This window comes from Phoenix dactylifera, chromosome 11, assembly GCF_009389715.1.
Source record: "Phoenix dactylifera cultivar Barhee BC4 chromosome 11, palm_55x_up_171113_PBpolish2nd_filt_p, whole genome shotgun sequence".
NCBI lineage: Eukaryota > Viridiplantae > Streptophyta > Magnoliopsida > Arecales > Arecaceae > Phoenix > Phoenix dactylifera.
In genome coordinates, this window is record NC_052402.1 from 17,128,001 (window position 1) to 17,199,729 (window position 71,729).

Here is a 71,729-nt window from a genome sequence, read left to right on the forward strand (position 1 = left end):
TTTAAGAAGAAATACTACCTGTGTAGGGGAAGGATTCTGTCCTATCTTACTGATCCCCTTTTTGATGTCTACTGCACTTTTAAAACCTCCAAGGAGATTTGGGATGATCTTAATAAGAAATATGGTATCCAAGATGCCGGAATGGACAAGTATGCTGCTAGTCAATTCCTGTCTTATAAGATGGTTGACACCAAGCCCGTAGTTGACCAAGCCCATGAGTTAACAGTGATTTATCATGAATTAGGCTTAAGGGGAATGGGTATAACTGAGAGCCTTCAAGTTGCTTGTACCATTGACAAGCTCCCACCTTCTTGGAAAGACTTTGGGTTATCCCTGAAACATAAAATCGAGGATATGACAATGAAAACTCTATTGTCTGCCATTAGGATCCAAGAACAACACCGTGAGAAAGATAATAAGCAACTCATGAATCCTGAGCTTCTAACCAAGGTGAACTTTGTAGAAGGCCAAAATAAGACCCATAAGTTCAAGAACTCCAAATTTGAAAAGGGTGGACCTAGAAACAAAAGAAAATCTATGAAGCCAAAACATCATATCAATAAGAATGATCGGAAGCCGATTTGCTACAATTGTGGGAAACTCGGTCATATGGCTCGAGTATGCCGGATGAAGAAGAAGAAGTATCAGAACTATGAACATGCGCCTTCTCAACCTGCAAATCCACAAACCAACATAGTGCTATCCAGTACTGGTCCTACTAGTACTGATGATCGGTATGTAACTTTAAGTCCAGAATTAAATTTGGCAATTTGCTCTACCGATTGGTTAGTGGATACAGGTGCGAATGTTCATATGTGTACTGATCATACCCTTTTTACTACTTATCAGGTCCGGAGTGGCCTAACAGTAACTATGGGGAACTCCACCTCGGCACGAGTGCTTGGAACTGGAAAAGTACTTCTAAGGCTTACGTCTGGAAATGTGCTTACACTATTTAATGTGTACCATGTGCCCGATGGAAGGAGGAATCTGATCAGTGGATCTCTTCTAAATAGGAGTGGTTATTCTTTGTTATTTCAATCTAAGAAAGTGATTATAACAAAGAATAGAACATTTGTAGGCAAAGGCTATGAGTGTGATGGCTTGTATGTAATAAATAATGTATCTTTGGATTTTTCTTTTGATAATAATAATAAAATTGTGTTTTCAATATGTTCTTCATCTCTTTGGCATGCTAGATTAGGACATGTGAATAATAATACTATTAAAAGAATGATTAGCTCTGGTTTATTGCCTAATGTTTCATTAAATGAAAAGGAAAGGTGTCAAATTTGTGTTCAATCTAAACAACCTAGAAAATCATTTAAAATAGTAAATAGAAATTCAACTTTATTAGAATTAATACATTCAGATGTATGCGATCTAAATGGAACTTTGACTAAAGGGGGTAGAAGGTATTTCATTACCTTCATAGATGATTATTCTAAGTATTGTCAAGTTTATTTAATGAAATCTAAAGATGAAGCATTTGAGATGTTTAAGACTTATAAATCTTTAGTAGAAAATCAACTTGACAAGAGAATAAAGATTCTCAGGTCAGACAGAGGAGGAGAATACACCTCTAATGACTTGAATGAATTCTGTAGAGTTAATGGAATTCTACATGAAGTTACACCTCCCTATTCACCTCAGTCTAATGGAGTGGCTGAAAGGAAAAATAGGACTCTGCAAGATATGGTAAGATCTTTGCTTGCCAACTCAGGTTTACCTGAGGTTTGGTGGGGGGAAGCAATGCTTACTGCATGTTTCCTGCTTAATAGGGTTCTATTTAAAGGTTCTAATAAATCTCCTTATGAACTTTGGAAAGGAAGAAAACCTAACCTAAACTTTGTAAAAGTTTGGGGTTGTTTGGCTAAGGTTAATATTCCTTTAATCAAGAAAAGAAAATTAGGACCTAATACTTTTGATGCTGTGTTTCTTGGTTATTCTCTTAATAGTGTTACTTATAGGTTCTTAGTCATTAATTCTGATATTAATGGCATAGATAAGAATACTATAATTGAATCTAAAGATGCTTGTTTCTTTGAAGACATTTTTCCATTTAAGGATAAAATAGAAAAGCATGTAATAGATAGATCTAATGATGCATCTTGTAGTTCGCCATCTAATTCTCTAATTATTCCTAATAATGAAAATAAAAATGAACTTAATGATATTAATGAACTTGGTAAAGAAAAAAGAATTAGGAAAAAGAAAGATTTTGGATCTGATTTCTATACTTTTATGGTTGAAGATGATCCTAAAACTTATAAAGATGCTATGAACTCATTAGATTCTATGTTTTGGAAGGAAGCTATTAATAGTGAAATGAATTCACTTATGATTAATAAAACATGGTTTTTAACTGACTTACCACCTGGTAGTAAGGCTATAGGTTGTAAATGGATATTTAAGAAGAAATTAAGACCTGATGGTTCTATTGAAAAATATAAAGCAAGATTAGTTGCTAAGGGCTTTTCTCAGAAAGAGGGTATTGACTACTTTGATACATATTCTCCTGTAACTAGGATAACCACAATTCGTACTTTAATTGCACTGGCTTCAATCCATAATTTGATAATTCATCAAATGGATGTCAAGACTGCCTTCCTTCATGGTGATTTAGAGGAAGAGATCTATATGGATCAGCCAGAGGGATATGTGGCTCAAGGACAGGAAAGAAAAGTTTGTAGGTTAGTCAAATCCCTCTATGGTTTAAAACAAGCTCCTAAGCAATGGCATAGGAAATTTGATAAAATAATTGTTTCTTATGGCTTTAAAGCAAATAAATCAGATAAGTGCTTATATTCAAAGTTAGAAAATGATTCATGTATTATCTTGTGTTTATATGTTGATGATATTTTAATTTTTGGTACTGATATGAATATGGTGACTGATATCAAAACTTTCTTATCTAATAATTTTGATATGAAAGATTTAGGTCAGGCAGAGGTAATTCTTGGTAACAGGATTAGCAGAATACCTGATGGTATAATCTTTGATCAATCACAATATATTGAGAAAATATTGAAGAAATTTGATAAGTACAACTGTAAACCAGTGAGTACACCTTATGAGCATGGTTTGAACTTGAAGTGCAATAAAGGTGATCCAGTGGCCCAAGAGAAATTTGCTCAAATTATTGGGACACTGATGTATGTTGCAAATACAAGTAGACCTGACATTTCTTATGCTATAGGAAAGCTCAGTAGGTTTAATAGTTGCCCTAGTCTTAGTCACTGGGAAGCACTGGATAGAGTACTTAGATACTTGAGAGGTACCATGTATTATGGTTTACATTACTCAAGATTTCCCACTGTACTTGAAGGATACAGTGATGCTAGTTGGATCACTGATTCAGTGAACCGAAAAGGAACTAGTGGATACATATTCATGTTGGGTGGTGCAGCTGTTGCTTGGAGATCATCCAAACAAACTGTGATCACAAGATCCACTATGGAGGCTGAGATTGTAGCCTTAGATTCTGCAAGTCAAGAAGGAGAATGGTTTAAGAATCTTATGTCTGAAATACCTATTATGGAAAAGCCTATACCTGCTATCTCTTTGTTATGTGATAATGAAGCTGCAATTAATACTTGTAGAAATACTGAGTATAACAAGAGAAACAGAAGACACATTAGTGTGAGACATAAGACTATTAGATACCTAATTAAAAATGGTATCATAACTTTGGAATTTGTTGGATCTAAAGATAACCTAGCAGATCCTTTAACTAAAGGACTGGCTAGAAGCAAAGTCATAGAAACATCAAAGGGGATGGGACTGAAATCCATAAGGAATCATTGACAATGGCAACCCAACCTATTCTGACTGGAGATCCCAAGATGAAAGGTTCAACGGAAAAAACAAGTTGTTTAAATGATTAGTTAGCACTATTATAAAATGACTTTATGTCATTTGGTCTCTCCCTGTGATGTGAGTGCTAAATACAGCAGAGGTATACGGAAGAGTTTAAAACTCTGAATGAGTCCGAGTCTATGGCAAGGTGCCGTGCTGCGAGCACCCTTGGAGGACTCACCTATGTGAGTGTGACTGTGTGGCCGCAGTCTATGGGGATAAGGGTTTAACCCCTAGAGCACTCATGAAACTGAGATATTGGTGCATAAGGCCAGAAAAAGCACCACCTATAATGAACCCAGTATTTGCATTTGTCATGGGTGAAGTATATAAAAATCTGAACCAAAGGATTTGGTTCAAAGCTTTTTAGCTACCACTATACCTTTCAGATGAAAATATACTTTCACTAGGTAAAGGTTCAAAGCCGCAAGCTACCTTTATTGAAGTCGTGACATAAACAAGCCCGGTTTTGACTATTTTTTATTTTATAAAGTTTTGAAAACATTTTAATCAGGTGGGGGAATGTTAGATTTTTATTAAATAATGATTAAAAGTTTTCATACTTAAAATATATATATTATACATATATGTTAATAAGGGAGTTTGGCTTGGTGGTTGGTGTGTTGTTTGGGTGGGGATGAGATAACAGGTTCGATTCCCATTCCCTCCTTTTTATTTCTATTACGTAAAGCTTGGTTTTCTTGTGCTCGTTGGGATGTTCCCTCCTTGTCCGAGCCGAGCTCGGTTCTCTTGTGCTCGTTGGGCCTGTGCTTGTCCGAGCCGAGGTTCTCTGTGCCTGTGCTTGTCCGAGCCGAGGTTCTCTGCAGCCGAGCTGGACATGTGCTTGTCCGAGCCGAGGTTCTCTGCAGTCGAGCTTGTCCGAGCCGAGGTTCTCTGCAGCCGAGCTGTGCCTGTGCTTGTCCGAGCGAAGGTTCTTTGCGCATGTGCTTGTGCTCGTTGGGCCCTGCCCCTGCTCGTCCGAGGTTCTGTGTGCCTGTGCTCGTCCGACCCACCTCAACTGAAGCGCGAAGAGCCGAGGCCGAGGTCGGACCACAGGTGTGATGAGCCCAGAGGAGCCGAGGTCGGACAACGGGTACGATGAGCCAAGAGGTGCGTGGGCCGTGCCTCGCACCCATAGCACGAGGAGCCACGTTGCTTCCTCGTTAGCACCTCTTCGCAACCAACCTCGCATCCGCTGGCCATACTCCCAGTGTTTTTTCAAACTTTCTTACCGGTTTTGACCGTTGGATCGGTTTTGGGTCGCGTCTGTCCTGAAGAAGTCTATAAATAGACCTCTTCGGATTAGACAGGATATATATAAAATTAAAAACAGAGAACTTCTATTCTCCCTATTTGCTGTTTTTCTTTCAATCAACGGGCTTGCTGCATACTGATTCTGGGTTTCGAAAGCTTCTTTGATCCGTGCAAATCATTGAGGCAGAAGGAACAGTGCGAGAGGCTGTTGTATCTCAGGAGTAGAACGCCATCTAAGCCTAGTGCACTGTAAGGCGGCGAAATCTACTTCAAGGAAAGTGACCAACATACCACGCCTCAGCATCTCGGGTTCCATTTTTTCACTTTCTCTATTTATTTTCTCTAAGCCTATTTCTGCCTATTATTTATTGAAGTAGAGTATTATAGATTTAAAATTTTCTAGGACAGTATATTCCCAACAGAAATTGGATGGCTAAGGCATGGTTTCATAGGGCCTAGGCATGGCCAAGGCCTAGGTGACATGTGGCTCAAGGCTGCAGCCTTGGCATGGTAGCTGCAGTATTGGCCTTTGGCTAGGCCGTGGCATGGGCTGGCAGCATGGCTGGCAAGGCTGTCATGGCTAGCAGCAGGCATGGCTAGGCTAGCATGGCCTTTGGCAAGGCTGGTGCAGGGCTGGCAGGGCATTGCAGCAGGCTGGGCAAGGCATGGCTGTGGCAAAGCCTTGGCAGGCGGCAGGGGCAGCGGGCTGGCTGGCGCGCGGCACTGTAGCAGGCGAGGTTCTTTGGCATGAGCCTCGTCCGGCACACTGTAGCTGGCGAGGTTCTTTGGCCTGAACCTCGTCCGTAGCATAGTTTGCAGCAGGTTTTGGCCGCGGCAAGGCCCGGGGCTGTGCGTGGTGGGCTCGGACGGGCACGGCTTGGGCCGCGCATGGGTGCGCTGTGCCTTTGGCATGTTTGGCCATGTCTTGGCCGACCTTGGAGATGCTTGGCCAAGCATTGGGATCCTTGACTTGGCCAAGGCTTTGCCAAGTGTGAAATGGCATGGCCAAGGCTTGGCCAAGTGGGAAGAGGCTTGGCTAAGGTCCAGCCACCTCTCCAAGCATAGTAATTGGCCCGGATCTTGAGTTTGGCCGTTGCACAACCCTCCTTTGGCATCATCCGGGCGCGGTCTCCTCCTTGGTTGTGGGATCCGACGGTGGTGTTTGAGGGGGGTCCGCAACACTCTAGCAGCAGCGCGTCAAACCATACTGTCAAAAGCTTGGTGAAGGTAAACTTGGCAGGCATGGTTTCGCTCCAAACCTCAGCAGCTCCTACTCCTACTCTTGATCTAGTACGCTAGTTTTTTGGTATATTCGTGATCTAGTTTTCACGGTTGATCAGCTTGCAGACGTCCTCACCAAAGCTCATCCTCCTGGCATCTTTCGATCTCTTGTTTCCAAACTCAAATTAGTGTCCACTTTACCACCTTGAGTTTAAGGGGGAATGCTAGAATCCATTAATGGATTGATTGTGTCAAACTTAGTCGGCCTTACTAAACTTCACCTTGATTGATTTATGATTGATTGTGCCAAACTTAATCGGTTTTACTAAACTTCATCTTGATTGATTTGTGATTGATTGTGCCAAACTTAATCGACTTTAGCAAACTTCGTTAGCCTCTTAGTCTATATAAAAGCTCTTATACATTGTAACAGACAGACAAATATATATATAAATATATACATATATATATAAATATATACATATATATATATATATATACATATATATATATATATATATACATATATATATATATATATATATACATATATATATATATATATATATATATATATATATATATTCAACAATAAGAATGAATATTTATCACAAAGTTCAACTAGGTAAGTATGGACTTCATGGTTGAGCCATGAATCTGATCCATGTATGTAGCTTGCAAGAAAATGAACTTTTTTTTCTCTAACAAGAAGTCCAATACTTCATGCTGAGAGTCAATATTTAGTTCATAAATTCCATAATTTTAATATAGCAGACAGGTAGTCTTATCAATTAATTGAGGTCAAGACATCTAAGAAGCGTTGGAGAAATTTCTCGGAGCCAACTTCAGTATGGTCAAAGAAACCACAGGAGACTTCAAGGGATTTGAATGAGTGAGTACAAGAGGAAGACTTTGACCCAAGTGGACTTCAGACGCAGCTCGCTCTTCTCCTTGGCTTCTAAGTACTCCCTTGTTTCCTATCATCTTCTCATAATGATTTATAGAGAACAAGGCAAAGAACAGTATGCGGATCAATTCAATTCAGGAAACAGGTCAAAAGAAATAGATTGAAAGCAATAATAGTTCTAAGTCGCCAAATGATAACAATGGAGCAGGGGGAAATTAATAAAATGTTGCACCATTGCTATCTATGGTGAAGACCAGGAGCATTGCATTGAATAGGAAGCGTTGCGATGAAATTTCCTGTGACAATTACTCTTCCTCGTTCGTATATTATAAGGCAAAGTTGAATCAAAGTACAAGACAAATATTTGGACCACAATAAGCTATTCAGATAGAACCAGTCAACATCTGGGTGGTTGGCTTTTAATTTTTTTTTATTTAAAAATATTTAAAAAATTAAATAAAAAGTGTTAAATTTTTTATTATTCTGCCGTCGAACTATTTTTTTACATGTTCTTAATCTTATTATATTATATATTTTATTTTTATTAGTCAACCGGAAGGAAGTCTAGCTATGACGACCGAATTCGAAGACAATTATTATACTCAGAATACCTCTATGATATTTTTTTAATAAAATAATAATATTAGCAGATTCAACTGCTCTTTGTCTAAGAGAAAATAAGGTAAAAGCAGGACTGAAGACTTGATTCAGTGTACAAGCAAATTTCTGCTAGAAGTGACGCCATAGGATGACATAACAGATGTATCTATAAATCATATCAGTTTAAATATTGTTTTCTAGTGCTATGAATTTAATACTTTCCCCAGTCAATATGCAAGCAATGCCAGGAAACATCAAACAGTCCAAACATAAAGCCTTTCCTCTTAAATAAAAATTGACGAGGACCAACGAATGACATTCAAATTTTTTCTATTGGACTTGTTAATTTTACCCTTACCTTAGCAGCATCAATTGATACTTAGCCTAAGTTTGGTCATATTGGAGCTTCTGTATATGGTTGATATCACAACCAAGTAAACATTTTAGGCTAGGTTGTGTAGGGGGGACAAGTGGGTGATCAAAACCTGAAAGTATCTTATGGTAGATCTATTCGAATAAGTTTGACAAAAAGTAAGGTAGCGAAGTGATAACTCTATTTGGATATTTTGGTGGATTAGCAGAATATGAAAAACTTATACCATTCAAATGCTATTTTGCCCTCATCAACTTTGAATATGCAAAAAAGCGAGAAAGCAGTTTGATCATTATGGTAAAATCTAAAATGCTACAAAAGTCGATGCATGTATTCATTCTCTACATTTATTCCTCCAACCAAATATCCAAAAAAGATTTATCTCATGGAATAACCTATTCTTTTTACAGTACAAGAGCTATCCTTCCAAAATTTTCCTCCTCCATCAAATGCAGCCATAGAGAATGACAACATTCTCTCAAAGTTTTTGAGACTAAATATAGGCTATGCTTGGTAGATGGGATAAGTGACGGGATTCCCGCAAATGCTTCAAACTAACCACGGAATAGTCTTATTCGAATAAATGGAAACACCAAGAGAGAGAAAGGATAAAAATTTATTCCTTCATTTTCATGAATAGAATTATCTCATGGTGTAGGAAAAATTTTCCTCTCGGGTTATTATTTTGTCCTACCTACTTTTTAATAGACAAAAAAGCAGAAAGGCAATTTTATCTTTATGACAAAATTTAAATTATTATAAAAACTAGTGCACTCGATCAGGACTGAAAATAGGTTGGACAAAATCAAACGTCATTGGTTACAAACTAGAGATCGGTTGAAATGACAAGCCCTCAACTATCAGACTAGAAGTCTACAACATGTATTCTTATTTTATGTAGGTAGTTTATTTTACTTGCTTATACTCAAGTCATTAATAATCATTTTATGTATATTATAATATTTTTTATTATAATCATTATTTTTATAAAAAATAATTTATTTTTTAATAAAAATAAAAAATAAATATACTTAATTTTTTATGATATTTTCTAAGATTTATTGTTAAAGATATTTAAAAATATTTATAACTTCTACATAATCCTATATTTATATATACTTTTTTTACCTGCCCTGTAATAATAGACAATTTATGATTATTTTTATTTGTGCTATAATCGAAGAGTAATAATGGTATTTGATACAAAACATATAAATATTTTATGTTATATTTTTATTTTAAATAATTTTTGTCTCAAATATTTTAATATAAATCTGGCCAAATTAGTAACCAGGGCCCATGATCAAGTTAGTCTTTATGTGGGTTTAATAACCATAACTTTGAACCTTAGTTACTTATGTGTCGTGTAAGATCTGCATAGGTAATTTTATATATACCAGTCCACTTTCAACCTTACATCCACCTATTTTCTTCGCTTATCCTTTCAACTATATACCAAAAAAAGTCGTCTCATGAAATAAACTATCTCTTTACAAGTGTTGTTCTTCCAAAATTAAGGACGGCGATGCTAATTTTTTTAACCTATTTAACTTAATTCAATATGTTGTAGATCGATTTGGATTATATATTTAATAAAATAGTCAAGTATAACATTAGATTTTTGAAATTGGGACATGGTTCAAATTTGGCCCCGAGGATGACCATGCCGGTGGAGTCGAGGGAGTCGCCGTTGGTTAGAAGGAGAAGACAAGAGCCATTTCCTACGCGATGGCCGTGGACCTGCACAAAGTCTCACCGGTATTTTCGGTGAGGATCCTCCGACGATCAAGTTAGAGTGGGATCAATTTGGTCCGGCCAAAAAAGGAGTCCCTTAGAAGTTACCTGACCGGGCTATTTATAGTCTCGGTGGAGAGGCTCAGGTGGCAGAGGCACTGTCGGCCCTCATCATGAGGGGGCGTGGCTCTGAGCCTGATGGCGCACAGATTAAGCTGGTTGGTGGTATGTAGTACTGCCCGTTCTTGAGAACGGTACGCTGTTGACAGTCACAATAGGGTATGGCCGGAGTAGTCAAGGTATCGTCTGATTGTTGAAGGCTGGCTATGGAGACGTAGCACGATAATGTTGTAATGTACGGCCACGTAGGTGGGCGTAGGTGCGCACATGGGTGTGGTCGTTGGCGAGGCCGAGCTCATTGAGAGGTCGCATCATGCATTTGGCGAGGTCAGCTTAACGGGTGCTGAGAGTAGCTCGGCTTCTCGGGTTCTGAGGTGTGCTCGATGGAGCGCCCCGAGCTCGAAGGTCGGAGCGTACTACTGAGGTAGGCGCCCTGAGCTTGGTCGGGGCGGGTTGGCGAATGTCTAAAGGCACCCCGAGCTTGGTCGGAGGAGTCGGCGAATATTTGAAGGCACCTCGAGCTTGGTCAGGGAAGTCGGCGAATATCTGAAGTTGGTTGGAACTTTTGGCGGAGTCCCAAAGTCGAGCTGACTCTGAGCCGAAGTGAAGATTCAGCCGATTGACGTTGATATTTACTGAGCCGAAACTTGGCGGTCTTTTAGTTGTGGGCTGGACGATCCATTTTTTTCTCCTATCAGGATCCACAAACATTTAATCTATTTCGTATCCGTTAGACCCAATTGCAATCCCTATCCAAAATTAATCTCATTTGCCAAATATGGTGCTGAGTATTAACCTATCAACTTTAGGTATGTATATTTTAAGATAAAAATTTAGAGGTCGTTTTCGTCCTTTTATAGTTAGTGCGCTTCCCATGATACTCTCGCGTCTTTTCTTGAAAACCAGTAAAAAAAGGAAGCTTATCGATTCCCTGATTCCCTGACATTCGACCCTATTTCTCATGACCAGGTGACGCATGCATCAGTGGGAGCACGGCCAAATTCGCTTCTTACTGGACGCTAGAGAACGGAATAAAGCCTGAAGTGGCTTCCACCATGGATAATATATTCCACGCGAGGCCATTTCCATGCCGACAACCTCCACCGAGCAAAGCCGTCCTCGCCCACGATTTCAAGCCACATGTCACGTGACAAGGGGACCCTGCCCTTGTCCTCTTCTGGGGCTCTAAAGAGCGGTTGTTGGGAGAATAAACTACGAGGCGTGCAACGGAGCATGCCATGTTTCGTGGCCGAAAGTTGGCTGGCGTCTTGCCCGTTAACAGCACCACTAAATTTAGCATGTCGATTTTTGGTATTGGATGTTCCAACGACCAGATAGGCCATCAAGGATAGCTTGTCCTGGGTTAAGCATGTACCCAATTTAAAACTAATGGCGCCCTGAGTGTAATTTAGTATCCTAGTGCATACCATAGTTGTGCGGCATCCGAGAGGCTATCAACAACAATGCATTATGTATGGCATGACGACCAGATAGGCTATCAAGGATAGCTTGTCTTGAGTTAAGCGTGTACCCAATTTAAGACTAATAGTGCCATGAGTGTAATTTAGTAGGACCTTGGATCCTATACAATGCATACTGTTGCTGGAAATTGGATCCGAGGGTGGCCACTGGCTGAGAAGGAGGGAGCTCCGGCAAGAGATGATGGGTGGCAGTCCGTCGGCGGGCGGCGTCCTTCGGAGGACCTGCAAAAAGCCGGTGGCCAGAGTTTCCGGCGCAGGCCCTCCGATGCTTAAGTCAGAGGGGGCTAATGCGTAAGGGGAGAGAGATTATCCTCTCTAGTTTTGTAGAGTCCAGCCCTTTCTAAGAGGGAGAGGTTTTCCTTTTATAGGAGGGATACATGGTTACCTGTGATGTGACCGAGCGAATTAAATGAGTTACCGTCATGATTGAGTGTGGTCATCTGAATTAATGCGTTGCCCTGGAGCCAATGAGTTGTTGTGGGTGACCGGACGTAGTTGAGTGAGTCGATGAATTGCCGTGGATGACCTGAGATTTTGAGTAACTCGGAGATTCGTGGAGACCATGCACATTAATTGTTGACAGTCGTAGCAGGGTATGGTCCCTGATTGATGTGTCGTGGCGTGGCCGGCAAGCAAAGCATGGTACGGCGAGACTGCTGCAGGGCGTGGCCGCAGCATGTGGATGACGAGCTCGGTCTTCTGAGCTCAGCCTGCATGAGCTCGGCCAGCATGAGCTCGGTCTGCATGAGCTCGGCTCGGCCTGCATGAGCTTAGCCTTCTGAGCTCGGCCTGCATGAGCTCGGCCTGCATGAGCTCGGCCTGCTGTCGGATTTGGATGCTTTAATTGTACTTGGGGGTGGTCCATTTTTTTCTCCAACACTACCTCCCGACTTCTGAGTTCGAACTGCTTTTTGGCTCGGACGAAGGAAGTAGTTCAGTCGTCGATCGTCCTGTAATATAGCCAAATGTCTATGGAGATGTATGTGCTAAGTAGGGTGTACCTCTCGTGCAGTCGGAGCTAACGGCGTTAAGCCGAGCTGTCCAAGTGGAGCTAAGCGACTTTGCTCTGAGATCGACTTCAGCAGCTTTCTTTGGCTTGTGGTCGACTCAGTAGGATGCCTTCACTCAGATCGGGGCGTGTTGTCGTAGGAGGCGTCGAATGGCGTTGAAGGGCGTCGAATAGTGTTGAATGGCATCGAATGGCGTTGAAATGGCGTCGGATGTCGTCGAAGTGGCATTGGATGGCGTCGAAGGGCGTCGAATGTCGTTGAATGGCGTCGAATGTCGTCGAATGGCGTCGAATGTCGTCGAAGGGCGTCGAATGTCGTCGAATGGCGTCGAATAGGCGTCCCGAGCTTGATCGAGGCATCATTGGAGACACATACAGGAGACGGACTTCGTCTGTTGGCGATCGTGCATCCTTATTCGGAGCGGGACGACGTTGGAGATAGAGATACCCGTAGGTCGTTTTTTGGATTCTCCCACCTGGAAATAGATAAAATATTAAAATTATTTGAAGCCAAAATGGTATTCTGTACCTTTTGGAGATATTTTGATGGCTCTCAAGTTTTGAAGTCCCTCAGGACTTGGCTCAGCACTGGCCTTCTGAGGTTAGCCTTTGGAGCTCGTTCTTCTGAGCTCGACCTACATGAGCTCGGCTTGCGTGAGCTCGGCCTCATGAGCTCGGTCTTCTGAGCTCAGCCTCATGAGCTCGGCCTGCACGAGCTCGGTCTTCTGAATCTACTGTGAATCTAGCCAGAAGAGCGCTTATCCTTTGGAAGGCATTATAAAATAAGGCATCAGCCGAGCTTTCATTATGTACTAAAATCCTTTTTAAAGCCTTGCAATGATGAAGAAAATAGCTACAGCGTCGTCATAAAATCCTTTGGTCTTCATCGGAAAAGAAGATGACTTTCGCAAGGCACGGATGCTTTGAGGAAGCTTCTTCTTTCGAGCTCGATGCTTCAGACGCCTCTACTCGCCCGCCCTCTGATGATATTGTTGATGCCCGTGAGAGGTCAGTTGTCGTCCCGCTCCTCACGCGGTATTGGGTTTTGTTCCTCAGGCTCTCTCCTGTAGGCATGATCATGGACAAAACAACTCAACCGACCTCGGCGGACAAGTGCCTCGATCTCATCACGGAGCTCGTAGCAATCCTTCGTATCATGGCCGCGATCTCGGTGGAAGTGGCAGTACTTTTTCGAGTGCTTCCGCGACTCTGTCGGTCACATCCTCAATGGAGGTCGGAGGTAGCCCTGACCCTCAATCTCCATGAGGATCTCTGCTCGGGTGGATGTGAGGGGAGTGCATGTCTGAAACTTTTGGAGGGGAGACCTCGAGTGAGCTAGGCTCTTGGGCCAAGGAGGCTCTTTCTCATGCCAGGGGGATCTGCTGCTTGGTTGGGAGCGCTCCTCATGGCGCGTCTTCTACATCTTGGCAGGTCGTTCGGCTGCCTCCCGCCGAGAGGCCATGGCTTCCTCAACCTTGACGTACTTGTAAGCTTAGACCAATATTTCAACAAAGTCGGTGGGGAAGCTCTTCTCGATGGATAAGAGAAATTTGTAGGACCAAGCTCCAGTCTTCAATGCCGACATGGCGATTGACTGGTCAAGATCGCGAACCTCCCATATGGCCGACGTAAAGCGACTGATGTAGTCTTTTAAGGATTCTCCCTCCTTCTGCTTGATGGCGAAGAGGGAGTCTGAGGTCCGGCGCTGACGCCGACTAGCGGCAAAATGGGTGGCGAGCTGCCTGCCCAGCTGTTCAAAGGAGAGAATTGAGCTGGGCTTTAGTCCGGAGAACCAAAGACAAGCTGCCTTGCGGAGAATCGCTGGGAAGGCTTTGTAGAGTAGAGCGTCTGTAACTCCTTGGAGTGTCATAAGGGCCTTGTAGCCCTCCAAATGATCCAGAGGATCGGATGAGCCATCATATAGCTTAATCTGTGGCATCTTGAACCTCTGGGGGATTGACTCATCCATGATCCATTGAGAAAATGGAGACTCTGTTGTAAAATCAAGGTCGGCATCTCGCTTTGGGCCTCGGTCTTGAAGCATCTGCATCTGCCGCTCCAAGTCCTCGACTTTTCTGCCGAGCTTGGGTGGGGCTCCTGTTGCAGCTTGGCATGGGGCAGACCCCGCCTTAGATGGGTGCTCCCGTACTCAAGGCGTCGGGCTTCGGCGCGAGCTCTCAGGATAATGGATGCGGGACAAGCCCTCCCGGCTTGGGGGGTCGAGCTTGGTGGGAGCTTCGGTGGTGGCAACGCTTTACAGAGAAATGACACCGCGAGCAGCATCCTGAGGACTCATGCTCATGAGGAGAGAGTAGGGGTTGGTCTTCTACTTGCTGTAGGCCTTGAACGGCCACAGTGAATGCTTGGACTTGTTGAACAAGCAGATTGAACTGCTCTGGTTGAACTTGGGGGACTGGATCCGCCAGAGGCCTTGGTGATGGGTTCTGGATTGAGTGTCCAGGACTTGGTACGCAATGCCGGGAGGCGTTAGAGGCTCCCTTACTCCTTAGCTTCATGGCCACGACTCGGGCCCTTCCTCTAGCGCCAACTGTTGCTGGAAATTGGACCCAGGGCGACCACTAGCTGAGAAGGAGGGAGCTCCGGCAAGAGATGGCGGATGGCGGTCCGTCGGCAGGCGGCGTCCTCCGGGGGACCTGCAAAAAGCCAGTGGCCGGGGTTTCTGGCGCCGGCCCTCCGATGCTTAAGTCAGAGGGGGCTAATGTGTAAGGGGAGAGAGATTATCCTCTCTAGTTTTGTAGAGTCCAGCCCTTCCTAAGAGGGAGAGGTTTTTCTTTTATAGGAGGGATACAGGGTTACCTGTGATGTAACCGGACGAATTAAATGAGTTACCGTCATGATTGAGTGTGGTCATCTAAATTAATGCGTTGCCGTGGAGGATGGGACTGGAGCCAATGAGTTGTTGTGGATGACCGGATGTAGTTGAGTGAGTCGATGAGTTGTCGTGGATGACCTGAGATTTTGAGTAACTCGGAGATCCGTGAAGACCATGCGCATTAATTGTTGACAGTCGTAGCAGGGTATGGTCCCTGGTTGATGTGTCGTGGCATGGCCGGCAAGCAAAGCACGGTACGGTGAGACTGCTGTAGGGCGTGGCCGCAGCATGTGGACGACGAGCTCGGTCTTTTGAGCTCGGCCTGCATGAGCTCGGTCTTCTGAGCTCGGTCTGCATGAGCTCGGCCTGCATGGGCTCGGTTTTCTGAGCTCGGTCTGCATGAGCTCGGCTCGGCCTGCATGAGCCCAGCCTTCTAAGCTCGGTCTGCATGAGCTCAGCTCGTCCTGCATGAGCTCGGCCTGCTTGAGCTCAGCTCGGCCTGCATGAGCTCGACCTGCTTGAGCTCGACCTTCTGAGCTCGGCTCGGCCTGCATGAGCTCGGCATGCTGTCGGATTTGGGTGCTTTAATTGTACTTGTGGGGTGATCCATTTTTTCCCCCAACACATACTATAGTTGTGCAGCATCTGATAATCACCATCAAAATCTAGACGGTTATCAACAATGATGCATTGTGTATGGTGTTGGGGGGAAAAATGAACCACCCCATAAGTACAATTAAAACATCCAAATCCGACAGCAAGCCTGACCTCATGCAGGCCGAGCCGAGCTCATGCAGGCCGAGCTCAGAAGACCGAGCTCATGCAGGCTGAGCCGAGCTCATGCAGACCGAGCTCAGAAGGCTAAGCTCATGCAGGCCGAGCCGAGCTCATGCAGGCCGAGCTCATGCAGGCCGAGCCGAGTTCATGCAGATCGAGCTCATGCAGGCCGAGCCGAGCTCATGCAGACCGAGCTCATGCAAACCGAGTTCAGAAGATCGAGCTCATGCAGGCCGAGCCGAGCTCATGCAGACCGAGCTCAGAAGACCGAGCTCGTGCAGGCCGAGCTTATGCAGGCCAAGCTCAGAAGACCGAGCTCGTCGTCTACATGCTGTGGCCATGCCCTGCAGCAGTCTCACCGTACCATATTTTGCTTGCCAGCCACGGCACGACACATCAACCAAGGATCATACCCTGCTACGACTGTCAACAATTAATGCGCATGGTCTCCACGGATCTTCGAATTACTCAAAATCTCAGGCCATCCACGGCAACTCATCAACTCACTCAACTACGTCCGGTCACCCACAACAATTCATTGGCTCCAGTCCCGTCCTCCACGGCAACGCATTAATTCAGATGACCATACTCAATCATGACGGTAACTCATTTAATTCGCCCGGTCACATCATAGGTAATCCTGTATCCCTCCTATAAAAAGGAAAATTCTTCCTCTTTAAAGGGGGATTCTTCTTCTTGATTCGGACTTTTAGACTCCGATATACAACTCATCTCCTTCTCCAAATTAAGCCCCCCTCTGACTTAAGCATCGGAGGACCGGCGCCGGAAACCCCGGCCACCGGCTTTTTTGCAGGTCCTCTGTAGGACGCAGCCCGCCGACGCACCGCCCGCCACCGGAGCTCCTCCTCCTCAGCCAGTGGTCGCCTCCGGGTCCAATTTCCAGCAATATATGGCATGTAAGATTGTGTTGTTTGATAGATATCCATTTTCTAATGATGGCTATCAAGCGTTACACAGGCAAACAACATGCTCATTTTGAGATTTCCAAAGCATATCAACAATCTTTTGCTTTATTTCTTGCGCTGTCCTAAAAAATGATCATAATAATTCCACTCAGAACACACATTAATCTGCACCAGTGGTGAAGCGGAGACTATATTAATGCAACTAGCTTAACATTTTTCTTTCCAATTGGTTTCTTGATCAACACCTATGGTTACCAAGCTTACCAATAAGAATAAATTTTGATCCTGAAATTTCTAATCTCCGTAAATGTGATGGAGGGATGGCAGAGCATGGTTGTCTTGCACATATGAAAGAAAAGAGGAAGAAAAACAAGGAAGCTTGTGGGTCACCTCCCAACCTGGTATTTTTGTTATCAGGTAAAGCACTAAAAAAAGGTAATTTTTGTTTAAAAAAAAAAGCAAAATAAGGGTCAGGCGTGATCCATGAGCTGTCTCACACTTTTCCACCCCCTTTTCCCATTGTCGTTGTAAGGTGCTAAATCCATCCATCATACATTCTCCATTTTTTTTTCTTTCTTTAAGAACTCATCATACATTATTCATAGATGGGAAATTAGGGCATCTAAACTTGCTTTGTCGAGGTTTTATACCAAATTATGGTTTGTGTAGCTTGCTTTGGTCCTCTAAACTTTTCCTATAGTCATAGGCTCATAGCTATTGAAAGTAAGCTAAAAATTTTAAGTGATCTTGTAGAATTCCATTGCTGCAGTAATATCTAGTTTGTCATTCATACATCTCAAACTCCAAAATGTTTGGTCTATAAACTTACTGTCATTACAAAGATCATGACTAGCCATCAAATTCAACGCCACTAGGAGTTTGGTGATAAGGTATCATTTCCAGACACAAGATATGTAATATCAGATAAGATGAGGATAAAGATATTGTACAAACAAGCCATAGATATCCTCCTTGCTAATAAATACACCTAATGCTTTATCCTCAGTAACTAGCCATTCTCTTAGTGAGAAATGGTTGCCAACTGTGCTTTCCTCGAGTACTTTTGATGCTTGGCAACACTTGATCAACTTCCAAATCCAACTCTTTCAGCTTGCTTCTAAATTCACATGATTATGAAAATTATGACATTACCAATATTAATACATGACAACCTTTGTAAAAGGCTTAACGATTTCATAGTCATCCAGGATAAAGTTTTTCAATCCATCTTTAAAAAAAGTATATAATCACTTTTCATAAAAGGGGGAGTAGTATTTACTACTCGGTTTATCTTTCACTTGAGGTAGAGGCCAAATGTATGATATTTACCATATAATAGATATTAATATATTTGTGTACACACACACTCTCTCTCTCTCTATTGATGATAAGGGAGGCAAAGAAGCCACCCACCCGTCCTTTATTGATGATTGTATTTTCTAGATTCTTTATACACAGAGATTCCTTGTACATTTGAGCAAGTTGTAGATAAGTGTGTTGCATTTGCATGTGCAATCTGAGGAAATATGCTATTATGAGTGTTAGATGTATGTCCTAGAAGCCAATCTGGCGGACACATTATTAATTCTAGGACATAAATTTGTACTTGACTTTATTATTATCGAATAATAAATGGGCATCTTTTCATTCATATTGTTTATGTGTCTATGAATCGTCCAAGAAATTAATATGATGATGGTACATATTCTCAAGAGTTGAGAATTTGAGCCATGTATTATTGGTGATTAATTTCTAAATACTCATGATCAATGGATCATCACGAGGACGGTGATCGATCCGATCAGTGCACAAATTGCTTTCCTTATGGATGGACGAGACTCGAGTCCACAGTGTAGGGACACTGAAGTGATAGTGCAGGTGCTTGTTAGAGAACAAGGGTACTGAGCGTGACCAAGACAAGAAGTCACTTGGATGTCTATCCACTCGTCAGTGACTTGCTTGATGTTGCAGTAGTATGACTGGTCCTTTGACCTGCGGTGCTTCGGCTACTCACAGTGAGGTTATTGTAGTTTGACTACACGTATACATGGTCTCTAGCCATATGGGTCCTTGTAGTGTAGATTGGCTGCAGTAAGTTCACTGTAGGAGTAGGGTATGCACTTACATGGAATCTATCGACCTTGATAGAAGAGGAGTGATCCTATGTGATTTATTAGACTGAGTTCTAAGACCTTGGCCAGGGCAGTAATATAAAGTGGAGAAAGAGTTTTTCACTATCGAACTCAAGTCAAATAAATCTAGACATATGACAGACGACGGGGTTTGACGAGTTATCCATGACCTCCGGTCTGTAGGGATCCACGATAGAAGGACTGTATCATACGATAACTGCACCTAGAGGTTCATCATTCTATTCTGCTGGGTGGCCACTACATACTGCTAGGTGTCACTGGTGGATGGTGAGACTCACAGGGATCATCTTGATGGTCGATAAACCCTGATGAGTTGAGTTGAAATTGTTTCAACCCATTGAAAGGAGTTTTCAATGATATTGTGATAGAGATCGCAATATATCTCACTACCAGTCAGAATAGAACCTATGGGGTCACACACATTAGAGGTATTGACCGATCCGATGGTTGAATGTGATTAGGAATCACAAATAATCAATTAGATTGATAAATGGATAACCCGCTAAGAGTTAGTGGTTGGAAGAAGGAACAATTGCAATCGAATTGCAATTTAATTTAATTAATTAAATTTAATTAATTGGACTTGATCATGAGTCCTACTTGGAGTAGGATCCTTGGAGTCCTAATTGGATTAGGATTTCAAATTAAATTAGAATCCTATTTGGAATAGGATTTCTAAAGTCCTAATTGTCTTAGGGCTGAAATTTAATAAGTCCTAATTAGATTAGGATTATTTTAAGTCCTAATTAATTTTAAATTTAATTTAATTAATTTCATGACTCCTAATTAGATTAGGATTGAAGAGTTTAATAGAGTCATGGCTCAATTAAATTCTAATTGGATTAGGAATTGGAGGAAATTGAAATGGGTTCATAAAAATCCTATTTTGACTAGGATTGGACTCATAAAATGAACCCAAACCATCTTGCCACTTAATTTGATTAAATGGCTAATAAAATGGGATATGAGGGAGGGGCCCACGCCCCTCCCCTTGGGAAGTGCGTGGAAGAAAAAGGAGGGGCGTAAGCCCCTCCTTGCTGCCGAATTGGGGAGATAAGGGTGAGCTCCTAAAAATAAGGAGCTCATCCTTATCTCATGGAGAAATAAAAGGAGGAGGGGTTCAGCCCCTCCTCTAATCCTTCTTTTGGTGTTCACGGCAGCAAAAAGGACCCCCTTCCTCCTCCTTTCATCCGCAAGCAAGAGAAGAGGAAGAAGAATCCTTGGTGGCTCTCCTCCTTCTTCATTCTTGGTGCCAACAAAAGAAAAGGGAAAAGGCTGAAAGTGTTTTGTTCTTGTTCCCTTTGATCCGTCTTTCTTCCTCCTCCTCCCTAAGCATTCAAGAGTTGATTGAAAGGGAGGACTTCAGCCATCAAAAGCCATCTCTGCAAGGGAGCTAGCACCCCGGAGAGATACGTAGGCTTCGATCGAATCATTACCTCGGTGGATACCCGTAGAGGCCGGACGCGTGTGCGGCTTCCATCGAACCTTCTACAAATCCACGTAAATCAGATTTGCGGAGACCATCTACCCGCACAAGGTGAAGATCTGATCTTCTTAATGATTTTAAAATGTTTTAAAATAATTTAATTCTAATCTATCTACAAACGAATGGTTTTAAAATACGTTCATGCGATGAACGGATCCCGCATAGTTTTTCCGCTGCAACATGAAAATTATTTCGAATTTTCATGGCATATGTGGGATCCTAACAATGAGTGCACATATACGGCTCCTAAAAAATTGATTAGAATGTTAATAAAGATATTGAAAGAAAAATAACAATTAAGTTTAAACTATGAATTTTCTCAATGAGATTTTGCACTCCAAAAGATCACTTTGCTGCAAAGGTAGGTGACACAGGAGTTTTTTTGTTGTTGTTGTTCTATCGCCTCATATAACTCTTCAATAGATACACCCACTCGCATCAGTCACCAAAAGATCTCGAGGATAACTTGGTAATGCGGATGAGGTTCCCACAACCTAGATCCACTATGATTAACTATAAGGACCCACATTTTTGAGGGGAGGCCTGGGTCAGCCTGACACATGAAACGGGAGGGAGACTCCCGAACAGAGTCTTCCCTTCCCTGTTTCAATTGCTTCCCGAATCCACCGGAAGAGAAAGGAAAAAAAAAAACAAAAACAAAAGGGAGATCAAATCCTACCTAATTTACATCAATCTCTATCTATAAAAGATTCCTTTCTCCTCATCCTAGGGCATCAACCGGGTGCCGTTCAAAAGAAAAAGAAAGAAAAAAAAAGGGATCCGTGAGAAACTTGGGTTGTTCGCTGCCGATCTTGCCGGAGGAACTCGCCGGAGGTAAGGTGAGCAACCTCTCCTCCTTCTTCTTTGTCTTTGGGCCACCGACTCCTTGGAATCCAGCCGGCAAGTCGCCGGACTGATGGGGGAAAGCCGAGCCCTGTTCGGCCTTCTCTCTCGTTCCTACCGGCCGTCGCCGGGCGTGGCACCGCCGCAGGCCGGCGACGCACTGCCGCAGGCCGACGACCAGGGGGCATCACCGACCGTGGGCCGTCTGCTGCCGAGCGCCCTTTTCCCCTTTCCATCGGGAAGAAGGAAGAAGAGAAAAAGGGAAAGGGTCTTCCCATTCCCTTCCTCTTATTATATTTTTTTGTTTTTGTCTCTAGTTGGGTGCTCTCTTTACACTTGGATCTGGGGAGATCATGGCTTTGAGGACTCTAGATAGTCTGGGGATGCTAGATTCTAGAGGATCCTTTATAGGATCAAACAGGGGTTCTAGATCATCATATATCTTTGATAAATGTTAATGATGACTTGGTTCTGTAGAGGAACAATCTATTGGACGAGAGGACGTTGAGCAGAGTCCTACGCATTCCGATTCATAGATTGCCGTGAGGGCGGGTGATTAGTTGTCTGAGTTTTCAACAAAGAGTAAGAATCTTTGTATGCCAATCCTACATGATAAAAATATTTTTGCATTATATATGTTTGATATGCTATGATCCAGACAAAGCAAAATAGTTTTATATTTAATTATATTTTGATCGTGTTGGCTTGTGATTGGTAGTATGATGGATGCATGTATGTGTATAACTTATACCTGCATAATTGAATTTATGAATGTGGTGGTATGGACTAACCATGTTATATTGGTTGCCCTGTCACGGGCCGGAAATGTGACCATGGTTAGTCTAGGCCGGATATAAGATGGAAAAAGGAATTGATGTGTGTATGTGAATTGGTTAAATGAGTAGGGACTTTGGGCTTATCTCGTTAGTATTGATTGCCCCATCACAGGCTGAAAATGTGATATTATCGATTGCCCCGTCACTAGTTGGAAATGTGATACTATTGATTGCCCCATCACAGGCTGGAAATGTGATACCATCGATTGCTCCGTCACAGGTCGGAAATATGATACTATCGATTGCCCCGTCACGGGCCGAAAACGTGACCGAGATGTAGCCCAAAGTCGGAAAGATAATTGATCCGGATCAAGTTAACATAGAATGGAAAGAAAAAGCATTGAAAACAGTAACGAAGATTTATAAGCTATTATATACTATATCATTCTTATGTGGCTGGACTTTTATTGATGTTTGATGTATAATTATGGACTTTCATTGATGTTTGATGTACATAATTATATTGATTATTTGAGTCTTTTGGAAACTGTTTATGATTTCATGAAATGTACATCGATTTGTTGTGGTTTTTCAAATTCATATTATTATTGTGTTGGTATGGATGTGTAGGGATTCTTACTGGGCTGTAAAGCTCACCCCCTCTTCTTCTTCTTTTTTATCAGAGTTGCAGGATGCATAGAATTGGATGGGATGGGCACAGAGTGCGAGTACCAGAGTCATTAGCTAGTTAGTTTGTTTATCCTTCTTTGATGTCGATGAACATTTGAAGATCTTGTAATTGAACTAATTTGTTTATCTGGACATGTCGGATTTGTCTATTTGAATTAAGTGATTAACTGTGGAATTATCGGATTTTTATTCATCTTAGGCCTTGCATAATCTTTAGGGCACTGCTCTAAGGCTCATGCGGCCGGTCGCGTACCGAACCCGAGTGCGGGGTTCGGAGCGTGACATTAACAAAAGAAGCCACCCTATCAACTGCTTTATTAACCTCTGAGTAAATACTTGGCTACACAAGATGTAAAACTTGATTTTAATCTTCAAATATCCAACAATAATGGATAAGTAGATCCTTGCCGAAGTCCTCCTGCCTTAATCTAGAATATAACTGTTTTAGGACGATAATAGCATAACCGACCCTTTTCATGCGGTCCTTAATTCAGCCAGTGGATTAAGAAGATGAGAACCTCCTGCTGCAACAAAAATTACTTGGAATTACCAATAATAAAATCTGCTCCACCAATTTGATCCTTGTTCCTTATGCGGCCATCAAATTTGATTTTGATGAAATTAGAAGGTGGAGGTTCTCGAGTAAAATAAATCAAATTGGATTCAGAAACTACATATACGAACCCTAGATCTTTCTAAATCTCAACTAACTCGTATGAAGTCCAAAGTCTGGCATGCAGCTCTTGAAGCAACAACTCGCGAAGTCTCGTTACTGTGTGCAAGTTTCAAGTGGACGTATAGTGATCAAACACCAAATCCTACTATTTGAATCCAATAAAGTACATATATTTTACAAGGATTCATTTCCATGCACGCTGCTTCACTTTTCTAGTGCAGCTACCATCCACTGTAAACCTTTATATTTTTTTATTACAAATTTCTACTCCTTTTCTACTTTTTTTTAATTTTTATTCGACAAGCAAATGAGCATTCTTACCAACTTCTTAGCTTTTAATATAAAACTATAGCAATCCAAGTTTAGGTCCCATGCTTAATTAACATTCATAAAACGGCATTTCCTCCTGTGACCCACAATTAAAACAGTCAGGAGAGAAGGAGAATTTATTGTATAAAAAAAGTTAAAAATAAAAAAAAAATAGAAAAGGCATCCATATTGCGTCCTTCCAGAAACCTAGAGGTACATCTCCGCGTTCCCATTTGTCGTTTTCTTGGGTGTAACCCCCGAACCACGTCGACGTCGCGAGCTTATCCATCCAGGGACAACCGAACGGACGGCCCAGACGGGGTCTACACAGTCAAAACGGACCGTGCTAATACGTGGGATCACAGACTGTCCGATCGAGATCCGACGGTCAGGAGTGCGACGCGGGGTTGCCACGTCAGGTCAAAGTCTACAGTCCTGGAGGGGGCGTCGCCAACCCGCGTGTCAAAGCAACGTCTAGCGGGCGTCATGCGTGTCGTGAGCACGCGCGGCAGCTCCCTTGCGGATGCTCGATAAACCCGTTGCATTGCACACGTGGATAAGGGGAGCGCGGGGGAGGGGCGATCGGACGGCTGCAGTTTGCTGGCCGCGTGGCGCGTGCGCACGGGGTGGATGGTCGGCGGTCGGGCCGTCACTGTGCCGTTATGTCAGGGCCCGTCTAGACGCGGTAACGCGGACCCATTCGTCGCCTGGGAGTGACGCCGTTAGTCGTACGGTCGCTCCCCGGGGTGCCTATAAAGCGGCAGCTCGGAAGTCCTTGAGCTCTAATTCCCAGAGGAGAGAAGGAATCTATACGTAGAGAGAGGACTGAGAAGAGGAGAGTCACTTCGGCACAAAAAAAGAGAGGAGAATCAGCGTTTGGATCGATATCGGGTTCTTACAGGTGAGATTTCATGCAATTTTGATGGATGTTTTAGCAATTTTCATTCTAAGATTGGTCATTTCCTCTCTTTTTTTCCTTTTTTTGTGTGTTTTGTTGTTGTGGGGGGGTTGTTTGGGGGTTGCGGGGTGGGGAAGTTTGGTTAAATTTGAAGTTGTATGCAGATTTTGTTATTTTGCTGGAATTCGATAACTACTTAAGGAAATGGTTCTGTTTGCGAGATGGACTTAGGGTTTTGGACTAGAATCGCTTCTTGATGGAGTTTCTTTGGAGTTTTGATGGTTCGGAAACGTTTCCGGAATTTATCTGGAGGAGAAAGATATCTACTTTTTTAGTGGTTAGAAATTGTCCGAGTTATTTGAGATAATAGTTTTATCTATCTATCTATCTATCTTTTTATCTATATATTTATTGGCTTCTAGGCTAAAGATTATGAAATTTATAAATCTTTTGATTCTAAGGGTTGCAGATGAAGGGGAAAATACAAGAAATATGTGTGGGAACAGTATGTGTGCTATTTTTTGACTTTTTTTGAGTTCCAGTCCAACATCTTACGAGTTATTTTTTATTAGAAACAAATTTCTAGTTACCGCAAGAAAGAAAATTGGTTGTTAGAAGAAGAATGCCTATATATGTATGTATGTATGCATATTACTTCTTGTTTTGTGTTGCTTGTTTAGCTGCTTGTACTTAAATCCATCAAAATTTTCTGTTTCCCTAATTGTTATGTGTTTTTACATGGCATTTATTTTGGAAGTAAGAAAAAGTGGGAGAAGTTTTGTTGGTGCGGTTGGGTGATCTCTAGTTACTGGGGCAATATCAAAATTTCTAGTTATGTTGGAATCTTTAAGCATCAGAGGGGACTTTTTGAACCCAAACAAAGGTAATCTAGGAGTTAATTACAAACTGAACCAAAATCCCTACACAATGAGATTGTAGCAGAAATATAAATTCCGATCAAGGCTACGATGTATTTATGGCTAAGAGATAGCCCATAGTACATATGTTTAGGGGCTGTTTGCATGCTGGGGAGCTGTTGTTTTAAAAACACAGAGGATATGGGGTGCTTTGAAGAGATGGGAAGCCAAGTGACAAGTAATCCCTACTTTCCAGGGATAAGACTAATCATTTTTCAGGAGGAATCTGAAAAAATAGGGATTAGCTGTTGCCAGTGGCTGCCACCTTCTCAAGCCAGACATCTGAACAGACCCTTGGTCTTATACATATTCCTAGATATAAGCTACTTAAAATTCATTATGCCGGAATCTACTTTTAATCAAAATTGACATAATATTATTGTTGGTTTGAGATGTAAGAAGAAGAAAAAAAATAATCATGAGCAACAATGAAAGGACAGAAGAAAAAGAGGGGAATGGCAGATGTTTTGGTTTCAATGGTCAAAAAAGATGGAAGTTACAGGAGAAAAATTCTGAGAGAATGGGGAAGAAAAAAGATGTAAAGAGAAATTGAGAAATGGATGGAAGGAGTGCATACCATTCAGTCAGACAGCTGGAGAGAGGAGACCCTTTATTGACATGGAATGAGTTGCTTACGTTAAGTACAGAGACTACTTGTATGTTCATAAGGAGAAAGACCTTATTTTCTTATATCAGAGTATTATAATGTACTTGCATCTTATTATTAGGTTATGCACAGCTTGGAAGAAATTAAACTTAAGAAAATAATGAAATCTTTACATTATGCTAGATGGAATGATAGACATTGTGTTCTAATTATGAAATTAATGATGAAGCATATTAAACATTTTAAATTGACTTCTGAGTCATCAATTGATAGGAGAAGTGGATTTTGCAGTTCTGCTAATATGTTTGTTTGTTGTTCTTAATTTTCCAAGTTTGGCATGGTAGATTAGACCCTTGATTTGCTTCATAGCATCTCCATGTGCTGTTTACAACATACGCACTTGAAATTTAAGATGTGTGTCCTTGTTCATGGCTAATTGCTTTCTGCAATTGAATGAGAACTGCACATGTTCTTCTTTACGATGCTGATAAGGTAAGTTTTCTTAGAGGCTCTGTCAGAAATGTCACATAACAGATTGAATGACAGTGTTTTCGTTTTGATTTTTATAAGTGAGATATTGACTGTCAAGTGTAGAAAGACATACCTTGATGTAATTCCATGCACTTGGTCTATATCATAGAATAGAAAAATATGCTGTCATTGTCCTACTGCAGCTACTAGGATAGACATCATGGAATCTGTGACCTGGTTTCCTAGAAAATTATTTCAATTGTCTCACCTCGGAAGCTATAAAATTTTATTACTAGTTAAACCTAAAATGTTTTTGCGCTTACTAAAACTTATATTTATATGGATGATCTCAGCATAAGATGAATTTACATTTACCCCTCGTTCACATATACGCTTAACATGGGAATTCACAATGTCAGTGAAAAGCTTGTTATCCTCGAACAATCTTACAGAATCAGTTTTAAAAATATGGATGTGCATTGCCAGTTATCAGCTGTATTGGCTGCCAACATTTTCAAGGAATTAACTTTATAGTGCACTCTGAGGTATCAGATAAACATGCATATCTAGATATTATCATCTGCCAGTTGGGTTATAAAGTATGAAGCAGTTTGTTCCACTCAACTTCTTTATATTTTTCTTTTAGTTCCAGAATGTCAGTCATTACTAAATTCATTGCTGCTGTAAATGCTCTGATCTTATAGACTTGTGAATAAATCTTTGAGCATCTGCACTGGATGTTTTGTTACTCATAAAACTGAGTGGTTAAGAGTTACTATTACAATTGCTATACGTGGTTTGTGGTCAGCTCCACAGATCCATGCTAGTCTTGTAATTATGGGGATCTGATGGGGAGAGAATTCGGAGGAAGGGAGGAGTAGCAGGATCTAGAAGGCAATTTCAAGATACTGAAAATATCAGATTTCATCTAAAAGGCATACCTAGCATCATGAAAAAATTGCAGGATTTAAGGTCTCCATGATGCTTTGATGTTTCCCTCCCTGAGCCCTCTTTAGGCCAGTATCCACCCATGTGTGAGATGTCACATAAATATGCTAGGCAGAATCCATGCATCCCGAAATTGCAGAAATTAGGTAAATATGGTATTCCAGTTTTTTTTAAAATTATTTTTTTCCTTGCACTTGCTGACTTGCAGTTTGCACTAATAAACATGATTTTTGATGGTCTTCCATCACTTAATTAGCTAATGACTGTGTTCTCATTCTTCCATGCAGAAATCTCATGAATAACTGATGCCCATCCTTCTAGCATGGACTCGCATCAGCTTTTCAGATGTGAATTGACTGGTGCAGATGCGTCCCGCAAATTCCCTTCTCCAAGAACTCTAGCATACAGTGAACGGGCATCGGGTTCCATTAAACTTGGTTTAGGCAACTCACCCAACTCTCCTCTTTCCAGCCAGTTCGATTGCGATACTTTGTCTATACTAAGCAACAGCCAGGAGCAGTATAGCTCCACAGAGACCATCTCAGGGGTTAGCCCTTCTCAGTACTCGCCACTAGAAATCAACAGCTCATCCGAGCAAACCCACATTCATCCTGCAGAGAGTATCCAGGTACCATCTAATTCATCTTATGCAGTTTCCAATCAATGCATGAGGCGCGCTCTACAAAAAATTGAGTCTGTTCTAATGGCCCCTGATACTGATGAGGCAACTACTAGTACTAATGTGGAGTCTGACGAAAACAAACAGCCTCAGCTCACAAAGCAGCGATCAAGGACTTGGAGCCATGAGTCTCGCATGGAACCACCTGCTGTCATCCAGCCCCAGTACACTTCTGGCAGATTTCCAAAAGCAAGCCATGAAGTCCATCCTGAGAAACGTCTGAGAGAGATGAAGGAATTTCCAGAGAGTGATGTGAAACAGATGTTGATCAGATGTGCTGAAGCTTTGTCCGAGGACAAGATAAATGAATTTGAAATGCTAGTCCAAGAAGCCCGTGCTTCTGTCTCCATCATTGGAGAACCTATCCAGCATCTGGGTGCTTACATGCTAGAAGGCCTGGTGGCGAGGAAGGAGTCTTCTGGCACCAACATCTACCGTGCCCTGAGGTGCCAGAAACCAGCAAGCAAGGAACTTCTTTCTTACATGCGGATCTTATATGACATCTGCCCTTACTTCAAATTTGGCTACATGGCAGCCAATGGAGCAATTGCTGAAGCGCTGAGGCATGAGGACAGAATCCACATTATAGACTTTCAAATTGCTCAAGGGACTCAGTGGGTCACCCTAATACAAGCATTAGCTGCTAGGCCCGGGGGTCCTCCACATGTTCGGATCACGGGGATCGATGATGCAGAGTCAGAATATGCCCGAGGCGATGGTTTGCAGCTTGTGGGGAAGATGCTATCTGATATGTCCAAGAAGTTCAACATTCCTTTGGAGTTCAATGGCCTTCCCGTCTTTGGGCCAGATGTCACAAGAGAAATGCTAGACATTCGACCAGGTGAAGCGCTTGCCGTGAATTTTACCCTTCAGCTCCACCACACCCCCGATGAAAGCGTTGATGTGAACAACCCCAGGGATGGGTTGCTGAGGATGGTGAAGGGGTTGTCACCAAAAGTGACTACTTTGGTGGAGCAGGAGTCCAACACCAACACAACCCCATTCTTGATGAGATTCTTGGAGACATTGGATTACTACTACGCAATGTTCGAATCAATTGATGTGACGCTGCCAAGGGATAGCAAACAGAGGATAAATGTGGAGCAGCACTGCCTGGCAAAGGACATAGTTAATATCATCGCATGCGAAGGGAAGGAGAGGGTGGAGAGACATGAGTTGCTCGGGAAGTGGAGATCCAGGCTGACCATGGCAGGATTCAAGCCTCTCCCACTTAGCTCTTATGTGAATTCGGTGATAAAGAGTCTGCTTGGATGTTACTCTGATAAGTATACATTGGTGGAGAAAGATGGAGCAATGTTATTAGGTTGGAAGGATAGAAACCTGATCTCAGCCTCTGCATGGCACTGATTGCAGAACTTTAGGCAGATGAGCTTAGGAAAACAGGTCAGCAAATAACGGATATTCCCATCAAGTTTTGTGTGATCCTAAAGTGTTGTATCTACGTATTGCTGGGTCATTTATTTCGTTGTATGTTTGTACATTGGAATGCTGCATCTGATGTTGTAGTCCTTGCATAGGCCAGGACAGTCTTCTTAGAAGGCTGACTTTAGTTTTTTTCTGTTCTCTGTTCTTGTTTTTATTTATTTAATTTTTTTGAACTAGGATCTGGACAAGCCTGGTTGATGATCAAAGTGAGGCTACCAACTCAGCCCAGCCAATTGGCATCCTTTGCTTTGTTCACTAGATTACTGATTTATTTATTTATTTTTAAAATTGTTCTCATGTATAATCTACAAAAAAAAAATTAAGCACATCATGTCAATGATGTAATTGAGAGTCATTTAACACTGAACAAAGATGTAATTTAGGTAAACTATTAAACAAGATGATGAGTTCAATCTTAACCATCAACCCTTGCTCCAACCCTTCGGAGATAGCTTGATGAACTTAATTTGCGAGTTTTGTCTGCTATGAGCTATTTAGCTCTCACAACTACCAATAACATTACAATAGGTTGTACTTAGACCATCCTTTACAAATTCAAGCACCTCTTCTTGCCAAGGCCTTCTCAATACTCGGTTGTCACATCGTCCTGAACTGGTGCAACTTTCCCACCTTCCCCTGATACAAATTCCTACATTCCTAATTTTAGCACACATCAGCTCGACATTGTGGGTATGGTCATTATTTTAAAAATTTCACGTAACACCATGAGCCTCTCAATGATCGAGCATCATCTTCATTTCTCTCTTTCTTTATTCATTTTGGTGCTTTTAGGTCCTCATCCTTTAAGGCTTTTACTGTGGAGTTTCAATTTACCATTTAATCTTATCTAATAGATTAACACCAAATCATGTGCAAATCGCAAAAAAGTACAGTAAACTTATAGAATACCAATAGCAAATAAACTGACAGAGAAATTTGAGTAAGTGCCAAACCCTGATTTAGGGCCAACCATGATGGGAAATTCGACTGTTGCACTGCAAATAATTCTGATATTTATCATTTGTCCAGTGTACATTTCCATGACAATTCAGAGTATCCTTTATGCATTTACAACTTCAACAAATCGTTGCTTATCTACACCTTTCATTCTTAATTTCTTAGAGTCATCAAATTACCTCTCATCGCAGTTTATTAGTTTATCATATGCTTTCTTCCAGACATCATAAGAACAAGTTTTCATATCCCTTTTCAATGGCGAAAGCTATGATAAAACAAATAAAAAGATGTCAATAGTTTAGAAGAGAAGAAAGTGTTGCAACATGAGAATGGCGGCCTATAGGTGACGTGTTGTAAGAAACCACACGCATTTGCCATGTCCATGACAGCCTAATTTAATGAGATTCATTCAAGCGGAAAAAAATTCATATTATAAATTCATTTGTCTCACAGTTCTTTTTCAACTCAACTATTTCAGAAATATTTTGTAAAGGATAAAATACACTGAAATAATACCATGTTTCGGATACTTATATAAAAATCTTTACATGGCATTAAATTTAATTTTTTTTTTCTACCATAAAACTGATCTATAGGTAATCCACCCTAACTTATGCGAACCATTTATCAAACAATTAAACGGATTAAACTGATTAGCTAGATTTTTATCAGGTTAAATAGATTTAAAGAGATTAAGAAAGTTGGATTAAATAGATTTCAAATAAATTAGATAAATTTTAAATATATTAGATAATTATTAAATAAATAAAAATAAATTAAATAGTCGGAAGTTTAAATCTGAATTCAATCTAGTTAATAAATAAATTTAGATAGTTTGATCGATCTAAATTTATTTATATCACACCTAAATCTGTTTAAAATAGATAGTTCGATCGGATCGATGGATTGGACGATAAATTGCAACGCTTGGATCGATGGATTTATTTACATCTCGGCGCGCCTCAGAGCCATCTCCATCACAAAGCTCGAGAACTCATCCCCCGCCGCCTCCGAGTCCCCTTCCTCACCTCCTCCTGCCAAGAGGCGAGAAGAAGAGGAAGAAAGAAGGGGAAAAAGATTAACGAAAACAAAAAACAAGGAGAGAGGGGAAAAGAAGGCAAACAAAAAAGAAAGAAAATGTCCAAGAAGAAATCTTTCAGCGGATCGACGACGATGACGCTCAAAGACTTCCATGGCGGATCCATCCCTTCCAACCTCCCACTGCCGTCCGCCCCCGGCGTGTACTCTCCTCCTCCTCCTCCTCATAATTCCCCTCCCCACCTCGAGCCCTTCTCGGGAACACCCTCTTTCTTCCCAACCCTGCATTCCCAATTCCCCAAAACCTAATTCTCTGATCCTTTTCTTATCTTCTTTTCTTGCAGCTCCGTGAGGCCTCCGGATCGGCTTGCCCCCTGGGGCCCTGCCGCGGTCGGCGCCGCCGGGAAGTCCGACCACCAACGCTCCCGACCCGGATCCGCCGGCGGTGGCAACCGAGCCTTCGACGAGCGGCCACCCGTGTTTCTTTCCCATCCCGCTCACATCGGCCGCCACTTCGACGAGGACGAACGCAAGCCCTTCGACGCCTCCTCCGCCCCCCGCCGCCCCGCAGCCGTCGACCCCGTCCGGCCCACCGCCACAGCGGACCAGAAGCGCCCGATCTCGAGCCCGGATGCCGCCGCCCCTGTCTCTGGGTTCCCCCCGTCTTCCGGCAGCAACGTTGGTCCCCCTCCGAATGCTTGGGCTGCGAGGAAGGAACCTGTGAGCGAGCCGCTGCCCTCCCGTTCCACCACCACGATGTGGTCCGCCTCGAGACTCGCGCAGGCAAGTGCAGTCGAGAAGATGTCTTCGGGACGGTGGCAGTCGAAGCCGCCTGAGGGTGAGGCCATCAGATTGCAGGAGACGGAAGTTTTCGATCGGAGGTTTGGTGAGAGCGTCCGAATCGTTGGTGTTGGGGATCGGGACTACGAGAAAGAGAGGATGAGGTCCACGGAATACCCTGAAGCCAAGGAAAGAGCTTTAATGGGATATTGTACTGATGGGGCGAGGGACCAGGAGCGGGTGAGATCTTCAGTTTATCCAGAGGTGAAGGAGAGGAATGCAGCTAACTTATACGATGAAGGGGCTCGTTCAACGTCCCGCGAGGGGAGATTCAGTGGGTCGCAGTTGCATCAGCAAGGACTGGTGGAAGTATCGGAGCGTCCGAAGCTGAAGCTACTCCCCAGGACGAAGCCTTCGGAGCCTTCCTCTGAGACACTGGGAATTGCTGACAATCAGGTATTCTGTTGTTTGAATTCTTTAATAATAGTAACTTGGTAAATTTACCTACTCCTGGTGCCCTTTCGGATTGGATCTCATTAAAATTTGAGTTACCCACTTCCTCAAATCATTCAATAGATTGGTTCTTTTTCAAGTAGTTTAAATATAGTCTTGTTTGATTATGGGTGTTGCTTATTATCTGGTCAATCATGCAGGGATATCAGCCACCTGTGAGCTCAGTGCAGATTGAAAGCGTTCATGAGATGCATCCAACTACAAATCCACTGAAAGCGGCCTCTGCTGGGGAGGATGATGGGAGTAAAGCAGTTGAACGTCCAAGATTGAATCCGAAACCCCGCTTCCTGCCTGTTGAGCAGTCAGATGAAAGTGCTGAACGAACAAGGTTAAAAATCTTGCTTTACTCGTGTCTGCTTAAGTTGTTCTCTATGCTTACTAGTTTTCGCAGTCATGGATGGTGTCTGCTCTGGTTACTGAGATTTCTTTGCTATTTGATGCACAATGATCTTAGCATTGGAGATGAGGTAAAAACTTGGGCCAATTCTGCTAGTAGGCTTAATTGGTCAATGTCTATCTTATGACACAAGGATCATGAAAAGCTGATGGCATCTTGAATATAATGGAAGTAAAACATAGAAATTGATTTTCATTAATCTGCTTCTTATGTCCTCCAAAATTCTCAAATTGATGATTAAGTCGGCTTCATGCTGGTGGCTAAGGATCCATAGACAGGAAGGATAAATGGAAGAAAGAGCGACTAACATTCAATTTGTTGAAGGCTGAAGATATGTTGATCTATTATTAAGCCAGTGATGATTGAAGTTGCATTTAAATATTATTCTAGTACTCTTAAGTTCATCTCTTCTGAATGCAAAATACATTGTTCCATTGTGAATCAGCCTTGAACAGAATTATATAGGTTTTCAACCGATATGCTATATTGCGGAATTCTTCCATCACCTATCTGGGGCTTCCCTTTATACTTGCTAAGCTGAACTGTTGGGCTAAAGTTAAGATGAGACTTGAAGGTTGGATAGGTAATCTTCTCTTTATGCGGTAAGTTGTTACTGACTGATGGCTTTGCTCCATAGCATTTTGCTACTAGATGTCTCCTTTCTAGATGCTTTCATCAGTTGTGGAGACTTCAATGCAGTATTTCAGTATGGAAATATCTCAGAACAAGGAAAGATTATGCACCTGAGGAGTTTGGAGGAGAATCCTAAAACTGAGAACTATGAGTAAAGCTTTGCTTAGAAAATGGATATGCGGGCTGCTTTCTTTGTGAGGGTTTATGACTTAAGTAGATATCATTGTTTCATAAGGAAGTCTCCTTGGGATCTACTTGGATAAGTCCTCAAACATATTCAATTTGAAGAGTTATAGTTTAATTATTTCCTGTTATTAACTTTGGAATATGGATTAAAATGTCTAGGGGAGGTCAATTCAAATTATGATTTATTGCCCCCTATTTTAGGAAGGAAACCATGGAGTAAGAACATGTCCCACATTTTATAAATATGGGAGAGATGCTTTGGGTGTCTTAAAAGATAAAAGTAATTGCATAAAGCTGCAACTTGATGATGTCGATAAGCTTTTCCAAATACTAAAACATAATGTCATATGTGGCTGTGTGGCTGATATGAGACTTGTTCAAATGAATTCTTAATGGATTTAGATTTGATATCCTGATAGTTAGCTCAATCTTTGTAAAATGTTTGGTTTATATTTAGTTGCTCAGGTAATTAATGTTGGACAGTTCTTTTTTCTTTTCTTTTTTTGTTTAAAGATATACAAGGGTAGAAGAAATAATGTGGTTTAGCTGTTTACAACTTGAGGCAGCAAGGCTTCCCTTTACCTCTTGACAAAGCCTCATGGCTGCATCATTTTGAATATCACCTGAAGCTTAAAGATTGGGCTGTTAATATATTCTTTGAGATTTGTAAGTGTTTGGAAAAAACTCGCTAAACCTATTTTCCTTTGTTGCTAGGCAATTTGGAAAGATAGAAGCATAAGGATCTTAATGATGAATCTTTTTTCTTTTTGATTCTTGAAGATGCCTGCATTCACATGTATCAATGATGCCCACATGGGTCCCAATAGATTCAACAGCCAGTACAAGTCATCATGCCCCAAGTATCATGTGCCAAGGGGTGTGATTTGCAGTAGCTGCTAGATCATCCTCCATAGCTCACCTAGCACATATTGCTTGTACTTGCAATTTTTAGGTACTCTTTTTGATTGAAAGGGAGGTGGAAAAAACTTCAGCCGGCGTGTATTAGCAAAAGTGTAAATATTTACAACATAGAAGAAATCAGCAAACTGAAGAAAAGGTTTACAGATAGAGGACTGTGAAGACAAGTTTTTCTCTTGGCCATGGCTGAAGCTTTGATCATGCCAATTTAAGACAGCATATTCGGCAAGTTGTTCATTTTTGACCAAACCTCTCCAAAAGCAGGCATCTGATTAGGATTACAAAGAGCTGACCAATCATTGAAGCATTGGAGGTCATCAGAAGCTACAGAGTTCAATTGTTTATAAAAATTCTCGGCATTTCTTTCTCTCCAGCAAACTCAGGTGAAAGCTGCAAGTAACATAAGAATAACAGGTTGAATAGGTTTAGATTTTTTTTTTTTTGTCTTCTAATGAGGCAAAGATTTTCAAAGGAGGATTGTGGATGCAGCACACGGAGCAAATGACATATGGCCTTCCAAATAGTAGCAAAGAAATCTCAGCTACAAAAAAGACAATCATCTGTTTCAGATGCATGTTGACAGAGTACATATCCCCCAAGGCTTTGTCCTGGCTTCCTTTGAAGCAAACTCTTGTTATTGATCTTTTCTTCTAGCTAAGCCAAAGAAACCATTTATTTTTTGAGGCACGTGTAAACTCTGCAGAGATGAAGCGAAACTGCATTTGATTTCTCTGGTAAGTAAGAATTGGTAAAGAGATGCAGTGGAGAAGACTCCTTTAACATTCATTTTCCACAGCAATTGATCATCATCCGAATTCAATGTAACCAAAGGCAATAAAGAGGATAGCTAACAAAATTATGTGTGCACCTCAAATGTGGGGCAGATTGGTAACCTGATCCTCCAGATCCTTGACCTTGAGTTGAGAGTGTGTGCAACTGTGCCATTCTTCCTGCAGCTGTTTTTGTACAAGAAGAAGATAGTTTGTAATGGTGTGTTGCAAATCTAGCTCTCTTTCCAAAACGGGTGCCTTGACCATTTTCAATCCGGAATTTAGTTCTCTTCCAAAAAGCCGGATGGTCAGTAACAATGTCATGCCAAAGGCTAGAGCATCTTCTGAAAAGGCTTCCAACACATAGAAAGTCTAACCTTCTTATGATATGCAAATGGTATCTACCTTCTCCATAAGCTTGGGTCATTTGAAAAGAATCTCCAGCCCCATTTAGCAAGTAGTGAAGGGTTCATGTGGCCAATGCCCTTAAGACCAAGTCTTTTTTGAAGACAAACAGTTTTCTAGTTAATTTTACAAGAGAACCTGAGGAAGAGGAGCCTCTCCAAAGGAAAGATCTTCTGTAGCAATTGATCTTCTAGATGACCTAAGCAGGTACCTTAAACAGGGACATGAAGTACAGAGGGATAAAATTGAGCGCCGAGTTGATTAAGGTGAGATGCTCCCTAGAAGAAAGATATTTACTCTTCCAAGATGCTAGCCTGTTCTCAATCCTCTACACCAAAATCATCCAATCTTCTTTCGAAGGTTCTCCTCTGCTCAGTGGTAGACCAAGGTATTTGAGTAGGAGAGGCACAATGGACAGTTAAGCCAGCAAGCACAGTCCACCCCCAAGGGATGAGCTATGAGCAATAGTAAAAATTGAACTCTTTTGATAATCGATAGATAGCACCGAGATTTGCTTAAAACAGTAGAGGATGGTCTTCAACACAGCCATATAATCTTTTCTTGCCCGAGCAAAGACTAATGTATCATCTACATACTGAAGAATTTTTGTCCCGCCACAAATCCAAGAATTCCCCAAACCTTCAAAAATCTTAGCTGAGGCTGCGGCATTAAGCATTCTGCAAAGAGGGTCAACTGATAGAATAAATAGGAAATGAGAGAGGGTCATCTTGCCGTAGTCACCTTCTGCAAAAGATCCAATCCCCTGTCTCACCATCTACATTGATTGCAACCTTGTTCCAAAGGAGGTTCTCCAACCAACAATTCCATCTTGGTGGAAAATTTTTTTGCTAAAGCAATCTAAGAAGATAACTGGGGGCAACTTTGTCAAAGGCTTTTGAGAAGTCTAGCTTGCAGATAACCCCGTTCTGCTCTCCTAATATGATGAAGGATTTCATTAGCACAAAGAATATTGTCCATAATTGACCTTCCTTTGATGTAGGCTGATCGAGTAGCGTCCATTAGCTCCTTCAAGAAGGGTTGAAGCCGGTAAGCAAGTACTTTTGATATTAGTTTTGCGTAGCTATGAATAAGACTGATTGGCCTGAAGTTAGATGGAGTTTTTGCCGCCTCCTTTTTAGGAACTAAGGTGAGGATAGTGTAGTTGATTCTTGCAAGATCAATGTTATGATCAAAACTTTGCTGGAAGAGGTGGAAACTGTCATCCTTGATTAGATCTCAAAAATGCTGGAAAAAGCATATGGAGAAGCCATCTGGACCTGGGTTTTTGTCATCTTTGAAGCTGAAAACTGCTTGTTTTATTTCCTCCAATGAGAGAGGCTATTCAAGCTTGCTGAGAACCAATTGGGGCTGGGGATAGATGCAATTTCAGTCCGAGTCAAGGGGAGGGACCATGAGCACATAGAAAATATTTTTGAAGAATTCTATGAGGACCTTCTTAATTTCATTTTTACCAACGATCTCAGCTCCATTCCAATCAGTAGAGGTGATCCAATCAAATTTCCTTTGGATATGGGCTGTTGTATTTTTTTTTTAATATAAAATGGGAGAATTTTCATCTTTCTTTTATTGAGTTGTTTAAATATCTACATATTTATACAGCTTTTTTAGTATGTAGAGTTTTTGTGAGGCAACCTGGTGCCCCAGAAGGAGAACTAAGTTAATTGGGTGATCCTATTTATCTAACAAGTTGTAGGGGCTCGAAGTTAATGCAGTGTTTCGGTTGAAGTCTTAACTCTTTGGGATCCAGACCAGGCCTTTCATATTTATCATGGACATGACTCTTGTACAGGTATTTGATAGCCTCCTTCATGGCATGACATCCATCTTGGAAGCAAGAAAAGGCATTGCTTTCTCACTTCGTTGACAGCATTGGCCTTGAATTTAAGAACTAGGTTAACAGCTGCATGCTCAAAGAAGCCAGAAGAGTTCCAAGCCCGAGAGACCACATCTGAAATCTCATAATGTGTTAACCAACTTCTGCAAACTAGAGACTTTTGGTTTTGAGCAGGACTGCAAAAGATAGCTTGGTGAGAACATGATCAGAGCAGGGATTAGGAAGGGCGACCTCAAAGGTATGAGGACATATGTCATCCCATTTAGTGGAGATCTAGAATCTATCTAACTTTTCCATGATCGGGGACTCTCTATGCTTACACGAGGTGAAATCATGTCCCTTAAGTGGAAGGTCCAGCATCTGATTCAATCTGATAAAGGAGAGGAAGGCTTTTGAGATCTTTTTGGCTTGTGGTAGTCCATTTCTTTCCTGCATCTTGTATAAAGCATTAAAGTCACCAGCCACAATCCAGGGCCCACAAGAGGTGGATCTTATTTGTCTTAATTCTCTCCAGAATAATATCTTGAGGCCATGGGCAGCAGGTCCATATGCTGTGAAAATCCAACTAAGATTAAGCATTCTATCAAACCACTGCATGGTAGCAGAGAACCTCGGAATCCCCTTCTTTTCAATGTCAAACAACCCCCAGCAGAACCAACTGAATTGCAACTGAACCAAGAGTTGATCCACACTCCCCCCCCCCCCCCCCTCCTCCTCTCCGGAATTTGATCTCAGAATAAAGGATGAAGGATTGTCAAATTTTGATTCCTGGATCCCCCCAGCACAACAACATTAGAAGCCAAGAAGTTTTTAACCATTTTTCTCACAGGATTTCCAGGTCCTCTTACATTCTAACAATGTTTTGTAAGATACAAGGTAGGTCATGTTCACGATGAAGTTTGTAGTCATGTATATTATGGATTGGAATTGAAGGGTAACATATTTATCAAAGAATTGGAGTAGGAAGAATGAGATGGTTGAGGATTTGAAGATCTTTGATGTGCTGCAGTATAAATTTTGATAAACTAAATTTTGATATGTGCCCTTACTGGTTTTTACCATTACATGTGTCTTGGTGTGTTTTCATATATTAGAAGGACAATATATTCTCCCAAAGATTCTTTAATTGATATGAGAGATATCTTTTATAAATGTGTCTCATTTGAAGAAGAGGTTGTCACTTAAAATTCTAAGTTTGACAAGGAACAAGTCCATGATGGAAAATAAAATTCTTTCAAAGCACCAATGATAATATGTCAATTGAGATTATGATGTAGTCATGCCAATTTGCAAGGGCCTTAACTTTGCAAGTTTTCAAGAATATATCGTATAAATAAGTTATCCATCTCTGTGTATGTTGGAAGTTTCTAATACATCTTTTTTGTCTGATTTGTAGAGCGTCTGTTTAGGCAGTTAGAGTCTATGTTCCCATGCCGAGTCCTTAAATCTTTTGTGTGGATTCATTGTGGACTAGGTGGAAGCGGTATTGACCATTGAGAATGGAAGGTTGATGCTTCAACCTGCTTATTTCCATTGATTGACTAACTTGAGATTGAAGAACTTGAGAATCATTCATTTGTTGGAATATTGATCACTTAATTTATCTGATCTTGGTATCACTGGCTTGACCACATTAAGTTCTTGAATGGGAGAGGAAAAGCACTCAACCCTTGAAGTGGATTATGGTGGTTTCAAATTCAAACAATAAGGAGATGCTGGAAGTAGCTAATCTGAATTTCCCCTCCTTTTATTTGATTCAATTTGGAAGTAACCTTTCAAAGCCAGGTCTAAGGACATACCAAGTGATAAAACATGAATTTGGATGTATGATGCTTTCTTCTTGTTTCATATGCAGGTCCCGGTCTTTCGGATGTTATCTTCAGTTTCTTTTAATTATAAAATTGATCTGTCACTTGAAGATCGGCTAACTTTGTTTTAATGTATTGGGGTTAATAACATGGCAATTATCTGCTGTTCCAAATGCATTTATTCATTTGTTCATATCTATTCATTCATGCGTTCATTCTAATGTCTTCTCACTTCTGCTGTGTCTTTGTTTGTGTTCATTACCAGTAACTATGCTGGTATCTGCGTTCGCACATGCATGTATATGTAAGTTGATCCATGTGCTCTGAAGTTCCCAAAAGAGTGTATGCTGATTATTTTTGCGCGCATTTGTGTGCATATGTGCTGAAATCCTAAATTTTAGTGACTCTATGCTATATACAGAAAATGAAAAATTTTCATGTCCCAATAGCCATTCAACTCAAAGGTTTTCCGCTAACAATCTTTTGTAATCAATGTGCTCTAATATGCTGCAAGTTGTGACATATTAAAACTTGTGATAGATGTCCTATTGCAACTTTGAACCTACCAAGAATAGGTCCATCAAAAAAGAAGAACTTAGCAAGAATAGGCCATAAATTTCTCTCTCCCCCCCTCCCCCCATCCCCCACACACAAGCACATGTTATTCCATGTAGAATGCTCAATGGCTTATGGAGTGTGAACCAAATGACTTACGATGACTGTTTGAAAATGTGGAATGTTATTCATCTGCTTAACGATTTTGTAGTCTATTTCTTGCTGTAGGCAAACTGTGTTTGGTGGTGCTCGCCCGCGAGAAATTGTAAGTTTCTGCCCTCCCTGACATATTTAAAATGGTGAAAAGAGAGCTTCTTCTTTGTCCCAGCATTGACACACACCCACTAAATGCCTTGTTTTTACTGTTTGCTTTTCTTTCTGAATACGTTTGTGGTGGTGAATCTATTGCAGGTTTTGAAGGAGCGCGGGGTCGATGCTTTTGCTGCTAATGATCTTGACATGACTGTACCAGCTAACAGGTATTGAGTGTTTTCAATGGCTAAATGCTGGTTATGACATGCGATTTTTTTTTTCCAATTGGTTTGAATAACCTATGCATTATTAGCTCACAGAACACAGGAAGTGCTTTTGTGGAATCGTTGACAAAAGCATCTTACTTGCTATGTACTTTTATAATCTGTAATAGTTTTTGTAGTTATTGTTCTAGAGTTTAGAACAAGGTTAATCGTCTCGGTACCAGATCTCGTACTGGTACCATGCTGGTATAATGTCGTTAGTCTGGTATGAGGGTTGGTTCGGTGTATGTAGACTCGATATACCTTCGTACCAAGTGTTGGTTGGGTATCAGTATGTTATATAATATGGCGTGGACTAGTACGGTGAACCTTGTCTAGAAAGTTAATATGAGATAATTCCAATTAAATGTTGCTGCACTGATGGGTTGTAAATCAGTAATTAACCTGCATTCCTAGATGCATATAAGTGCAATTTATATTGTACAACCTACTTTGCCGGAGAGGGAAATACCTATTTACTCTAAATTTGGAGTAGGAATGGTAAATGACATTTAGAAAATTGTAGTTTTAGAATTTTTAATGTAAATAGTCTATTTTTAAGTCTATTATTTCTTTAACTAGTATGGCCATGTTTGAGATGCGGGTTCATGTTTGTATTCTTAAATAAGTTTGTTAAATTCTGTCAATATTCTCCATCTGTTATTAGCTTTCTTTCCTTTCATTGGGGGACTTTCTATGATTGAAATTGAAATAATTGCTTTGCGTATTCTATCCTTAAAGAATGTTAATGTTTTTGGTTACCTGAAAAATGCCTACTTTTCTGTTCTTTTTGTATTTTCCTAACATGTTATAGTCCGAAAGTTAAATGTTGTTGCTAAATTAGGAGTGTATAAAGTTAGCCACCTTCGTGAAGTTTTTATCTTATCACATTGTTTAAATGCATCCTAACTGACTTTGTCTACTGGTGTCTTTTAGGGTTAAAAATGACCTTCTGAAGACTGACCCAAAGCTGGAGCCCGGTCCTACCACCCGGCCTGGTGGAAGGTCTGAGACCTTTACCCTTGTACAAAGGGCCGGAAGGGATCTTGAGAGAAAAGACCATCGGCCTGATGTCGAGAAAGTGGATGTGCAGAGGAGTTCATGGAGGAACAACAGCTGGAGGACAACTAGAGAGATTGAAAAGCCACTGGAACAACCACGCCCAGATCCTGGCACCTGGCGCAAGCCTGTTGAGGAACCGGAGCCTGATGTCGCAGGGCCTCGTTTTGGGAAAGCAGCCTCTGCGTTGGAGCTTGCTCAAGCTTTCACAAAGCCAGTGTCTGATTGCAGGCCTGAGAACCGCTTCACTGGCCAGAGGAACCTTCCCAGCCGGACTCAGGTGCCCTTTTCCCGTTTGACAGATTACTCCGGGCCCCCCCAAAGACAGTTGAATGGCTATTGATCTCTTTTGAATCAATGAATGGGTGGTCCACGGGAATTCATTCCTACTGCAAAACACTGGCAACCTGCTGCTGGTATTCTATCTTCACATATCATGGGTCTTGTTTGTTCTTCTCTCTTTCATTAACCCTGGGAGGTTAGGTGGGTTGCCTTCTGAGAGGCAAGATCCAAGCTGCAGATTTTATTTGACCCCAGAGAATCTGTTTTTACATCATCATTCTCACCAAGGGAGATGGATAATGAAGAAATCTTTCAATCTGTTGCTTTGATCTTTTTGATGACAGTGTTGTGTCTTATAGAAACTGATGCTGAACTGAAAAATTTGAAGATTATTGTGCATTGCTGACATTAATCAAAATCCTAAAAGATTTGGCCAAGAATGTGTACGAGGTATTTCAGCCGTTTACTTTGACGATGATGGTCCAAAAAACATGTCACCTGATATGCTTAGAATTGTTGTTTCTTTACTTCTTGGTTTCCTCCTTCCTAACTGGGGGTCCTAGTTTCTTCTTGGGCCCAGGACTTGCAAGCTGCTTTACATAAACATTTCTTTATTGGGGATAATTCTCGACATATTTTCATACGTTGATATTTTTTTTTGTTTTTTTGATTGCTCTTTCTTCTATATTGATGTTTGCAACTTGGAACCGAAGCCTGCAAGTTGCGTTTTTCCTTTACCTCTTTTGATCAGCTGATTATTTCCTCTGAGGCTGCTATGGCATTTATAGAGTAGGGTAATGCATTCGTTCAAAACATGGCAGGGGTTTGTTTCCTTAAAGATGTGGAAAAGGGGAAAGCTTTAAGCCATTATTTTGACCTTAAACATATGATTTCCGCTTCTTCAAGCCTGTTATTCATACCAGCATTTTCTGGTAATATGAGGGCCGAAGGCAGTTCTGTTAATCCATTAACAGAAATTATATATATTTTGGCAGCTTTAGAATTCTATAGAAGAGATTGAAAACAATTAAATCTTAAACTGACAACAATCTCCAAGACCTTAGTGACATGTCTTCCGAACTGAAGGGCTTGCAACCATTTATTATAGATTGTGGCTTTATGCCCTCAGGGAATTCCAAGCGGCTAACTTTCAATATTGCACAGCAAGCAAATAAGCAAAAAGTAGACTTATAAAACAATTGAATTATGCACAGAAGCACTACAAATTTGCATTATTAAGAAACAACACATAAGTCACAATTTTCCATTTACGTCAAGAAAGCACAAGACATTTTGCTTCTAGTTCTTCAAACGGAGAGCTTCAGAACAAGAAGGCAGCGGGAGAAAACGAAGGCATGACCGTGGGAACTCCATAGTGCCTGCAAAACCAAAAATTTTTATCTAAGTTCTTCTATTCACTTGAAAGAGAATTTTTAGACCAATCCGGCGAACTCTAGAGGAACAGGCCAAACGTCTTGTCAATAAAAGATGGAGGGTGGCCAGCCGAATTACAGCTCACAAGAAGCACTGGAAGACGAGGTCTACCCTCACACATCAAATTATTGGGCATGGCCGGGTCAAAAACATGCAACGCATCGGGTCCAAAGCTACCCTTTGGACTCGATTGCCAACAAATCGAAGTGGAAGCCCCACTTGGACGTAATCATGCATATGGATTAGCGTGCAAGCCAGAGTTTATCGTCTAACCAGGATTCTCAGGCCAAACCTATAAAAATTTTGACTATTCTCAGCCTAGAAGTAGGCCTACTCATGCCCTGGTGAGAAGTGAATGAATAAAGAATAAAATACGCCAGTGCCGCTAGCACTTCACGTTGAATACAAATTTCAGCATGGACTCTGGAATCAGCCATCGGTATTGCAATTTTGAAGTCACCTACTGCTCATGCATGCTAAAGTCAGAGGAGTGTTATAAAATCGGCAGATTATAAGTCTAACAGGCTACGTTAAATTAGAAGAAATTATATCCTGTACCATATGTACCATGCTAATCATCTTGTCTTCTTTTTGCGGACCTTACTTAAGATGTACTCTTCTTGGTGGTTGGCACATAGAAAACAAAATAATTGGCTTGGTGCATAGCTAAAAATGCCTAAGGAGAAATTGGCAAGGTTAAGAGGCTACAAAACAGCATTTGGTGTGGATAGAAATACCACATAAAGCCGCATCCATACCACCCAACGCACCCTCTCTCCCTCTCATCAATTTGGTTTTCCCGACTGATATAAGGCTGTGTGCTGTTTTGTACAATAAAGACGCTGGCACAGCAAAAGTGAGCAAGTTGTTTCGACCAGTTCTTTCCTCTCTGTGGGTGTGACCATCTGGTTGGTCGCAATCTCCACCGGTTTAAAAATTTAATAAAAGAGACTGAGAGAGAGAGATGACTCCGTTGAACAGATGGATGCCCAATGCAACCCACTCTCGGCTTGGAGAATCGCCACGCGAAAAAAACAAGGAACAAAAAAACAAAAGAACTTGATTCATTCTATCGATATCTCCGAAAGCCAAAAAATAGTGTGAAATGGGAATCTCAAAGCGGGCCACGAAGGGAAAGGAGATCTCCTCCTCCCTTCGGATGTCCGCATGGAATTTCTATGGTACGCTTTTGGCTTACCCTGGCCGGAACACCGACGAGGCGGCATCGGCCCTGGTAGCTCCACGTCATCCGATCTCGTACGCCACGACCATGCCGTGCGGCCACGTGGCGGGCACTACTAGCACACGGGCGCGCGGCCCGCTGTTCTACTCGCCGGCTTCCTTATCCGGTTACAGAGAGAAAGAGAGAGAGAGATATATACCGGAAGTCGTCTCGTTCCTTGCGAGCAAGAACCCTCCCCGTCGATTTGGCCCTCGACATCCGCGTTCCACCGCCCCGACCCGCACCCTTCGCGGCGACCCCCGCCGTCGCCACCGTCGTGCCGTCCTCGGAGATAGCGACGAGCGACGGCCTCCACGGCGACGCCGACCCGTGTGAGGGTCTCCGCCGGGGCTTCTCAGCATAAGCGCAAGTCGTCGGGGAAAGCGGCGGTGCCGCTGCCTCCTCCGTCAGCCGTGGGCTCGGCGGCGGCGCCTCCTCCGTCAGCCTCGGGCTCGGCGGAGAGTCCTCCGGCAGAGCCGCGGGACGGCCACAGGGGACGAACTCCAGAAGCCTCATCTCTCTCCTTTTTCTTGTTTTCTCGCAGTGGCAGGAGTTTACTGCATATTTACAGATTTGCCATTGTTGGCCCTGGCCGGGTAGAACAAGACACCGCCTCCCGGAACGAAGCTCGGAATTTTGTTTCCCGAGGGCTCTCTTATATGGAGAATCCCTCGACTCCTCGTTGACCATTTGTTTGACCAAAATGCCCTCGCTCGTAATGCGCCTGGCCAGGGTATTTCGGAAATTTAAAGACGTGCCTACCTTCGCCGGCAGCCACTCTGTAGGATTAATTGCATTTAAATAATACACTATTGAGAAAATTACATCTTAATTAGTTCTTTTTAGTTTGAATCATTGTTACCCCGCCGTCCATTATTGTTAAGTCAGCGTACGATATGCCCATGTTTATGCTGTTGTTCCTAAATTATCCCGGAGACCTTGGGATGATGTGCATATTTTAATGGGGTTGCTCATGAGCAGATTGGGATATATCGCATACTTAGAAGGCAAATGCAGGCTGCACTAGCCAAGCCGCACCAAACCGGCCCTCGGGATAGGGCGGATCTACCGACGATCTCCATACCTCCTCGGATGAAAGTGCTTGAACTCTAGGATAACAACGTATATATGAGTTTGTTTTTTGAGTGATAACAACTTGAAAATATAACAACCATGGAGCTCACCCAAATAGGTTAGGTGGATGGTATTATTTGAATTTTTTGGTCCGATATAAGCATTTAAGAACTACTCACTGTATAGCAGATATAGGACTAACCACATGTATGCATGGATTCTCATATGCTACTGACATTTTAAGCCCTAGCATTCAGGCTAAGGTTCTAAATTTATTCAAATTTAGTAACAAGTATCATAAATCCAATCACAGGCACCATAATTAACACGTGATCAGCTCAAGTAATCCAATACCATCTATAATAACTAATGGATCTATACAAACATTTAATTAGTTCTACATCGGATATGATTGAGTAGATCTTGGATATTTATACAAAAAATCTAAATAAGACCTTCTACGTAATCTTATAAGAAACGTGAGAGCTCTTGATCCTCCTTACGAGCTCCATGTCCATGTGTGCTCCTCTAGAAGTCATGCTGTTGATTTGCTATGAGAAAGTTTGTCCTTCCATGAACTGGTCTCTGAGGCCCTCAGGATGATCCTTGCCATCGGTTCACCATCTTTGGTGACTCTGGCCTATGCGCACTAGCAGAACAATGGGCAAAGCAATCGATGCACAGTGAGGAGATGTGGAGCTCAACATCGCCATGGCCATCGAGGTGCTCGGCTGCCTTCTAGAGGTCATGAACCTCTAGATCGACAACAGGAAGTCAGAGACGTCCTTCGCCAAAGGCCACATCGATAACCTCTATGCTCCTATCACCGAGGAGAGACGTCCTCTTGTAGGCCTCAAAATATGCATGATTGGTGAATTTTGTAAGATAGTTGCGTATGAAAATTACGAATCAAGTTTTACCTAATCGATCAACAGCCAACTAGGTTATGCATCTCTTTGAGAAAAAAAATGATAACACATATGATGGGTTATATAAAGCTTATTTATCAAAACCGGTATCTTCTAAGGATTTTTGTAGTAGGAATTTTCATGTTTAGACTTTTTTTAACTACTCCTATGGCTAAGCATTTGGCAGATTGTAGGTCCACCAATAAACAATTTTTTGAAAGAAGTCCACCTATGCTGCTATTGAGGACCGGCTTGGCCTAGGCACCGAGCGGAGGAAGATGCTGGAGGACTCGATAGTGAGGTATTCGAGTTGTATAAAGTTGCAGTCTATGCGAGGCCTGTCTTAGGATTGATGGTTACATTTAGGGCCTAGTTTGTGATCAAGCTCTAATCTAAAACAACAAGCACGAAGAAGTCTTTTTGCCAAAAAGTATCTGACAGAGAACCTTCTAATGCTTAAGTCAGGATGATACCTAGAAAACAAAAAAGGTTTTCGGGATAATCAGTGTGATGGTCTGTTAGGGCACAAAAGTACTTAACTAGAAGGTCTCCTAAAGTGTGGATTGTATAAACAAGGGCCAGTGTCCGTTGCTAAAAAATTCGGACACATGGGTCGGTTGTGATTAGCAGGCCACCGCATGTTTTGACAATTAGGCACGAGCGTTTGACACACGTATCACCTCCCACATGTTTTGCTGGTGTGGTGTTGGAACCGCCAAGGATCATGGCTAAGGTGTTGCCAACCGTGGAACTTTAAATATTTGAAGATTCATTTGTGTACTTCTAAGCTTACCATGTGGCAAACCCTAGTGTCAGTTAAGAGGCTTCGTGGAGAGCTTTGGTTGGCCAGCTTTTTATATGAGCTGTGGCCGGCTCCCAGGCACATCAACCTATATACGAACATGGAAGCAGTACTGAATCGTGAGTTTAACTGTGCAAATAGTCAAACCTAGCAGTGGCCATGGAGATTCTTAGGTTCATGGATTGCAGTGTGTGATTGTGCTCGCACCACACAGTTGGAGATTAGAAGATGACATTCAAAGTAAAAAACAATTGCATCTGATATCGAAAAGGACCTCATGGATATCAGTATGGATTTGCTATGCCTTTCACCATAATCAGACAAACTTTGTGGCCTATTATTTATCCTGTCTTTATTAAGAGCAGCCCACGTTCATCGCACTCAATTAATTAAACCAAGTAACATGGCCAAACAAACTTTTCATTGATTGGCCATAGCTTCCGGTGTAATTGCCTTCATCATTTCATCTAAATTATTGGAGCTTTAATATTAATTAAAAACTGTCACTCCCTGAAAATGAGGGTTATGTAAGTGACCCTTTCCCTTGGGTACGCTAGCTGAGTATTGCTTTTATTCATCAAGCCTCATCAAATGGCTACGAGTGTCACAAGCTCCATGGTTTTTGCCTCGATCTCATCCTATGACAGTTGACAGGTAGGAACAGTACTTCAGTGTATCATCTTAAAAAGAATTAGTGCCACTAACTATAATCAAAACATTATTAAATAGCACAAACCTTGTAAGCTATGGAAGCTTGGTTAGGGACATAGTTGACCATAAGAAACCTTAAGAAGAATTTAGCACATCCGCAGATGCTAGCTTATATTATTGCTTCTAGTTGACTAGATGGCTCTTAGATGCTTATCCGAGAATCCGGTAAGCTCATATCATGTTTAAAGATGGGTTTGAGGACAAGTAGTAATGTGACCCAGTTGATCTTCCAATTTTCTAGGAAATTCTGGACAAGGTCTGGGTAGCCATCAGAGACATTGCAATGCCACTACCAGTGGATTTTGGTAATAGTTTGGGTTAGTGGGAGGGTACAAGTGGCGGACAGAAATGGAGAAGGTTCCAGGGAAAAGGAGCTGATCATAATCTCCAATAAGATGGTCAGCCACATGTACAAAATCTTTGCTTCTAAGTCTATAAAGTGGTGTCTGCGTGTTTCTAGAATTTTAATCCATCAAACCATAAGAGATCACATTTAACCAAGCCACTGGAACCAATCAAGTCCTAAAACTTGTAACAACTCAGGATCTCACTCGAAATAGCTAGCCAGAAGGTATTATTTAGGCTCCTTAGTCCTATATAAGTACACAAGATCTCCTTAGCGAATAACTGATGTGGGACTAAACACACGCCCGTACGGATCCTCACATACTTTTTCTGTTTAAGTCCTGACGTTCTCGTCAGGCTAAGAGTTTAAATCTATTTAAATCTAATCACATGTATCACTATAAATCCGTAGTTAACCTCCATTAACCGTGGTGCAGTGTCTCCTAGTCCAGGTAGACTATGAACTGAGTTTGTTTTGATATCATTTGTAACAACACAGGACCTTACCCAAAATAGCTAAACAGAAAGTATTATTTGAGCTTCTTAGTCGTGTATAAGTATTTAAGATCTCTTCAGCAAATAATAAATATAGTACTAAATATATATGTGCATGGGTTCTCATAAAATTGTAGCACAATGAGGCTGTCACAAAGAGGCTACGCATGATTACATTTGTTGTGGCGTTCCCCAGTTTTTCTTTTCTTTTTCTTTTTTGATTTAGAACATGAAATATGTGAGTTGCGACTGGTGAGCCGAGAGAGGGGCCTCCTCCTTTGGTCTCGGGACGTTCCGTTTTTTTTTTTTTTGAGGGAAGGAGCACTTCCCCCAAAATTTTATTAAATTAAGATGACATGACTACGTGAAAGAGCTTCACAGCTTTGTAGTATAGTACGGGCTGAGGTTAATGACCGTGGGTCCCACGATCGCTTACCATCCAATGAAAAAGACAAGGAATGGGGGACCTGGGAGACCAAGTCAGAAGCCATGACAAAACCTTATGCAAAACGTAGGTCTACCATTAGCTACAATTAATGGTGACTCTTGAGATCTGAAATTGCGCTAAACTCCGGTGAACCTTCATGTTTACATCTCCTTTTGAGTCCTGTTCTCCATAAGGTCCAGATGTGTTGATAGTGGAGTGGAAATTGTGGAAACCTTGCCTTGAAAAAGAACAAAGTTCTCCAGAAATCAAAGTTAACTCCAAGTTTTTTGGGCGGCACACAAATTCCCAGTTGGCCAGATGTTTAATCTTGGATTGGTTTCCTTGACTACCCCAGAGAAAATTGGGGTAGCATGAAGCACTGAGTTTATAAGAGTTAATCTTCCTGCTAGTGTGAGTGTCTTCCTCTTCCAACCAGCTAGCTTCTTATCTATTCTTTCCAACATGAAGCTCCCATCTCTCTGGTTTAATGACTGAAGGTGTTTAACATGAGTAGTTCTTCCATCATTTTCATGATATGAGGAAGCATTGCCACCATCGTTCTAAAAAGGTGATGTCTCTTTTGCTTATTTTCTAATACATAGTTAAGGGATGCTTCTACCTCAGACTACTCATCATAGCTGCTTACTTGCCCAGAGCATCGATCTTTGTGCAGTAAGCACTTCCTAAGATCTATATAGATTTTGCCCTTATCGTGCAATTTCTTCTACTAGCACCTCCAACATATATTTTTCTCATCCATAGAACGGGGAAGCATACATGCATAAGATGAAGCCATGAGCAAGCTCCTGGAAGGACACTGGTGCCTGCCTGCGAAGATATATTTGTTCACTGGAATTAAAAAAAAAAAAAAAAAGGCTTTGTGTAAGTGGCATTGCTGGTCTTACACAACTTAGTTTTGTACAGGAATTGTAAAGGTCGTTGTGGTCATTATCACGTAAACACAAGTTGCCCATTATATTATGGCCAGGAGCCATCTTTGGCAAAGTGGTGGCATAGTGGTTGGATGTGAAATTCTGAAACAATCTTTTACCCAATGATAATATATATGATGTTCGTCCATTTTCTCACGGCAAGGGCATGTGCTCAAGGTTGCGACTTTTAGGAGACTTCTCTTACTGAATGAACGTCACTCAAGTCAAGAACTTTTAAAGCTCCATCTCTCTGCTTTACTTCTGATCATAAGCCTAATTGGCTAGATAGCTGATGAGGATGCCATCATAAGAGCATCTACATGTGCTAAATGTTCCATTAACATTGTCATGACTCAGAAAAGTGATTGATCAAGTGCTTGGAAACTAATGCTGTGTCTATCCCATCAACCTGAGGGCAGTTCCATTCATCTCAAAGCATATATAGCTTCACACAATCACATAAGAAACTTTTAGAGGTCATGGATGCAACGCCAGCATCTGCTAACCTTCTTTCTAGGAATGCAACACTCTTCATGAACCTTCCCTCTTTATTGGCAGCCTCTTTAATTATAGATGCAACAAAGAGTGGAGGAGCTTGATGGCCCTCTCATGAACCTTTTTGTTAGCTGATGGGGGGTAAGTCAAGCCAATAATGTAAGACGGAAAGAGAAGACGTGCAAGATGCTTTACAGTTTGGAGGTTTTCACACCAACCTTCTCTGCCCACTTCCTTAATAAAATTTGTTTGGAAGAAGATGGATTGCAAGTGGAAATTAGATCGGCACCTTGATAGAGTCGGTGGACATATCTTACTTTATTTTTTGAAAAGAAAGATGAAGCAATAACTTATGTTACCTCTTTTCCTAAAAAGAATGTGCTTCAAACACTAGACACTGCCGAGAAGAAAGAAAGGAGAGAGCTTTCTTTATGGCCACAAACCTTAATTGAGCCTGCGTCACTTAACCGAACCAGTAGGCCCAAGATGAGGGCCGAGATCAGATACCACTCTACCTGATGCCGCCTGGTAACCGGTGAGGAAATATAATTTGAGTGCACATATTCCTATATGTGTATGTGTGATGGCTAAACTAGGGGTGCAATTGAGCATATATAGCTAAGTTGAATAGCTAGAGGCTTGAAATCAACTCAACTTAAAGTGCTCAGGCTCAAAACTCGACTCAAGATTGATTGAGTCTTAAATCCAAGCTCGAATTCAACTTAATCAAAAAAAAAAAAAAAAAACAATACTTGAGATTGACTTGGTTTAACTCAAATATAAACTAAGCTGTACTCGAGCTTGAATTCAAACCTTGATCTTAATTAAAAAAAATAGTGAAAATAAAATATAACATAATATTATAGTTTAAACTATTAAATTAATAATATATTTTGAATAAAATATAATGCTATTAAAAATAAATATACTCGACTAAGCTTGCAAGCTTTGAGTCGAGTATTTTGCTACTCAAGTTGAATTCAAACCTTGATCTTAATTTAAAAAAATATAGTTAAAATAAAATATAACATAATAATATATTTTAAACTATTAAATTAATAATATATTATGAATAAAATATAATGCTATTAAAAATAAATATACTCGACTAAGCTTGCAAGCTTTGAGTCGAGTATTTTGCTACTCAAGTTGAATTCAAACCTTGATCTTAATTAAAAAAATATAGTTAAAATAAAATATAATGTAATAATATATTTTAGACTATTAAATTAATAATATATTATGAATAAAATATAATGCTATTAAAAATAAATATACTCGACTAAGCCCGCAAGCTTTGAGTCGAGTATTTTGCTACTCGAGCTTAACTCAAAAAACAATTCAAACAACTCGAGCTTGGTAGTAGTCAAGTCGGGTCGAGTTTGGGTCCGAGTCGCGGTCAAAGAGCTCGTGAGCTGTTTGACTCATTTGCACCCTAGATTAAAAAGCTTAGGCCTATTTATATAGAACGATAGGTTTTAATTGAGCTGATCCACAAACTTAGGCCCATTTTTCGGCCATTTCAGCTCTAGATCAAGCAAACTTGGTTATTAGCAGCTCCTGATGCAAACGACTGTTCCACTCATGTTCCTCAGGGAAAAAAATGAAAAATATTTATACTTAGTCCCTCTTAAGAGGGATCGCATGGGAATGGCTCAAAACTATTATGTTTCCCCCATATGTTCTTCAACACCGTTTCTATGATATCTTAGCCAGTGGCGGATGCCATGAAAAGTCTCCTACAATCCAAGCGACCCCCTGTTTGTAACTTTTAATCCTAACATTTAGATAGGCTGGGCCAAAACTTGGGACTAATAGCATACACTTGTGTGTTGCTAGGTAAATGGGCAAAGTTTGGGCCGGAGTACAGGCAATTGAGCCTATGACAGCCTCAAGGGGCACACCCTTTTGAAGTTTGCTCCAAGGTTAGCTCAAACAAAGATACAGGGAATGCCAACAGGCCAATCTTAGATTAAATCCTAATTTAAATTATTTTCGGGTTGAGTCATTGCTTGGGGTCTGTTACTCTATTAGTCCAAATATGATTAAAATTACCTTATTAGTCCCGATATACTTTTCTTATTGGCCGCATTGCTAGGCTATATATTGACGTACATATCGTTGTTGTAACGGGAAATACAAGATACATAAATTTCATCTTCCCCCCTTGTTTTAACAGGACCTATTGAGAATTTTGAATATGGTCAAGGTGCAATGTTGCCTTAGCTACTACCAAGCGACAAAGGCATGACAAGTAGCTTCGAACTCCGATATATTCATTCATGTAGTGTGTTCATTTCTCATGCTGCATGTCATGCAGCACACCAATTGCACCACCATGCGAACTTGTCCTCTTTTTTGAGAGAAACGGCGGTAGCTTCTCCAAAGTCATGGCAGTGTTGGTAGCTCAACGTTCCCAGTGTTCCACCTAGGCATCAAGCACAGTTCGGTCAGGCCAAATTCGAACAGCTTGGTTAATACAACATGCGAGGTCTGGACAGGAAAATTTAAGCTTATACAAAACAAATTTAGCCTACTGGCACATCTCTGGAAGGCCAAGAGGACTTGGATCTGTTAATTGGCATCCCTCAATGATAACACCGATCTCCGGTGGGAATAACCATGCATATATAATTTGGATACTCCATTGTTTCATGTGGTGGTGTGTGATGTTGTCTTCATGTTCTTAAACTATCTGTGAAGGTATAGGATTCTAGCAATCTCTTCGGTACTAGATCAAATGAAAAAGGCTTGGTTAATATTATGCAGAAAGAATTAAATGAGAAGAAAGTATCCAACATTACATAATGCAATGCAATGACTTATGTTGTTTGCCTGCCTCTTTTGGTACCACATTTTGACATGACTCAAGAATATTTGACAAAAGAAGCTTATAAACTAGTAAGAATTAGGAACCGGTAACAAGGCAATTTTGTATGGCCATAACGAGGCATTCAAGCGCCTCTAATTGATTACCATGCATGTCTCGGTATTGTCCAGTGTAACAATAAATAACTTGTAGTAATTTTCTTTTTACTTTTCTTCTTTCTTTTTGATTTTAGGCCAAAGTAATGAGAGGTTTTATCATAATGGCTGTTTGCCCTTCTTATTGAAGCATGAATGATTTTTGACCATTCAAATGAGAGGTTCCAAGTGCACAAAACCCAACAAAACAGTCTCATTACCTTAAGATATCCAGGTTAATCATAGTCATCATTTTGGTCACTCCACTTACGCTTACCAATAATCAAAGAGTGACATGCTCTTTAAAGAGAACTCCAACTGTCCTTTATGTTGGACTAGCATGGAGCAAGAGAACCAAGTCTTTGCTCTTTCATGATGTGTGTAGGCATGACAAGGAGCCAGCTCCTTTCAGTCTCAAAGGCTCAGAAACGAAGAACCAACTAATTAACAGCACAAGCCTTGGTCTTGTAATAACGTTGGACCAACTCTTCTCCTTCAGCTGGCCGAGAACAATCATGATGCCAATAGGACCTTACATACGCTGGCCTTGGAGGATAGTTGTAAACCCAAGGGCCTGTAGTGTTTAGGAATACCACGTACGGAGAAATGGTGGGAGGCTTTGTTAAGTAAGATAGCTGGAAGAATAGTCATGGAACCTGTTTGCCTTTGGCCCAAGTTTTTTTTAAAAAAAATAAAAAAAAAAAAAAAAAGCTAGCTGGAGGGTATAATTGATGGAACCTGTTTGCTTTTTCATCCTATATAAGTATCCAAAATCTACTAAGTATATAGTCGATATAGAATTAAATATATACTTATATGGGTCCTCACATACTTCTCCGATTTAAGCTCTAAAATCTTCGTCAGGCTAAAGGTTCAAATCTTTTTGAATATAATCATAAGCACTGAGATTAGCCCATAGTTAGTTCTAATAGAAATATGCTGTATGTCTTCATCCAAAAAAGCTAGTTAGAAGATATTATTTGGATTTTTTGGCTTTGCACACGTATCCAAGATCTATCCAATGCACAGCCAATATGGGATTAAACACATATCCACATGAGTCCTCACATAATACTATTTTAAAGGAGATTGGAGATCTAATGTAATGCCCAAGGGTGCGTCAATAGTTTGGAAGGAGATTTGCACGGCTTCAAAATTGATTTGTGATGGTTTTATTTGGTCTATTGGTCAAGGCAATTAAATTAATTATGAAACTGAACCTTGGTTCTCTTGTAGGACATTCTATCAGATGCCCTCATGTTGTAATATTGATTTGCCTGAATCCAAGCCAAGTGTTAACTTCATAGCAAGAGAGGGTGGGTGGAATAACGATTTAGTCCATCAATGCTTCCCGCCCCCGATTGCCGTTCAAATTGAGCGAACTCCATTGGTCGGACAGGGGAGATGATATCTTATGCTGCTGGAGTCCAGGATTTAAGTAGAGGATTATAGTGAGTGAAGTCTTCAACCAAAGAATGAGGCGGGATTGTTCTATGGATGATAACCATATTCCTATAATTTGGAAAATAAAAGCTCTCTTTCCTGAGTCCATGAGACGGTCCACATGAGACGTTGCCGGAGAAGAAGCAACAAAAGCAGGGGCATCGGGCGGCATGGGTGGGTGCTATCCCTTGCTTCAAGATATCAGGACTATGGTTAATGGCAGCACGGCGTTTCAGGCCAAACATATTTATAGAGAGACTAATGAGGCTGCAGATTGGGTGGCCTCGTATGTGGCCGATCACTTCAAAAGAACTCTGTAGGTTGGGGAGAGGGAGTTGTCTAGAGCGCTCCGTGACTTGTTGTTCTTTAATTTTTTGGATGTATTCGTACTAAAACTATATGAATCACCGTTTCGCCAAAAAAAAAAAAAAAAAAAGGAAACGAAAGCTTGGACCTGGCAATGGGTAGCGGGGATTTTAGGTTTGGGCCTTTCCATAAGGTCAAATTTGGGCCAGATTGCTAGGTTGTGGCTGGGGCAAGCCCTTTTCTGTATTTCATTGTTCCTTCCCATTTCCTCCGTTTCCCCTTTCTTCCTCTTTCTTTTTTTTTTATATATTCTTTTTATTCCTTCTCTTTGGCCTTCTAAGCCTTGCAGCATCTCATTTTCTTAGTTACATGATGGTGCTTGTCGCATCACTTTTTCTTAAAAAAAAATAAATTGCAAGCATTGACTAGAGGTGAAAATGGGTAAAACAAGTCCAATCGGCAGTTCTTAGGGATTTGCTTGTTAAGGGTCTGTATGTGCTTCTAAGGATCTTATGACCTATTTTTCAAGGCAGATGCTATGAACTTGAATTATTTGACCTCAACTAGAGCTGTTGGTGCAAATTTGGGTTCAGTCCAGATCATTTTCTCGTGGAAATCCAATCCGAGAGATGCTTCTGGACAAGTGATTTAATTATATAAGTTGTTATTTCACTATCAACTTAATCAATATATAAGAAAAATAATAATTGTTATTTTCACTGTTCAACTCTGTGGCAAATTAAGTTAAAATTGAAGTTTCTATATCAGCTAAAAAATTATTTTGATCCAGTGGACACTTTTTTACTAGAACAACAAATAAGGTTGGATGTAATAATGGCTATTTTTTTATTTCCAAAGAAACGAAGCTATTCTGAAATGACAAATAATGGGGGTTATTTCTGTAATGATGAAAGTTGACAGGGAGCTCCACAAGAGGCCGGTTATTTGGGAATACCACTTACAGCATTATTAAAACGCTGCACTAGAGGCATTGGCATGGGCATGTTACTTCTCTATGAAAAAAAAAATATATTCCCTTTAAGAAAAGAAAACATGTTACATTTTTTTTTCAAAAAAAGAAAAAACAATTATACGAAACTAATGTTGGAACGATCTAGATGAAAACAAAGAAAACTAAAGATGTCCAAAAAGATAAAAAGAAAGAAAAAATACATTACGCATAGATTCACATAGTTCTAACCTATATCCATAGGTGAAAATAGAGTAGAGATTCCATTATAATTAAAAAAAAATTAGAGTATAAGAAATATCATCGTCCCTCAACAAAATTCTAGTCCCAATATATCATCTCTATTATACTTTTCTAAAACGAAACAAAATTTCTGCTTCCACCACAAACTTTATACAAAATTTCTAATTTTTTTCTTCAAATATATTGAACCGAATCATTGAACGAGGCAGATCATTAAATTCATGACACACTTAATAAATGACAATTAAAATTTCACATCTACATGCATCTCATCTTGGTCCACAACCTGTTGAAGTTTAGACATAGGAGCATTAGGAGCACTTTCAAAATAGCAGTCAACGCACGCGTTACACAAGCACTGTTCATCTTTAAATTTTCCCGCACAGCATCAACTGTGTGGTGCTCCTTCTGAGCAGAAATGCTGCAAGATCCAACCCTCTGAACAGAAGATTTTCTACCCCATGACTCCTAATTCCATGCAGCAGCCAGTGCTGAAAGTCTGTGGCTGAACATTTGGGCCCTGTAGCATTACTAGTTCCTACTAACAGATGGGATTATATCCAGGGGTAGCCCAAAATATTTGGGGGCCTAAGGCGAACTCACTAGGAGGGGCCTTTTTTTTTTTCAAATAATGAAATTTTTTTAATAATTATAAAATACTTTAAAATTTTATTTAAAAATAATTCGTCTAGCTTTTTGAGATGCAAAATTACTAATCAAATTTTTATACTCAAGATCCATTAAAATACTATTTTCACTTCTAAATTAATTCACCTATTCATTTGATAATAATATTATCAAACAAAGCAATTAAAAAAAACACCACAAACAAATCAAAATATAAAAAAGTTAAAAATGATAAAATTTGATTGTGTCAAGAAAAACAAACTTAGGTCCCGACAAATAGTGCCGAACTTAATTGTATCGAGAAGAGGCCGAACTGCACGAACCTATAATTGGACCAAAAATCCCTTTGTTCAGTAATCAGTAACCACTAATCAGTATATACCATTTGATGAAGTACATTAATCATGGTTTTCTTTTTTGATGAAGTACATTTGATGAAAAATAATGAAAGATAACTACAGTCTACAGAGCACCATCTAATTCAGGAATAACCATGCTAACATGTCTGATGTCTCCCCAAAGCTATTTAACATGTCTAAACTCTAACTCTAAGGCCGTGGAGTATGGACGATGGACTTGGGGACTTTGGCATTTGGCAAACGAACCTTAAGTTCTTGCCTCCCGGAAGTTGGAGCCGGAGGATGGTGCCACGGTGGTGACGGTGCCTCAGGACTCAGGTGGTGTCGGTGGACCGTGGACGGAGGAGCCGAGGACGGCGAGAAGCAGAGGACGGAGGAGCCGAGGACGGCGAGTTGGCGACTGCGAGGAGCGGAGGAGCCGAGGACGGCGAGAAGCAGAGGATGGAGGAGCCGAGGACGGCGACGTCGGCGAGTCGGCGAGGAGCGGAGGCCGGAGGAGCCGAGGAGCCGAGGAGCCGAGGAGGATTAGAGCGGAGCTGCGGAGGCCGGAGGTCGGAGGAGCCAAGGAGAGCTAGAGAGGATAGAGGAGGTCCGGACTCCGGAGCAGGGGCGGCTGGCGGCCCAAGAACTGAAGAAGCCGTCGACAGTCGAGCCGTTGAGAAACTGGAGAAGAACTGGAGTCTGGGGCCTGGCCGAGAAGGTTCAGAAAAAAAAAAGCACTGGGAGAGAAGAGGAGGGAGAGAACTCAGAGAAGAGGAGGGAGGAAATCAGAAAATGTCTGTTGCCGTTGGTTGTCCTTATCGTAGGCTCGTAGCTCACCAGTCACGGTGTCACCTATAGCCGTAGCTCTTCTCGCTGAGTTGCTGTTTGTCGACGAGAACCCACTGTAGCGGGCCTAGCGGCGTAGCCAGGCGGCAGGCAGACAAACATCCTCCATGGCTCCATTCCTCCTACAGGCTACAATCCTACTCCTAGGCTCCTAGCTGGCTAGCTTTCAGATTTGAAGGCATGAAGCAGGCGCCAGGCAGCAAAGAGGGGCCTTCCTTGAACCGGGGGCCTTAGGCAACCGCCTCAGTCGCCTAAGGCTCGAGCCGGCTCTGATTATATCCTCCTTATACTGTGATTGGTAAGGCATCTCTATTACCATACTCTTCTCCTCCTTCTGAAAGGACTAATCCTCATCTTTCTAATGTATGCCTATCCCATCTATCTGAGGGTTGGCTCCACTTGAAGTCGAAGGCTCATCTCTGTCCCAGTGGCAAGGAGCGACGCCATCCAAATAAACGCTTTATTACTATGTTTATCGGTTGTTTTTTCTCTCACAGAGGTGGTGGATTGTTATTTCCTCTTCATTCTTGTATTCTTCATTTGGGCGTGTCCATTGATGCTTATCTTAATATACAGCATGCTTATCTTAATATATAGTATAGACTAATGGCCAGCCAACAGCCTTAGCTTCAATTAGAGTAGAAATGGTGAGTTGCTAGGCCAGCAATACAAGAAACTTTTCATATGCACTAATGGACATTATTGCAATTTGATGAATCACAAGCTATTTAACAATGTTTAATTCATTCTCCAAGTTTTAGATGCCTCCATCAATTATCAATTATTGTCGCCCACCATTGATGTTCCATTCGTTCAAACCGCAGGGGGCCCTAATTCTCACATTTAGACTTGAGAAAGGATGGGGGCGGCAAGACATGAATACCGTGTACGGTCTACACTATTTATAGTACCAACTACCATGAGTAATGAAGGAGCAAACAAAAAATCGTCTTCCTCTGGAAGAAAGTTTCTACAACCCTATTTTGTTTCATGGAGGGAAGACAGACAGCTTGGTAACGTAATACAACCCTAAAAGTTCAATTGTATGATGTGCGGAGGAAAATTGATTTTAAGAAATACTTCAATAGTTTTTTTATTTATTCTCTTTCCTTCTGAAAGTGAAAGAGGATACAACCTATTATCAAGGTAACTATGTGTCAATTGACAATGGTTGATGCTAGGTTGGCCGACCTAGGGGTGGCAATTTTTGACCAACCTCTTTTATCCAATGTGGACCCAAGTTGCCTTACTTGGCACATTGGGTTTGCGGGATACAGTTTAACCAATCATAAATTGCCAATGGGTCAGGTCTCGAACTTTAGGTTAGGACCCCTTAACTTATTGAGTTAGAGATGTATACATATGTGATGTATTTATTTAGAAATTTATGATTTATATTGTTATTTTATTTTTTTTAATTTTTTTAAAATTTTGATAAGAAACAGAGGAAGTAAAGTACTTTTGCCACATTTATTGATGGAAAAGATTAGGTACAAAATCAAAAGAAAGGGAGACCACAGAGAAGGAGCACAAAAGGGGTATATTGTGGGGTTAGTAATAAGGGAGATATGGTGGACAAGATTTTATTGTGATCATCGAGCTACTCGGCTGGGCATATGGACTCCCAAAGCTTGAAGGTGTGTAAAATTCTACATAACACTGTATGAACTGAAGATCTCCTTCTAAGAAATACGTAGGAGTTTTTTTCGCCCCAAATCTGCCAATAAAGAGCGATTACTTGTTGATCCCATGCTCTTCTGATGTAGGAGTGAATTTTCTTGGTTTTCCATGAAGTGCAAAGGATTTCAAGACTTGGAGGCCAACCTTTCAAATTGAGATAGATTTTGAGAGAGCACTAAATGCTTTTAATGAAAGAGCATTTGGTAAAATGATGAGTTCTGTTCTTTGATCTCGATTTACATAAAGGGCATCCTAAACTAACTGCCCAATCCTTCTTGGCCAACATATTATGCGATTTGTTCTTTAAAGCTAACCACAACCATCTGTCTTTTCTGATACTGTCGCTTTCCAGATAGCCTTGTAGAATGGACAAAAGGTACCACCATTGTGGATGAATATAGAGAGAGCTCTACAGAGAATATTACACTTTTGCTAAGTTTCCACACCAACACAACTGGATTCCTCGAAGGTCGTATGGGCAAAAGAAGTTCCCACAAGAGGTCCAATTGCCTAGACTTAGATGGAGGTAGGATAATTTCGTCCAAAACCTTTGAAAATAATTAGTCTAACCATCCAAAATGAGATCAGACCAAGTCAAAGAGTTAGCCTGTTGGCTGTGGGTTAGGTTTGGGTTAGGCATTCATGATGTACTGGCTAGTTAGGTCGGGTTTGATCAAGTCCTATAGGCCTTGATCCATGAACTTAACCTTTAGATTGCCACCCTTAATATGACCTATGGAGTGGATCCAAACCCACATCTTCGTCTGCTAGTTTAGGTATTTTGATTTATATGTTCCACTTGCTCTCCCACAGCATACACTACATGGTGCCTAGGAAGATAGGTGCCAAGGATACAAGAAGTTTTGGTACCTAATTAGAATAAAAGGTTGTATATTTACCTGTACTTAGGCAGATTCTAGTTGTAAATGTTGCAATTAAATTGCAAGTGCCCAAAGCGATTACTTGGGTATCTCCAACTACAACTCATGCTGCATTTGAATTGCAAAAAGGAACCCAAATTTTGTAATTAAAACTACAAATAAAATTGGCCACATTTCCAACTAGAAGATTAGTTGCAATTTGAAGCAGCCTTGAAAGGATTCCCCTCACCATTCTCAATTGTTGAATTTTAATATTGTATATTTTAGTATATTTAGTATATATTAATTATTTCATTAATATAAATATTATTATTATAGTAAATATCTTATAAAATATAAATTTATTAGTATATTGATGTATATTTATTCTAATATTAAATAAGTTTTGTGATGTTATGTCACTACAAGAATTATTGTTATAACATTAACAATAGTATGATCATAATGTACTTATTTATTTATTATTGTATGATTCTTATTAGATTAATCTGTATATATAACATTTATAATCATATTATAATTTCTATTATATGATGATTACTAGCAATTTATAATAATATATATTATAAATATATACTTAGGATTATAAAAATATATCTAATTTTTATAATATCAAATTATTTTATTGTGATATAATTGTTATAGTAATTTTTGTTATATATAATTGAATAATAATTTAGTAATAATATTATCTTTCTTATTATAGTTATAAAAATAACATGATTACTATTAGAAAAGGTAAACGGTTCATTATTTCCAAAATTGCAACATTACCAATTTACTTGCAAAATTGCCATATATCTTTCAACATCAAACAACTAAACATGTACAATTGTATTTGCAGTTTTCAATTATAAACAGATAAATTAAAATAGTTTTTGCAATTTGAATTCTAATTTGTTGGAAGTCTATTGCTTATTATATTTGTACTAGGATTCTCTTCTTAGTTTATCTTTATTTTCCATTCCAATACTAGTTGGAAAAGTTTGTTTTTTAGTGCAGGTTCATTTTAGTTAGGCTTAACTTTAGACTTAATATATTTGAGTTTGCTTTTTAGTTGGTGTGAGATATTAATATTTTCTTATAGTGGGAGAGATAATATGATTTTATAAACAAAGAGAGTTTGCCGAGATGTCTTTTGTGGGAAGAGAAAAAACTCTATATGTGGAGCATCTAGAGAGTGAACTTATTATTTTGGTCGGTATTTTTTAAATAAATTAATTTTTTTTCTTCCACAATTATTATTTTTTTTGCAATTTTTTTTATGTTTAATGTTTGTTCTGAATTTTTGACTGGAATGGTCGTTACAAGGGCTCATTACCATGCACAACGTCTATTCCGTCTCAAGCATGCCGTAGCAAAATATCCACCCACTATTTCACCACCACTCGCACCATTCAAGCTCGGGCCTGTACGCATGGCTTGATATATATTATTGGGAAGTAATTAAGCGATCAGTTATTGAGACAAGTTATAGAATGCAAGTTAGGTCATGGTTGATGCTCCTAACAACTAACATTCAATATAAACATTAAATAGAGAAGGGGACCTAAGTAGGCCTCGTTAGGAATACTGAAATATGATTTGTTACTCCTCTGAAGAATTTGGACTTACAACAGGATGAATCATGAAGTAAAGCCCACATGGTCGAGCTAAAATTAATGGAGTTGGATTCTCAATTGCGTCTGCTTACAATGCTTGACAATTTTGGATAGTCCTTTTTAATTTTTGTTGCTTAATAATAGTGGCCCCTTTCAAGTGAATTCAAAGAAATAGGTTCTCTGTTCTGAGAAAAGAAATGGAACCCTTCTCAAGTTTCCACTCATGCTGAATTATCAAGGGATTGAAGAGCTTGGCTGAAATCAGTATTTATATGGGATAATATCATCAAGTGCATGCATGTAGGTTTGCTTGCTTTGGGGTTAATTTTCTTATGATTTACATCCTATGTAAGCAAGTTAATGCTTTAAGGAAACAGAAATTTAGTGAGAACTAAGCTAGCTATGAAGGGGTAGAAAAGCCAGCCACGGGAAATAGGAAAGCTTCACTAATGACTTACCTGTTTTAGATTAAGGTCTTTACGGCAAACCGACTCTATTGAGTTGTGGAGTCGATTAAGGTCAGGTTGCTTCTTTTGTTTCAAACCAGTCGCGCATGGTCCATTCGGTAATCCAACTTCCTTTGGATTCTAAGACCTAAGCCGGTCTTCTAAAATGGATGGAGTCACACCTTCAAACATGACCCATGGTTTCATTTCAGGTCGCTACTAAAAGATTCAAGAGAAAGGGGAGATGAAACCAGGGCACATCACAATCGCACGGGAAACAACCACCCAAGAGATGTCCCAAGGAGTGATGTTATCCACAGATACCAACTTCAATATAAATGGGAGAAATTATATTTTATATTAGCATACACCACATAGTTGTGCACGCCATGAATCCCAGCCACCTTTTTCTATAGGAATATATCAAGATAAGTGTCTCATGGGATCTCGAGGTTGTGATTGGCGGCGCGCAAGGCCATATGGATATAATTTTTTCATAAACTCATATAATTTTTCAAAAAATTTAAATTAAGTTGTCACCCTTCTCTCTCCTCTCCATTTTGAGGGGCATTTTGGGCAGGTAATTATTCACATGGGAAAGCATGGCACTTTCTAAGAAAGATGTTTGTTGGGCTGGTTATATTTGTTTATTACATGAGGAAGAACTGGGATTTGGCAGTGAGAAGGCTTGAGATGGGTGAGAGCTTAAGACTGGAGAGAGGCCATAGGAAAGAGTCTCCTTGAGCTCAAAGCTTGGGGTCCGAACAGAGCATTCTATAAACTTACTAGGAGTTGGAAAAGACTACCAGAGACGTTAGGATTCTCCTCACCAACTCTATTGGTCGCTTCCCCAACACTACTACCCTCTCTCCCCACTCTTCCTATCTGTCTTCTGGGCCTTGGTGTCTCAGAAAATGTGACTTCTTTTCTCTTTTCTTTTCTTTTCTTTTCTTTCCCTTCTCTTCCCTTCCATTTGACCAGCCAGAAGGGCTCTGCCTTCCCTTTGTCTTGTTGCCCTTCTGAGAATTTGGCTTTGTGGGTTTCCTTTTCCCTCCATCTCCTTTCCCATCTCCATCATTGTATCCTTTTTCAGTCCTAGAGATTGGTCTTAGAAGTTGGAGTTTGGTTACCTGTTCCAAAGATCACTGTTTTTGAAGCCCTTCTGGGGTGAAATTTGTTTTTGGAGGCAATGAAGGTGACTTGTGACCTTGAAGTGGATGTCAATGGGGAAGAGATCTTCTTAGTGAGTAAGGTAAGTTCTTTCTCCTACCAATACTAATGGATAATTTGGTATCTGTATTTCCAAATATTTCTCTTTGTTTTTTTTCATAGTACCTTCAAGAAAATTTAGGATTTTGATCAAGTTCCTGAATTGGCTTTACTTCATTCGCCACAGATATGTAAGTTATTCCCTGTTTCTTCCTGATTAAAGAAAGATGCGATTTTTACTTTTAAGGGGCAGTCAAAAAGGATTTAATCCAAAAGTTCTTTTCTTTGAAGGTTTGGAGTGTCTCTTTCTTTCATCTTTGCTCGATTCCTTGTTTGATGTACTGTTGTCTTTAAGGTTTCATTCCTATGAATAGAATGGTATTTTAAGTCTTCTTGTTTGCTATTTTGGTTATTTTTGGTGGCTAATTGCCACTGTTTGGGAAATTTGAGGTTTGTCATTTTTTGGTAGTTTTTGAACTGTTTTTAACTGCTAATGGAGAAATCGATCAGATTCTCTTCTTAATTTTGTCCTTCGTTTCAACCATCTTTTGGTCTCATCCAATTTCTACTCTTGCAGACATTTTTTTTTGTTTTGGGTGCCATCTTTGGTTTTCTTCACTGTATCATCTTCTGTTGGCCAATCAACTTCACCCTCTCTTCTTATGGAATGTTTGCTTCTGTGTTCTGCTACCTCTTTTTGATAGCTTCTATTGCTTTATCACAAGTTATGAGCATATGTTTTAATGACTTTGGTTCTTTTTTGCTCTCATTTAAGACCTCTTCATGCGAGGATTAAATGTTGTACTCATTTATCTCCCTTTCCAGTCCCACCTCTCTGTCCAATTAAAGTTGGCCTCATGGGTGGTGTCATTGCTTCCTTACCATGTATGAAGGAATGATTTTGCCTTCTTGTTCTCCTTATTTCATTGTCTTCTAGTAAATGCCTATAGCTACTGCACACCTTCTAGTAATGGGCTTTAGCTTCCTTCATGAATTCAATGCTTTTGGTGGCTGTCTTCGAAAAAAATTTCCAATTCTTTGAAGGGGATTAGGGTTGTTCTGAATTGTTGTGCATTTCATGCCAATCCCCTCTTCTACTTTACTAACAATTTTCGGCAAATTTTTTCCTTAGATGGCTATCTACACCTATCTTGGATCTTTTGGTAATTCTTTTTTCTATAACTTCCTCGATGTGTCCTTAAACTTCATCAGAAGAATTCGATTTGTTATTACCATAGTTCTATCAGAAGATCTATTATTACCATTCAACTCTTTTCATAACAATTTAATATACTAATTGCTAAATGTTACCACATATCATATCCTTCTACACAAAGCCTTTGTTATATTTGGGTGGATAACTTTGTTCATATGAGTTATAACTCTGTGGCCCTTTGCAGGAAATCCTTTCATCATTCTCTGGTAGGCTGAGGAAGTTATTTAACAAACCATCAGATGCAGCAGCGACTAAGGTTCTGAAAGTAATATTCCATGACTTGCCAGGAGGGCCTGAGGCATTTGAGCTCATGACCAGGTTCTGCTACAGTAATGGCGGAATTCAGATAACTCCCACTAATACCTGCGTTCTCCACTGCATAGCTCAGTTTATGGAGATGAGCGAGGATGTCTCTTCCTCCCCAAACTTGATCGAGCTGACTGAAAAATCTCTTGAGGGAATTCTTTATTGGACGTGGTCCGAGATCGTGAATGCCTTGAAACAGTGCCAAGATTTCTTCCCTGCAGCCAACTCCTCAGGGATCGTTGATAAAATATTAGAGACTCTAGTAGGAAGAATCACGACAGCCAGTGATACAAGTCCTACAGGTTCCTCTCCGGAGAGCTTCACTTTCCGCTTTTCATGTGATACAAGGAGTACCGTTAGCACTAAAAACAGCAATTACCGAGTTTGGTGGTTTGAAGATCTTGTGGTTTTGAACTCCGACTCTATCAAGAAAATAATCAAGAGCATGGTTTCTCAGAAAGTAGATCATGCGACGGTCAGTAGGTTCCTCTTTTACTACATCAAATGTAAATTTTCCAATGCCACCTCTGATGAGAAGAAGAAATGCACTGAAGTTGTGGTCGACTTGCTCTACTCTCTTGATAGAAGCTCAGTGTCCTGCAAGAGCTTGTTTGGAATTCTTCGGATCTCATCATCTCTGAATCTAAGCAAGTGTTGCAGGAGCAGATTGGAGAGTATGATAGGAAGTCAGCTTGATCAAGCAACATTGGACAATTTACTTGTGCCAGCCCCAGCTGGGATGGAAAGTATTTATGATGTAAATCTAGTCTTAAGGTTTGTGAAATCTTTTCTTAGTGCTGGAGGCCAAGCATCTGTAACTAGATTGAAGCAGGTGGGGAGCTTAATTGACTTATACCTAGCAGAAGTTGCTCCTGACTCATGTTTGAAGCCCCCAAAATTCATTGCACTAACTATAGCCCTACCTGATGCTGCAAGAGATTCTCATGATGCCATGTACCAAGCAATCGTCATTTACCTTGAGGTGAGTCATTTATGTGATCAAAATTTTCATCTCAGTGTTCACATAAGTTCTTCCAATTTATGTTCTAGGTGATTCAAATTAAAAACCAAACAAAAATAGTAAGGCTAATACTCTGAGCTCTCACTATTACTAGTCCAATTGGATAGATTCAAGGGGAATTCTAGAATTTTAGTTAATAATGAACTAATTTTAATTCTTCAAAAACTTTTGGTTGCCACTTCAAATATTTGATCTGAAGTTTTTCTCTCTGCTGCGTCCATTATCCTTTGATATATACTCAGGTTCATGCTCAATTATCTGAGGAAGAGAAGATGAATATATGTTGTGCCATAAACTGCGAGAAGCTTTCAGTGGAATCCTGCAAGCATCTTGCATGGAACTCAAAAGTTCCTAAGAGGACAGCAGTCCAAGCACTAATTTCTCAACAATTGAAGCTCAAGAGCCTACTCGAAGACACCAACCACTTAAAATCTTTCAGTTCTCCTCTCAAGGGAAATGAGTATGAGAAAAATCAATGTGACGATGGTGAGCAGATCATTCTTTATGCAAAGAAGCTCAATTTGCCAATGGAGAATGAGAAGCTCAAAGCCCATCTGCAAGGAATGCAATGCAGGGTAATGGAATTGGAGAAGATTTGCAAAAAAATGCGAACGCAGATGGCAAAGATCATGAAGACTGAGGTATCCAGTCCTGGTAGCTCGAGATCAGTCCCTAGACTATGTTCATGATTCAATTCTATATATATATATATATATATATATATATATATATATTTGTACATAATATTATTGTTGACAAGTGGGTTCCACAGTATCTGCTATAATGTCTTGGTCCCTTCCTGTGGTAAAGCTGGTAAGCGAGCGGTGCCTTTAACAGAGGAAAATGAAAGATTGTTGGATTGTTCTTTCTGAAGGGTGAGATGTCCATTTGTACGTCTGCTGATAAGTTTGGCTCTTCTTTTGTCATTAGTGTTCATGGTACAGGCTTTTTATAGCCCTCGCTAAAAGACTGACAGGTATCTTTAGCTAAGAGGCAGTTGGCAGCCTGGTAACTTCCCTTTGGCTAAGCCACTCTAAGAACATCTAAGCTTGCAACGGCGCTAATTCAAAATTTGAAGCATAGAAAATTTCTTTGGATTCAAGAGAACTATTACCATATAAATCAGGACATTCTATGAAGGGAGGGATACGTAGTATTGAAACAGTTTACCTTTGGCCGATTTTACTATTCCTCGTATACAAAAGCCAATTCAGTAACATCTCTCCATTTAGTTTCATGGTTCCAAGTCCAAGTCTGTGGAAATCTTTGGGCTTTCTGAGCGTGAGGTTGCCCAATGTCTCCATGACAACATTAGCAAGACCGACGTACAGGCATCGTAGCGACCGATGGTCAGGGAGCAGTCAACTGAAAAAAAAAAAAAAAAGATGCGAGCCTATTTCTACATGTTACCTTCTTAGCTTTGGATACCTCCTCCTAAGAAAAAATAACTGAGGGGTTTGTGGAGTTCAACTCCACCATGGAGATCTAGTCATTTCCCAATGAGCTCAGGTATTACATGGACCAGCCGAATTCTAGTTCTTTTCCTGTGGAAGCCGACTAGCCAAATGATGAAGGACCTGGTGCACTAGATCCACTTTTTTATATTTTTAATAGTGATTTGAGGTGATTAATGGTCTGCTCTTGAGTTTGTTGTGCTCATGGGCAGTAAGTGCTGTTTGCAGTATGATTAAACAGGACCACCATTAACAAAATGCTAAGTGGAAAGCTCACTCAAAAAAAAAAGAAGAAAATGTTGAATAGTTGTTGGTGGGACTCTCCATCCAAAGTCACCACTCACTACTAATTAGTTTATGCGATGCTCACGTAATTATAGTTTATACTTTGTAAACGAGCTTGTGAAAGGGTCTTGATGAACCCCGAGGCGAGGAACGCGGCAAAGGGCACGCGGAGTTGCGAGACCCCACGCCATTGTCGTTGCGCTTGAGAAATGGAGGGGTGCGCACGGCATTGCATGGTAGCGCCATGCAACCCAGTGAATTTAATGGCATGAGACATGGATGTGATTTGAGACGCTAGAAAAATATAATTAAAAAATAATAATGTTGTTTGCTAGTTAAACAATTGAGTATAAATTTTTAAGAGCATATCTTTTATGGCAAGAAGCTTTTTCTTTTTTTGCCAGAAGTCCATTCTAACTAATGTGTCCAAGCCGTTTATGCAATAATTTAATGGAGGAATCTTGAACTGCATTCACCTCCTTCTTGTACAATTTTGCTTGCATCATGTAAAGTATGCTTGATTTCTTTCCTCTTACTACCAAGAGAGAATCCTTGGTAAGCTTCCACATTCCTTCACCAAAGTAGTTATGGTAATCTTCATCACAGGGTTGGCTCAACCCTTAGGCCCCGACCCCCAAGTGCATTTATTATAATGAGTTCTAAGGTGAGCGTCCAAATGCATTGAGGCCCCCAATGCATTCCCTCAATGCATTTGGGAGCTTCAAATGCTACATATTTTTATAGCTATAAATGCATTGAGGTCCCCAAATACATTTATGTTGGGACGTATCTCTTACCTAAAGAAATTTATTATCTCTTTCCTTATTTATGCATTAAAGCACCCAAATGCATTTATGTTGGGGCCTTTGAGTTCACCTTAGGCCCCCAAATGCATGGAGTTGCTCCTGTTTCATCATTAAGTACTCCAGTAGAGATCAAGTGGAGGCGGATATTGTTAGAAGTATGCACTAGAAACCAATATAGCTGACACATATTTATAATCTGGGCATAAATTTGTAATTTGACTCTTATTGATTAATAAGATTGGGCAATTTATTATTCATTCATATTTGTATGTGTCCATGAATCGTCCAAAAAATTAATAAGATGGTGACACATATTCTCAAGGAGTTGAGAATTTGAGGCATGTGTTATTATGAATTAATTTCTAAATGCTCCTGATCAATAGAACCATCACGAGGGACGGTGATCGATTCGATAAGATTAGTGCACAGATCACTTAGTCAGATGGATGAGTCTCGAGTCTACAGTGTAGAAACTCTAGAGTGATTGTGCAAGTACTTGTTAGAGAACAAGATACTGAGCATGACCAAAGAAAGTAGTCACATATATGTCTATCCACTCGTCAGCGACTACTTATGCTGCAGTTGTATGACTAGTCCTTTAATCTGCGATGCCTCAGCTATTCATCGTGAGATTGCTATAGTTTGACGAGCATGTGAACTTGGGCCCTAGCCATTCGGGTTCTTGTGGTGCGGATTACTGCAATAGATTCATTTTAGAATATAGGGTTGCATCTAGATGGGATCTATCGATCTTGATAGATTGGAGTGATCCTATGTGATTTATGAGACTAAGTTCGATAAATTTCTGGCCAAGTATTTTGGAAAAAGAGTTTTCCATATCTCGAATTAGAAGTCGAATAAATTTGACATATGACGGACGATGGGGTTTGACGAGTTATCTATAATCTCCATCCTGATCCATGACAGAGGGACTGTATCATACGCTAACTGCACCAGAGGTTCAGACATTCCATTCTGCTGGGTTGCCACCACATACTGCTAGGTGTCACTAGTGGATTGTGAGATTCGAAGGCATTCACTTGATGATCAGTGAACCCTAAGAGCAGAATTGAAATTGTTTCAGTCCACTGAAAGGAGTTTCAGTGATATTGAGATGGGGATCTCAATATGTCTCACTACCAGACAGAATAAAACCTACGAGGTCACACACATAGAGAATTTGATTAGTCAAATTATAGTAATTATGATTTAGAATCACAGTTGATGTCAATGATCAATATAATTGGTGATTGAATTAACCTATTAAGTATTAATGAGTTAATGGAAGAAGAATTAAGTGGAATTGATTGCAATTGGATTGCAATTAGGCTGATTTGATGAGCCAAATCAAATTGGGTTCGACCCAAATTGAGTTGGGCTCATGATTGGTTTAACCCTGATTAGATCAAGGTATATTCTTGGAATATGCCTTAAGTCGTGTTCACACTATACGAATTTTAAAGTCCACATGGCATCGTAGGATGAAAATGCATTAAGTCGTGTTCACACCATAAGGACTCTAAAGTCTGCATGGCGTCGTAGGATGCATGGCGCCCCATCTAATTTTTCTAATGTG

The 71,729-nt window shown here is 40.6% G+C and overlaps 4 protein-coding genes across 5 annotated transcripts; 3 read left to right on the forward strand and 1 right to left on the reverse strand.

Annotated features, from left to right (window-relative positions):
- Positions 1–24,783: 24,783 nt before the first annotated feature.
- LOC103712632 (chitin-inducible gibberellin-responsive protein 1-like) lies at positions 24,784–30,384 on the forward strand. 2 transcript variants are annotated; one of them, XM_008799204.4, is made up of 3 exons: positions 24,784–24,927; positions 28,155–28,495; positions 28,634–30,384. In XM_008799204.4, exons 2-3 carry the CDS (start codon positions 28,190–28,192, stop codon positions 29,912–29,914), a joined length of 1,587 nt encoding a protein of 528 aa, XP_008797426.2. In that variant the 5' UTR covers positions 24,784–24,927; positions 28,155–28,189; the 3' UTR covers positions 29,915–30,384. The 2 variants fall into 2 exon arrangements, with proteins under 2 accessions (XP_008797426.2, XP_008797425.2); XM_008799203.4 differs by having other exon boundaries at positions 28,155–30,384.
- Positions 30,385–31,943: 1,559 nt separating this feature from the next.
- On the forward strand, positions 31,944–43,189 carry LOC103700378. Its single transcript, XM_039131784.1, has 6 exons — positions 31,944–32,190; positions 32,332–33,223; positions 33,421–33,608; positions 41,036–41,072; positions 41,219–41,286; positions 42,259–43,189. The coding sequence occupies exons 1-6, from the start codon at positions 32,087–32,089 to the stop codon at positions 42,722–42,724; spliced, it is 1,755 nt and encodes a 584-aa protein (XP_038987712.1). The 5' UTR covers positions 31,944–32,086; the 3' UTR covers positions 42,725–43,189.
- A 646-nt stretch (positions 43,190–43,835) lies between these two features.
- On the reverse strand, positions 43,836–45,936 carry LOC120112413 (translation initiation factor IF-2-like). The gene is made up of 2 exons (XM_039131785.1): positions 45,480–45,936; positions 43,836–44,042 (listed from the first exon to the last, which is right to left on the reverse strand). The coding sequence occupies exons 1-2, from the start codon at positions 45,833–45,835 to the stop codon at positions 43,985–43,987; spliced, it is 414 nt and encodes a 137-aa protein (XP_038987713.1). The 5' UTR covers positions 45,836–45,936; the 3' UTR covers positions 43,836–43,984.
- Positions 45,937–64,528: 18,592 nt separating this feature from the next.
- LOC103712628 (BTB/POZ domain-containing protein At3g22104-like) lies at positions 64,529–68,459 on the forward strand. The gene is made up of 3 exons (XM_008799200.4): positions 64,529–65,108; positions 66,466–67,569; positions 67,851–68,459. The coding sequence occupies exons 1-3, from the start codon at positions 65,046–65,048 to the stop codon at positions 68,295–68,297; spliced, it is 1,614 nt and encodes a 537-aa protein (XP_008797422.3). The 5' UTR covers positions 64,529–65,045; the 3' UTR covers positions 68,298–68,459.
- The last annotated feature ends 3,270 nt before the right edge of the window (positions 68,460–71,729 follow it).

Excerpts from the sequence above, each read along its gene's own strand:
- LOC103712628 (XM_008799200.4), top strand. The coding sequence starts at position 65,046 with ATGAAGGTGACTTGTGACCTTGAAGTGGATGTCAATGGGGAAGAGATC. Across the intron at positions 65,109-66,465 it reads AGATCTTCTTAGTGAGTAAG|GAAATCCTTTCATCATTCTC; the intron begins GTAAGTTCTTTC and ends GGCCCTTTGCAG. Across the intron at positions 67,570-67,850 it reads CAATCGTCATTTACCTTGAG|GTTCATGCTCAATTATCTGA; the intron begins GTGAGTCATTTA and ends ATATATACTCAG.
- LOC103712632 (XM_008799203.4), top strand. The coding sequence starts at position 28,190 with ATGGACTCGCATCAGCTTTTCAGATGTGAATTGACTGGTGCAGATGCG.
- LOC103700378 (XM_039131784.1), top strand. The coding sequence starts at position 32,087 with ATGTCCAAGAAGAAATCTTTCAGCGGATCGACGACGATGACGCTCAAA. Across the intron at positions 32,191-32,331 it reads CTGCCGTCCGCCCCCGGCGT|CTCCGTGAGGCCTCCGGATC; the intron begins GTACTCTCCTCC and ends CTTTTCTTGCAG. Across the intron at positions 33,224-33,420 it reads TGGGAATTGCTGACAATCAG|GGATATCAGCCACCTGTGAG; the intron begins GTATTCTGTTGT and ends TCAATCATGCAG.
- LOC120112413 (XM_039131785.1), bottom strand. The coding sequence starts at position 45,835 with ATGAGGCTTCTGGAGTTCGTCCCCTGTGGCCGTCCCGCGGCTCTGCCG. Across the intron at positions 44,043-45,479 it reads AAGGAACGAGACGACTTCCG|GCACTATGGAGTTCCCACGG; the intron begins GTATATATCTCT and ends TTGGTTTTGCAG.